The sequence below is a fragment of the Terrapene carolina genome, unplaced genomic scaffold (genome assembly GCF_002925995.2).
Source record: "Terrapene carolina triunguis isolate 2854851 unplaced genomic scaffold, T_m_triunguis-2.0 Scaffold641, whole genome shotgun sequence".
NCBI lineage: Eukaryota > Metazoa > Chordata > Testudines > Emydidae > Terrapene > Terrapene triunguis.
This window is the reverse complement of record NW_020664992.1, coordinates 1,992,014-2,050,062: the sequence shown is the minus strand read 5'-3', so window position 1 is coordinate 2,050,062 and position 58,049 is coordinate 1,992,014. Positions and strand designations below refer to the sequence as shown.

Genomic DNA, 58,049 nt, shown 5'->3' with positions numbered 1-58,049 from the left:
CTTCTGTTCCTCTAAGCTGCTGGAATAGTTTATCTTCATTTTTGAGAAGCATTCTTCCAGTTTCCTCTCCAAGGCCATGTAGAGCCTTTGGGCTTCTGGGTCCTTGGGCAGCATCCTCTCTGCTTGTCTCTGCCCAGGAGAGGGACATTTCCATAGCTTCTCCATCTTCTGCTCCAGATAAGCCAGGATAGCTGAATTAAACCCACACAGTGCAGTGGATGGGTCCAGCATGCTTCCGCTGACAGGGCTCTGAGATATTTGTGTATGTGTCTCCTCAGTGTACAGGCTTTCCTTCTTCCTCCTCTGCTTTCCTTTCCTAGAGACCCCTTGGCATGGGAGCTCTGTGGGGGATGGGAGCCTTTCAGTGTCTTCTTCACTGTCAGCCTTGAGCTCATGCCACTCACCAGTGACATCTTCAACAACTTCCTGGGTTCCACCCAGGAGGTTCACATCCCGTTTGTCAGCAGCCTCTGTTTGCTCACTGTCCAGAGGTTGTTCATGCCATCTTTCAGCCAGGGCTCCTGAAGTCCCTTCTTGTTTTTCCACTGGGATGACTGCATCCCATTTGACAACAGTGTCTTGAGTTCTCTCTACTGGGGCTTTCTGTGCCTTCTGTTTGTCACTGGTGTCTTCACCTCTCTCTGTCGAGACTTTCAGTGCTGGCTTTTTATCTAGAAGCTTTATATCCTGTTTGTCACTGATGCCTTCACCTCTCTCTGTCGAGGCTTTCAGTGCTGGCTTTTTATCTAGAAGCTTTGCATCCTGTTTGTCACTGGTGCCTTCACCTCTCTCTATTGAGGCTTTCAGTGCTGGCTTTTTATCTAGAAGCTTTGTATCCTGTTTATCACTGGTGTCTTCTGTTTTCTCTACCAATGGTCTCTGAAGCTGCTTTTTATCTGGTACCTTTGCCTCCCTTTTCCCACTGGGGGATTTAGCAAGGTCTGCCTGGGATTTTTCAGCTGACAGATTCGCATCCTTTTCCCTACTCAGATGTTTATCATCTTCCTGGGATTTCCTTTCATAAGAAGCCCTGACCCCAAATTTCATGTCTCTTAAAGACGGTTCTGTCTTTACTACTGCTTTTTCCTTCACCTTGTGCAGTTCTTTTTGCATTGCCTCATTTGCTAAGAAAAGCATCTTGTATTTGTGTTCAGTGCTTTGGACTCGAGCCTCCAAAGATGCCTTTTTCTCATTAAGCACCTGTACTTCCTTTTGAAGGTTCACATACTGAACTTCCTGCTTCTTGGACTCCTGGGATACTAAGGTATCATACTTTGCTTGCAGGCCATGGGACTGTTTGGTTAGCAAAGTGAAGGCTTTGGTGAGATTGGCCACCATTGTCACTATATATTTAACAACAACAACTTCTGCTTTGTTGAACAGTGTTGACCCTACAAATTCCTGTAACATGGTAAGGAGCTCAGAAGTCCTGGAGAAAGTTATAGATTCATCTTCTAGCATTTGTTCAGGGCTCAAGGGCTGGGCTTCCTGAGGTTTCTGTGCAACTTTTTCTCGCCATGCTCTCCACATGCCGGTTTTGGGAACAACTGGGAAAGTTAGACACACAAAGAGAAAGAATTAGGGTCTATAATGAAATGAAGGATGGTCCTATGGTTAAGGCTCTGGGACAAAACTCAGAAGATCTGGGTCCAATGTATGGCTCTGCCACAAACTCTCTGTGCGACATTAGGCTAGATTCTTCACTGCTCAGTCCCCCATATTTAAAATGGGGATAATAATCCTTTCTGTATCTAGCTTGTCTACTTAGTTTGCCTCTGACTGGGAAAACACTTCAGGGTGCTCTCAATAAAGCATATTGAAATGCCTCATGCTTGAAGGTCACTTTTGAAAATCTGGCTGCATATGCATCAGATCTTTGTTCCTCCAAATTAATCAGAAATATTATTTTCCCCCCTTTTCTTATTCCAAGATGTTTGAAACACATACTTGATTTCCCCCTCTTTTTCCGTCTGTGTTCCACAAGAGGTGTGCAGAGCTCGATTAGCTGCATTATACATCCTTCTGTATAATCAAGGGAAGTCAGCAGCTTGGTCTCCATATCACTGACCCACTGGACAGTGGGGGTGTCTCCTACTTGTTCTTTGCCTTCTGACAACATTTCACCTTGAAAAAAGCCAAAGCAAAAAGGGGAATGAAGCTCACGTTAATTACCTTCCAGCAGAAAATCAAACCCTTATTAAATGACACACAAGATCTGGGCCTGATGGTTAGCAATTTATATGTGACATGTCGACAGCCAGGGTGTTCAGTAAGGGCCTCTGAGAGGGCTAAGGAGGTGGGCAAGCGGGTGTCTCCCCTTGTTGGTGAGAAGGAGGTGGGGATCATGTTTGGGGACAGTGTGTGTGACAGGTATTAAAAACTAATATAACTCATCTTAGATCCTTCAGTGGAGACCATGAGGGCAAATCACCTGATTCCTGGTATTCTAAAGGTTAAATTCAAGATGGTCCTGTAAATCAGACTCCCCCACTATATAGCTGCAGGGTTTGAGCAGAGATGGGTGTGACAATTGGGGTCCAGACATCCCATGGGGAGAACAAGAAGTTTAAACCCCCAGTTAAAACAACTGATTGCATACTGTCATTGTGCTATAAAAATATACCAAGTAAGGTTTTGATAAAACTTGTAATGTTCTGAACTTGATGGTCATTATGAGATATGTATATAGACCATGATTATTAATATACGTATGTGTTTACACAGAAAATTGTAAATTGTAACTGTGGGGCAACTTTAGCATGGCCTCAAAACAGGGCGATGAAGCAATCAGGCAGGGATAGGCTACCTCCCAAGCCAGTTGCTTATATTATACCAGCTTCAAGTACCTATCCATTGTCCAGCCCAGGAAAGGATAATGGTAGACCATTAAAGTTAATGGAAAGACATTGAGACAACTGGGAATTTCCCTAGTCTGAATAACCAGGAATCACCATAGTCTGAGAGGGGGAAAAAAAGGATCAATATATATATATTTTTGAAAGGAGCCTTGAAGCTGAAGTTTTCATCCAGAAACTGAGGGACCGCCTCTAAGTGAGAAGTTGTCTGTGAAACACTGGATCCTCCAACAGTTAGGAGACATGCTGGAAAACTGTTTAAAGGCAATAGGTAACTTGTATTAGAAAAAAGAATGTAACTAATATAGAAGACATCTGAAGCTGTGTCTTTATGTTTATTTACTGTGTAACTTGTATATGTTTGCTCTCTCTTACTATTTCATCTTTGAATCTGTGGTTTTTCTATTAAATAAACAATTTGTTTGTTTTTACCCAAGCAGTTCTCGGGTGTGCAAACTGTGAGGAGTGTGTGTGGCAAAGTGAGATGATAATTGGGAGTCTAGTTTCATGCCTTTGGGGGTCATGAACTAGAGGGGAAAAATTAGACTGTCTGGGGAAAGGAGGGATTTGGGGAAACACAGGCCTATACGAACTGTTGGTGTTACCCTGGAAGGATGAGGCCAGTGAAAGCCAGGGTAAGACCTTGTGCTTGTGAGCAAGCTACTGGTGTCTGGGATCTGAGCCATAGCAGCACAGCATTAAAGCACCCCAAGGTTATAACGGAAGGTGGTGACCGAACCCCTTACCAGCCTGGGTGATCACGCAAACATCACAATGGGATCAAACTATGAAGTTGGAATCCAGCTCAAAACTTTCCCAAAGTTCAGAGGCTTTTGGATCCAGGTTTTTGACTGACCCCATGATAGAGATATAGGGGCCAGGTGGAGAGCATGGTTCCAGACATCCCTAAAGTTTAGGGCTATGGCTCTAGAGCTGCCTGTACCCTGGAGCATCCCAGAGGCCATCTGGCTCCATTAACTTACCCCATTCTTTTAACGATTCCAGAACGAACTTTAAATCTTTCCCTTGAGCTGTGCTGGCTTTGAGCAAGATGGCTACTTTGTCCAGTAGAAGTGCCCTCCGTTTCCTCTCAGCCCAAGTGCCGGAGAGGAAGAACTGTTCTTCTATCTCTGGGTCCATCCCTTCGTCCCCTTTGAAGCGGTCACATACCCGGTTCACATTGTCCAGAATTACAAACAGTTGCTTAAAAACCTCCTAAAGTGACAGGATGGGGCCTTAATAATACTGTTTCTAGAACACCCTGCATGCAAGGAGCTCAAGCCCAGGTAAGTAAATCCACTGGACTGGGACTCAGGAGAGCTAGGTTTCATTCTGCCACAGACTCCTTGTGTGACCTTGGGCAAGTCACTTAAATTTCTATGTGAGATAATACTTCCTTTCTCCCACCTTTTGTTTGACTTCTCTATTCAGACTGTAAACTCTTTGAGGCAGGAGCTGCCTCTCATTATGTGCTGCCTAGTACAATGAGGCTCTGATCTCAGTTAGGAGATCTGGGTGCTACAGTAACATATAACAGGGGATGAGCTAGGAATAGAACCTAGCTAGGGTGGGTCTCAGCACTGCAAATGGGAGTGCTTAACACTTCTCAGGATCATGTCCCTTTATTTCAAAATGACAAATATCAGGAAGCAAATATTCTGCTCCTCAAATTGCTGATAAAACCAACTGGCAGTGGACATGAGCTGTTCACTAAAAATGGAAAGCAACTCAAGACCCCTAATGGTAATGGGAATAAAATCTGAGACCTTCACCTATCTCTGATGCCTCTCCTACCAAGGGCTAGTCTCCCTTGCATCCTACTCACAGGAGGCATTCAGCAGCCCCAAAGATTAGGTGCTCGGTGTCAACGTGTACCTTCCTGGCTCTGTCGAGCTGGGCAGCATCAATTTTCTCCAGTATGTTCTTCACTGAGGGGGGGATTTCAGTGAGAGGACTGATAGTGAGTTCCAATTTAGAGGCTGCAGCTTCAGGCTCAGGTTCTGAGTTTGTTTCAGATTCATATGAGCTTCCTGATGATGATGATGAAGATGATGATTCCTGCACTACCATGTTTAGGACCTGGTAGTTTTCCTGCACTAAGAATAAACTTCTGACAATTCCAAACTGAATCACAGGGTAAACCTGTTTAGTTTCCTCGTTCTAGAGGTGTAGTTGGAGGTCCAGTTACTCTGGCTGTTAGCTCAAGAGCAGAGGGGCAAATGGACATGTCACCAAGAGATGAGAATATTCTATTTGTCTGGGTGATGTCATAATAACCTTTCCTCTGGTTCTATCCTGATATCATCAGGCACAGTGAATGGAATGTACATAGATAAGACACCTACCAAACAGGATTTACTAATGAAATAACCCCTAGGGAAATTTCAACAGGAGCACTTAACAAGAAGGTTCTAGAACAGTTATATCCTAGAACAGTTATATCCCAGTCAGTACAGCTTTCTGGTAGAAGGTGACATTGCTGGCTGTACTATAAAAGTTCAGAGCCGCAGTTGTCCAATAATCTTTCTATCATTTATGTACTGCAAGCACAAGTAGTCCTCAGCGGGACACATGTGAGTGTTTGCAGGGACAAGACTCTAGTGGTGCTGGACATTTTAAAAATAGAATTGCTTGTCAAGAGTAATTTCAAATGAAGCCATTCCTGGAGGGGAGCTGCAGGGATTCCCTAACATAACTGGTGCTCAAGCTTTTAATGCTTTGTAAGGCTATTTAAGAAAAAGCTTTTCATGGACTCACTTCCCCTCCAACCCCCAATTTCTTACCTTTTGGCTATAAAATATTTCAGTCTGCAGACCACCAGGAAAGGTGATCACAGGTGGCCCGTGGACCATACTTTGATTATCAGTGCAATATTGTGGCTGGAAATCATTGTTCTTGGATCCGTCTTGTACTCTTTGGAGATTTTTCTTTATTTAGCAGAACTCACTGCCCTGCCAAGCTGGCAAATTGAAATGTTGTATGCAGTGTTGTTGTAGCTATGATGGTCCCAGGATATTAGGGAGACATGATGGGTGATGTAATATCTTTTATTGGACCAACTTTTCTTGATGAGAGAGACACGCTTTTGTGCTTACACAGAGCTCTTCACACCTGAAGAAGAGCTCTGCGTAAGCTTGAAAGCTTGTATCTCTCACTGTTGGTCCAGTAAGATATTACCTCACTCACCTTGTCTCTCTAAATTGAAATGTTGGCATTTGTTCCTTCTGACCCCCTTTCAGGACTCCACACAGTGAATTATTCCATTTCCTACTCCAAAGTTTCAGCTGTTTCTGCTCTTGATCTTACCCTACAAGTACAAAGAATTAAAGCTCTTTGCCTCTTATGGTGTGTGAGTGGGGAAAACAGATAATCCTTGGAATTACAGGCCTCTGATGGCCTCCTATGAGTTATGGGAAAAGAGCATTAGGAACCTACGAATTGCCAGACAAGATCAGGAGTCCACCTACTGCAGTATCCTGTCTCCGATAGTGGCCAATACCAGATACTCAAAGATAGGTGCAAGAGTCCTAAAATGGAGAGCTGGACAAAAATGTACACAATTTTGTTGAATTTTTCATTATGCGATTTTCAAAAATCAACAATTTTTTGTATATTAAAAGTTTTTCACAAATGTTTGTTTTACATCTTGGGGTTTTGGGTTTGTTTTCAGTTTTTCTTCCCCCGACATTCTTTCCCCTTTTTCTTTTCTCTCCTCTTCCCCCTTTCACCCCCCCTCTTTTTTTTTTTTTTTTTTTTCACTTTAAAAGGGAGGAAAAAATGGAGATAAAGTTTTGTGAAAAAAATTTTTAACTAAAAAACAACTAAATTTCTTTTCTTTAAATTTTTTTTTTTTTTTTTTTTTTTTTAAAGGAAACAAAGAAAAAAATGTTAAAGAAAATGTCAGGTTTTGAAAAAAGGCCATTTTTTTGGAATTACAAAATTTCAACTAGCACTGCTTATGCTAATAGTCACCCTCTTCTACTCAAAACCCCCAACCAATACCCCTCCACATCACAAAAAGAAGGCAAATTAATCAAATTCAATTAATAAACACTACCCCGAGCTTTGGAATTTTTACCCCATAAAGGGTGAAATGCCAGAGTCTTCACAAAGTGCACTGGGGATTTCAGTTTAGTACTGCTTTTATGTGGAAGGCACTCAGATACTAAAGTGATGGGTGGCAGTATAGAACTGTCCCCAAATACACAGGAGAGATAACTAAGTGTCTGTGTATGTAAGCATGTGTGTATGAGTGAGTGTTTATTATTACAAATTATTTGTATTGATGGATCAGAGATCCACATGATGCTAGGTAATATACAAGCATATACACAGGCATAGTTTGACTTCTATATATGGCGGGGGGCAGCTCCAGTCAGGCCAATAAGGCTGCATGTGGCGATGTGTGTAAATTCTGTGCCTGCCAGAGGCTTGGAGTTGGGGGGGCAATGCCTGCTCCTCAATTATGCCCATGAACATATTAAAAAAAAAAAGTAGGTCCCTGCCCCAAAGAGCTTAGCCTGAGAGGGTCTATTTCTTTCAGAATTGGAGATTCATGTTGGTCTTTTTCACAGGTTACCTGTTATTCTGGGTAGATTAATTTTCTCCTCCTGAGGGTGGGGGACAGCTCCTCTGTCTCTGATAAAAAGGGTGACAAAACATCTGTTGGGGCCTCTGAAATAGAGCCACATTTCAGCATCTTGTGGGTCACAGTGATGTTTGAGTACAACATGACCCAGCTTTCTTGACATCTCATTGCTCTGGTTGAGGCTCATCAAGATCTTGATGTGATGCAGTGTTGTAACTCTTGTGACTTGTCACAGGTATCACAATATTTGGTATTCTTCTTGAAGCCTCAGATCCTGGAGTGCTGAGATTACTGTGAGACTCTCGGCCTTTATCTCATAGTTGTGGAGAAAAGAGGGCAAACATGAACCCGAAGAGCCCCAAGTGTATTGTTTTGAACTCAGTCTTATGGTTCTGAAGGCCTGACTCATGGTTTTGAAGGCGTGAGGTTGGTGATACTTGAAATCCACTTCCATGGCCCCAGGCTCAGCATGCTGTGGGGCCATGATGGCGTCTCAATGGGGCATGATCCCACCTTGGGGCCCTTTCATTGCTCTGTGCAGCCTTGACGTGAGGTCACCCTGCTTGGATGCTACATGATGGCTCTGTACTGGGCACGTCCTGAGGTGGCACAATGGCCCCTTCAGGGGCACACAGAATGGTACATTCCCCCGCGCACCCCCACTGCACCGAGAATGGCACGTCCCACCCAACAGACAAACAAGGAGAAGACCACTCCAACTGATTCCCCCCCAGAGATTGGTACATGCCCTTTGAACAATCCCAATAGCGTAGAGAATGGTACACCCCCTCTGACACCTCATCCCATACCACGCAGAATGGTTCATTCCCCTAGATTGATGTGTCCCCCTCTCCCCCCGGCAATAGTACGTTCCCAAGAGGACCCTGGCTAGTTTCTTCCAACGGCCTTCGATGACCCCGGAAGGACTTCTAGGTGGTGACCCGGCAGAGGCGGTGGCGGCCGGGGAGAGGCGGAGGATCTGGAAGGGGCGGGGGCCCGGGCCCTGGCTGGCGGCAGCAGCCGGAGGCGGAGCCCGAGTGTCCTTATCGCTGGCGCTGCCGGAGCCTGCCTGGGAGCGGGGAGCCGTCCGAGCCGGGATCCCAGGCCCGCTGGCCTCGGGGGCAGGCGGGAGAAGGAGGATGCTGCTGTTCGTGGAGGTGAGGCGGGGGCCAGGATTGGGGGAGGCGGCGAGGCCGGCCGGCCGCGTTGTGGGGCCATGTGACTTTCCAGGCCGCACACGCTGCTGCCGCGGCGGAGCCAGCCGGCCGGGCCCGGGGGGGAGGGGCCGGGCCTGACACAGCAAATCCGGCCCGGGGGAAGGGGCTGTGGAGTCCCCTCGAGGCGGGTGAGTGGCGAGAGCCGGGGGGCCCAGGAGTCCGCGTGAGGGGACTTTGGGGGGTGACAGGAGCGGGGGGCTGAGGTGAGAGGGGCGGTTTGAGAGCGAAGGTGAACGAGGGGGGGGGGCTGGGGGTTAAGGAAACCTCGCCCCATCTCTTCGCCCCCGGGAGGGTCTGTCAGTGGCCGGGCTCTCGGGGCCATGCTGGAGAGAGGGAAAGCGGGTGGGGGGAGGGGCAGTGTTGAAAGGCACCGCATTGACCTTTTGTAAAAGTTGCTCTGGTGGCTGCCTGGTGCATGGCGCGGCGCGTGTGAAGGTTACACGGTGGGGGGTGGGCGAGAGAAACCATGGGAAGTTTCTTTTTAATTTTAAAATCTCGTAGATTATTTTTCTCTTTCTGCTTTTTTAAAAGCAGAGGCTGCCTTGGCATGTGTGCAATATAATCAGCTGATCCCTTGCTTTCTCTGCCTGGCTAATGCTTTGAGTAAATTCCAGAGCATATTGTTCTTTGCATTGTATAAACGTCAAACTAGGAAAGCTGCAACTTAGCAACTTGGCACTGGCTAACTGTGCCCATAAATAGAGCCTGTGGAAGGATTGTATCCTACAGGTTGTAAGGCAACTGTGGTGAGAGAGAGAATCAAATCTAGCAGGATCTCTTAATTGTGTGTATATTTTGCTGTAATTAGTTCCTATCAAACCATATCAAGTTGAAACAATGTTTGTATTGAAATCTTTTTTTCCTCTGATATATTCAAAGCATGTTGAAGACCAGAGGAATTGTGGAAGTGTCTTTGTAAAGTAACATATGGGAAACTTTTAAGCCTAGAAAAAACAATATATAGAGAGTAGAAAAGGGATAAACTATTAATTCTCTTTTAAGATTAGAATTTGTACTCTTGGACTTGCACTCTTTCTAATTTTTCTGAAGATTACATAAACTCAACAATGTAGTTACTCGCAGCTAAGAAACTGGCTGCTTCCTTGTTTCAATGGACTTCCTGGTTTTCCTTAATTCAGCTGCTGTGGTTAGTCTTTCAGTTTAGTAAACTGAATTGGAAAAAAAATGGAAGCAATGCATTTTTTGGTAAACTTAAAGACTATATAATTTCATCAACTAAACCTAGTACATACAAGTGTATAGTGTTTCTGTACTTTGAACCTAAATACACATGGCACATTAAGGAACATTTCTTTTGAATCTGAAAACTTACAACTATGCTTTTATTGTTGTTTTTATTGTGGTTTGTAGCCTTGATGGACAAGGTAGACTGCTTCTTTATTGCACCAGCAAATAAATTAGACCCACACTTTTAGGTAAAGTGTTTCCTCAGCCTTGGCTGTGTATGAAGTCCTTTGATTGTGTATTTGGATGTGATATCTGTTAGAGCCAAATGATCTCTCATCTACTATCCTGTTTCCCTAAAAATAAGACCTCCTCGAAAATAAGACCTCCCCGATAATAAGGCCACCCCGGAATATAAGGCCCCCAAGCTCCAGGAAAAATAAGACCTCCCCTGAAAATAAGACCTAGCGCATCTTTGGGAGCAAAAATTAATATAAGGCACTGTCTTATTTTCGGGGAAACACGGTATTACTGAAAGATCAATGTGTTTAACAAACACTTTCTGCATCACTTTAGTGAAACTTAATTCCATTGTTTAGATTTCATAGTCTGTAGTGCACTTTTTGTTTAAATGTTCCAAATTGATTTGACTTAATTTACTGTAAGACAAATCAACATAATTGACAATCTGTAAGCACCTAGAAGATAATAAGGTGATAAGTAACAGTTAAGAACAAATCATGTCAAACCAACCTAATATCCTTATTTGTCAGGGTAACAAGCCTTGTGAATGGGGGGAACCAGTAGATGTGATATATCTTGACATCAGTAAGGCTTTTGATACTATCTCACATGACAGTCTCATAAACAAACTAGAGAAAGGTAGCCTAGATTAATCTATCTGTTGGGTGTGGAATTGGTTTGAAAACTGTACTCACTAGTTATCCGAGGTTCACAGCCAAGATGAAAGGGCATATGGAGTGGGGGTCCCACAGGGGTCTGTCATTAGTCTGGTTCTATTTGATATCTTCATAAATGATTTGGTAATGGAGAGAATACACTTCTAAAGTTTGCTGGCGATACTACACTGGTAGGGGTTGCAAGCGCTTTGGAGGACAAGATTAGAATTAAAAATTATCTTGACAAACTGGAGAAATGGTGTGACATAAATAGAATTAAATTAAAAGTACTGCACTTAGAAAGGAATAATCAATTGCACAAATACAAAATGGGGAAATGACTCTAGGAAGGAGTACTGCAAAAAAGGATCTGGAGGTTATAGTAGAGCAGACTGATTCATATTAAATGTAATACTGTTGGGGGAGGCAAATATTATTCTGGAATATATTAGCAAGAGTGACTTCTGGTGTCTTGCTTATAACATTCTTCCACTCTACTCAGCACTGATAAGGCTGATGAGTTCACTTCTGAGCACCACGTTTTAGGAAAGATGTGGACAAATTAGAGAAAGTCCAGAGGATAGCGACAAAAATGGTTAAAGGTCTTGAAAACATGACCTATGAGGAAAGTTTAGAAAAATTGGGTTTAAGTCTGGGGAAAAGAAGATTGAGGGGGGAGATAAGTCTTCAAGTACATAAAAGGTTGTTATAAAGAGGAGGGTGATAAACTGTTCTCCCTCCTTAACCACTGAAGACAGGACAAGAAGTAATGGGCTTAAATTGTGACAAGGGAGATTTATTTTAGATCTTAGGAAAAGCTTCCTAACTGTAAGGGTAGTTAAGCACTGGAACAAATTTGGAATCTCCATCACTGGAGGGTTTTGAGAGCAGATTAGACAAACACCTTTCAAGGATGGTCTGATAATAATTAGTCCTGTCTCAGTGCAGGGGACTGGACTAGATACTGATCTGTGATTTCTATGTTCATGTTAATTATAGAATTGAACATACTAGGGTTTGGACTAATTGACCTGAGGTTAATTAACAGGTCATGTACTATTAGTTTATAATATAGTAGTTTTGTTAATATTTCAGATGAGTAGTTAAATTTGTACTGTGGTTAAGAATGCTTAAAGAAAGGGACTGGGGAACCCCCTAACTTCCTTGAAGAAAGCCATTTAAGTTTTGGAATGAATATTGTTTGTGTCACTTTGGAAAAATGATCTTACCACAGAGCCATAGTGCTTTGATTTAGTTTTTTTCTTTTTTCTTTTTCCATTTTTGGTTAAATTGCAGAATTGCTCTTCAAATCCACAGGCTGATAACTAACACTATTTAAAGTTGTGAACAGCTGTCTACACCTGTAATTGACCACAGGGTAAAAAAGTTAAATTTATAGGTGAGGAGCTAGTTGTTTCTGAGCAGCAAATGCTTTGAGGCAGATCCTAGAATTAAAATAATTTGACAGAAATGAGGCACCATAATAGGAATAGAGCTTAGACTTTAAATTAGCTTGAGCAAGTAGGAATCTGTGTATCCAGGGAGTGACTGTTTGAAGATTCAGCAAGTCTTATGCTATAACTTGGTTAATATTAGTTGCTTTGTTTGATCTACTCCTTTCCCTTCTGCAGATAAGCTATATGTCATCCATGATTAACTTCTGTTATCTTCATATGACTGGTCAAATTCTACTGCTACACTGGAGTTCAAGGCAGTTAATCCAGTTTGGGACTGGTGTACCTCAGCAGTATTTGGCCCAGCAGCTTTATACCATATATACAAAACAAGGTTGTATTTGAGATCAAGATGCTCATGGGGAAGGTTAGCTGGTAACTGTAAACTGTTTTTGTTAAAACACAACTGAAATTCATCATTCATGCACACAGTGCTAATTAGGAATAGGAGTACTGATGCACTTGTAAAAAATGCTGCCTTGGTATGGTATAAAGTGACAAAGAGTCCTGTGGCACCTTATAGACTAACAGACGTATTGGAGCATAAGCTTTCCAATGCGTCTGTTAGTCTATAAGGTGCCACAGGACTCTTCGTCGCTTATTACAGATCCAGACTAACACGGCTACCCCTCTGATACTTGGTATGGTATGTAATTTGAAACATTATTGGTGCTAAATATATTACTTTTCCAACCTGGTGTAGGGTTAGAGATGTTGATAGAATGAACTGTGGGGATGTCATAGTATGACGTTTGTGCAGAAGTACATCCCATGTCTCTTCGTTACAGAGCCTGTATTTCTGTGGATCATGCAGGGCCAAGCATATTCACATTAAATAAACAATGTTAGTACATTGGAAAAAAGCTTTGAGTTTCTCACAGTACAATCACAACTGTGATTTGATATTTCTAATTTGAATTTCAACAGCTTTACTTCAGAATTATAGACTGTAATGAACATTGAGGTGGTTACCACATTACTCCCTTACTGGGAAATATTAGAATTGTGTATTTTTAGCTATTTAAACTGTTGGGGAAACTTAAGAAATGTAATAAGGCAATCTCTCCTAGTTGCTGCCTCAGTGATGTTTCATAGCTGTAGAGCCATGGCAGCATGAAGGGAATACGCCTGAGTAGCACCATTCAGTGTGTAAGGGCTTCCTCCTTCCCTTTTTGTGGCAATAAGACAAAACTCATGCAGGCTCATATGAGGGTTGTGACAAAAGCAGTTAAAAAATCTCATACTCCAAGCAGAGTATAATCAATCCGTAGCTCTGCTCATTGGCCTAAAAACTGCAGCATATATGGTGTGCATTATCCTGCATGTCCCTCTCCTGGAAAACGTTGTTGTCATAAAGATAAGTTAATAAAAACGGAATCTGGTTTTATCTAGCACCTCTTACGGCATCTCTTAAAAGTGCTTTACAAAGTAACACGAGCCAGATTTTGGCAGTAGGTAGCCATCTTAACTAATGGAGAAGCCATTGTGTTCAGTGAAATCCGCTTTCACACAACTGTTAATATTATAATTTATTTTCTGAGTTTCCTGGGATGTTCAGGGTACTTGCTTATTTCTAATTCCTCCTTAGTTGACAACAAGATGTCTGCTAACAATGAGCAGAAAGGAGCTCTGTTTGGGAATATCAGCCATGGTTTATCTGCTTCAATGCTGCCTTACTCTCTTTTATTTCCAAACCTTAAAGACGTGTGCGCTAGATACTTTCTGGAAGGCTGTTGCCTTTTTCTGAGTTTAACTTGATTTGCCAGCATCTTCTCTCTTCCCCACCCCCCGCAATAAATGTTTCACATTATTCTGCTGAGGATTCCCAGCTCTGCCATAGATTTATGATGTGACCTTTGTCAAGTCACTCTGTTTTTCTCTGCCTCAGTTTCCCCAGCTGTAAAATTATTTGACAGTCTCAGATGAAAAGGTCTGCTATATAAGTACAAAATATTTGTTCCTAAAGGGGAGCCCCAATCTTGTGCTCCCAGTCTGTTGCCAAGGAAATCACTGATGTCACAAATTCAGCATTATGACTTCACTGCAGGATAAAGTACGATGAGCAAGTATCTGTTAAACAAAATTCTTTTGAAGAGGATGCCTAGCAGGAGAAATTATTGAACACATAGGAAAATGACCAGCGGTTTAAGTAAAACTAGTTTGGCTTTCACAATTAAGTCTATCTTTAGAGAATTTATTGAAATCCAAAAGAAATACAGTGCTTACATTTCAGGATACCATAAGTGATGTCTGTCAATTATTCTAATCTCTCTTAAGGAGAGTTTATTAGTTTTGACTCTGAAAAGGACCACAGACTGAAATACAAAGCTTGAATGCTCATGTTTAGGTTTTGTGAGAACTAACTGCAAAACCATTCCATAAGATAAGTTTTTTATATCAAGCTGAAATGCTAATTGAATATGCTGGTATCTGATCCCCTCAGAATTTCTCACATCCAAAGCCGAACAAGCCTACTCCTTGGAGAGTTAGAGCAGACAAACGGTTAGTGCGCAGGCGAAACTGGATGCAAAGCTTCTTAGTGTTGTCAGAGGCGTCCCCTGTAACTGACCCTGGCCATGTGCAAGGAGTTCCAGTACTGATTTTTCTCTACATCAGTCTAAAGAAAAGACAGATGTCATACCAAACATTCAAAGTATCCCTAACTATCAACAATCTGTCTCCATATCAGAGGGAATTCCTGGAATGACACACTATTCCTGAAATGACATACTGGCTGCTATCCAGAGCATGTCTTCTGGGAATTCTCTGGTTCTGGATAGCTTCCTGGTAGACTCCATGTTCTGTTGAGCAGAGCTTTCAAGCAGGTCAGTTCTGTCATTTTGTAAATATTAGTTTTACTGATCGTCTCCCTGCAATGTTGTAACTGCTTTGTGAAAATACTTCAGTGGACTGAAACAAAAAGGCTTCATGTGGTAAATGAGGCCACTAGTATTTGAAAAACATTATTATTTGTCTATCAAGCTCAGTTGAATAAGCAAGAGTCCACACTGTAAACTCTGTGGTAAAAAGGCATTTGATGGGGTGGAATGAGCGTACTTACATTCCACACTCTGGCGTCAGAAAAACTGCATACACTTGGAGCTTGGTCGTGACCTTTCAAAGTCAACGGAAGTCTTGAGACTGAGTTCAGTGGACATAGGATTGGGTCATAGAGTACAAGATAGTACCACAATTAGTTGCCTTTTGGATGTCGATAGATCTGGTTGCAGACCTCGTTTATTATCACAGCCTCTCTCCTGGAAGTGAGACTTGAACAACAGAGGTAGGAAGCCCCATATAAAAGAAGGCAAGATCTGATTCCTTCATCATTTTACTACCTATCATTTGCTCTGAGTTCTTCTAATGCTTAGTTGGAAGTGGACATTCAGGTAGAGTCCCAGATTAAAAAGTAAACTTGTCTGTTGCTTTGTTCCTCCACAGCATTACCATCTGAAATCTTGCATCATGGCAGTGAGATGAATGAGGCCCTCTTTTAGCCCGCATCCTTGGAAATTAGGGAGATAGCTTCTTGAGTATAATATCTGATGATCCAATTCCCTGCCTAAAAAAAGTGTTCTCTAGATTAAATTTTGGCATATGTGTGGATTCTAGAATAATCCCAGACATGTTCACTATTCTGGCAAATAGTTTCTTTCCACTTCTGAAATGACCAAAGAGCATGTATTTGATAGCATGCATAACCAAAAATCACTGATCCAAATCAACATAGATGAGAGATTAGGCACTTGCAGTCCTGGCTCCATGGAAGTCGGAGTATCCATGTGTTCTGAGTAGAGTGGGTATATTTGAAACAAACCAGTTTCAAGGCTGGTGGTCTTCTGATATAAGTCCATCTAACTATATGGGGGAGAAATCATTCCCCATGCTGGCAGCTTGTTCAATTTTTGGTGCCTGGACTCTGGATGCTACAGTAAGCATATTAATAAAGTTGCAGAGCCTTTGTCTGACTTGGAAATGCTCCTTATAATTTGTAAGCTTCTAAAAACATTCCTTGCAAAGTGATCTATCTGTCTGACTTCAAGCACCACTGTTTGGCATGTTGACTGTAGAAGCTTCATCCTCTTTACAAACAGCAACATTCATGTGGCTGGTTATTGAAAGATGAGACACTTATGTATGTGTGAAAATGCTTGGATGTTAAGGTCACAACACACCTGTCAAGTAAGTAAACATTATGTCTGTCCTACCCGGGGATTCACTGAGATGTACATGATGATGAGCTAAACGTGGCCGTGTTGCTCAGTTTGAACTTGTAGTGTTCATAAATCCTGACTCTGTGCTCCTGCTGTAGACAGGAGCATACTGCTTTGACATTGACTTCTACATGTGTGAAATATTCTATTTGGCTCTTTCTGTGAGGTCCGCATGAGTCTTATTTCCTACTAGGGGAACAGTTAGAATCATAGAATATTACGGTTGGAAGAGACCTCAGGAGGTTATCTAGTCCAATCCCCTGCTCAAAGCAGGACCAACACCAACTAAATCATCCCAGCCAAGGCTTTGTCAAGCTGTGCCTTAAAAACCTCTAAGGATGGAGATTCCACCACCTCCCTAGGTAACCCATTCCAGTGCTTCACCACCCTCCTAGTGAAAAAGTGTTTCCTAATATCCAACCTAGACCTCCCCCACAGCAACTTGAGACTATTGCTTCTTGTTCTGTCATCTGCCACCACTGAGAACAGCTTAGTTCCATCCTCTTTGGAACCCTCCTTCAGGTAGTTGAAGGCTCCTATCAAATCCCCCCTCACTCTTCTCTTCTGCAGACTAAATAACCCCAGTTCCCTCAGCCTCTCCTCATAAATTCAGCCCAAAGGATTGAGTGAGGAGGAAAATCTCAATAATGCACTCATGTTAACTATGTCACTGCTGCCTGTTCTCACTTTCCTTCCCCCCACTCCTGTATTCTTCTGCTTATCGTTCATGAAAGAGGAAAACTTAGCTGTGACTAACCAAACTTGATACTTCTAGTTCTAAATTCTTCTTACCTTGAAGTGTGTCCTCTGTTTTCCAGAATCAGCTACGGCAATCACTGTCTCTCCCTTGACCATAAACCTATTGAAAACTTTATATTTCTAGGACATTGTTACATGTAGCTTAATGCCATAAACTTACTTATACATTAAAAATAAGATGCTTTGGAGCTTTGTATGAACCTTGGCAGAGATAAATAGAATTATTCCTATGGCTAACTAGACAGTTTCCTTATCCTTGTCCTATTTTCAAGGCACAGTACTAAGCTACTCCTTAATGCCAGAGACTCTAGAAGGCTAAACTCTGATACATCCAACTTCCTGATTTTTTTGGATTGTGGTTCTTTAGGGAAACTTTATGCCAAGACAAGCAGCTCTCTCTTCCACTATCATATTATTGGCATGAATTAAGATGGTCATCTTTAGTAAGTGTTTGGTAACAGTTCACTTGTGTTTTTTCAAGGAAACTTTTAATTAGGCATTTTGGGATCGAGGCTCTTCCATTTCTAACAGCTGGAGGAACACTTTCAAAACCATTCTGATTTTGTTGTCTTGGAGTTTTTTTGCGGGGTGGGGGGGAGTGTGGAAAGTGGTAGTAATGTGGCTGCGGGAATATCACTGAAACTCTTGGGAACCATTGCAGGGTTTTAGGCTATAGGCTTATTTGCAGTTAAACTCACTGACTTAGAGAAGATGCCTTAACAGAGAATTGTGAGGAAGTCATTTTGTTTTCCATATAACCTCTTTCAAGTACTCTGTATTGGCTTCCTTCACTCCTTCGGATATGGTATCTATGCACTAGTACTCAGTTTTGCTGCCTTCCTAATTTCCTATCTCTTGAAGTCATTGTGCATCCCATAACTCTGGACTGGGGGAATTGTTGCTGCAGGAAACTTTACCTGTAAATATTTGTTTTCTAGTCACTGAACTGGAATATCTCCTCGAGATGCTCAGCACTTTAAAAAAAAAAAAAATAGAATAGCTACTTGTCTCTCAGTATCACATCTGTTTATGGAATGGGAAACAAGATACTATAAACTGTCAAGGGACTTAATTTTTCCATTAGTCTGACTTTTGTCTAAGAATCTATTCTCTCTTGGAAGGGGAAAGTCTGTTTTCTGCCTCATTTGGTCATTTAGACGCTTCTAAACTGTGAAACTGTCTTAAAGAAAGCACTATACTAAGCTGTAATAACTGCCCTAATTACTTTCTAATCCTTCTTGGATTATTTTTGCAAATAATTTACTTTTGTCTCTTCAGCAGGTAACATCAAAAGGTACTGGCTTAAATCCAAATGCAAAAGTGTGGCAAGAAGATCCACAGGGAAGCACTGAAGCTGCACCAGTGACCAATGGCACTGAGCATTTGTGGCAAGAAACAGCTGCTGCACCAGGAACTCATAGTGAGGGTGAGATGTCTAAACGCAAATGATGGCTTAATCCCTTGCTTAGTTCCGATTGTGCGTATTCTGTATGAACCTAAATCCAGCAGTAAGACGCAACCAATGTTATTGTCCTTGAAAGAACAGCTCTGGAGGCTGAGGTAGGAGCCAATATGGGTTGAATATGACAAGTTTTCTGAAGCCGTTTACTGCCCGTTAACTGCATCAGTAAATAGTAGGGACTGCAGAAAGGTCTGATCTGAATGAACTTTAGTTTTAGACTCTGAGTTGGTACCTAAAGCTGTACTGAGGAAGAACAGGCAGGATATGAAAAGTAATCCAATAAGGGAACAGTGTGTTATGGCCCCCATAACACTTAAAAGGCCCGATGATGACCAAGTATCGCGCTACGAGGGAAACAAGCTGCTAAATGTGCAGAAATGGATTCTATACTCTGTCTCCACCTTTTTTTTCCCCCTTCTTGATTATTTCTTCCTTTCTCGCTTTGTCTCTGTTGCTTTCTCTCACCATTGCTGCACTTTAGTATATACTTGACCCTGTGAACAGAAAGATTATGAGATCTGAGGGCCACACACAATCCAGATAAATTATGGAGCTATTCCACAGTTACGCTTCTACTGGAATGTATGCTGCAGAACAATTAAAAGGCAATTGCTTGCTTAAAGCTTAGACTGTACTTGTGTAAATCTTTACGAACTTTGTTAAATCTACTTGTCCATAAGGGTGTTTTTAGTTTGTTTATTTATTTTTAAAGTTCAGGTGGTAAAACACTTCTGGGTGAATCTTTGTGTCCATATACAAACGAAGGGCTGGTCTACACTGGGAACTTATGATGGCATAGTTACATCTCTCAGGGGTGTGAAAAATCCACTGAGAGATGCAGATGTGCCGACTTAACCTCCTAAACAGTGCTAGATCGATGGAAGAATTCTTCTGTTGACCTAGCTACCACTTCTTGAGGAGGTGGATTACCTATGCCAACAGGAGAACCTCTCCCACTGGCGTAGGGAGTGTCTACAGTGAAGCACTACAGCAGCGCAGCTGCAGCGATGCAAGTGTAGACATACACTAGCAAAGGCCTTTAAAAACTTAGGGTAAGTGAAGAATCATCTGGTGACAGGAATCTTACTCTTCTACAAATCAGTAGCTCTTCCAGCACGGGTCCTTTACTGAGCAAAAAATTCCATTCATGGCAGCCAGCCATTTTGCCTGGATGAATTGCACTGTAGTCTTGAGTGCTGCTACTGCATGTAAATTGGCTGAGATTTAGTCCTATAAACTGAACACCAGCTCTTTGGTGCTGAGAAATGAATAACCATGATTTACTTCATGTTTTTTCTGTTCTGACACTACTTAATTAGCAGCTATATATGCCACCATTTTATCTTTAAACAGCTTTGAATATTGGCCTGTTCCTGTGATATAAATGTCTTGTGTAAACACACACAATCATCCTGCTTAAACTATACTGGCATAATTAAAGCTGTGTAACACCTATAGTGTGAAAGTGGTTATAATGATGAAAGCACATTTAAACTGGTGTAACTTCATAAAGATTAGAAGTTGTAATGGTATAATTCTTTAAAAAAAAAACCAAAAAAAAAACCCGCCCCCTCAAAAGAACTTGAACCAATGTAATTATGCTTATTTAACAATAAATAAATAAATAAAACCCCTGTAGATCAGGGATGTGATGGGGAGTCAGATGGAAAAGCTCTAAGGAAACAATGCTAATGTTCAGCTTTTCAGAAATTAAAATATATTCCTGTCAAATATCTGGCTAAAGGAGAATAGGAAGGTTATGAATCAGTCTCCATATCAGCTGCTGTGTATCTGTACCTTGTGGGAATGCCAAGCCTTAAAGACATCTGTTCACCTATGAGAGCAGGTGAGACTATCCCTGGGAAGGAATGGCTTTGCTGTCTGTGTATCAGCAAGGTCTAGCTTTGCTCTGGCATCATGGAGTCTCTAGAAAGCTGCTAGAGAAGAATAAACACCACATCTCCTTAGTCTAAAAATGTCCATTTGCTATCAGTTATTTGAAGTTCTCAGTCTGAGTGTAGCTAAGTACCAGGTGACTAAATCCTGCAGAGGAACTCTACCAACGCCTATGGATGGATGGATGGCCAAAGGTCTCAAGCCAAGACTTTCAGGTAAGTGGTAATAACTGGTGAGATCACTTCTCCTGCAGGAGGCTACACGTAGTAATGGAACATTAAGGTTTCCTTCACTGCATTTCCCCAACGTTGCTTTGACAGAGTCCTGGAGATCAGAATACACTTTGGGTATATGCTCCAGGCCCTGTGCTTCTGTTATTCTCTATCCTGACTCCCTGTGCTCCATTCTCTGCCATCATCTCTGGCAGAGCCATTCAGACAGATTCTCCAGCTGGTCACAGCACAGGAGTCTTTTTGGTGCAGAGGGATTCTGCAGGAGAAGGTAGTGTAGGGTGGATTAATGCTGCATTTGATTTAATGTGCTACTGTGAGTAGGGGAAGAATACGTGCAATTCTCTAGTCCTTCTAGCACGACCTGCTCCCTATCCCTGCTTTAGGTCTCTCTGCAAATGTGAGTGGCCCCATCCACTTCCCCAAATCCCAGGTCCAAAAAAGCTAAAATTCAGGTGAAAATTGGTAAAAACCCACATGCTTTTCCCACCCAAAAACTAGGAAATTAGGGGGGCAAATTGGTAAATACCAATAATAATAAAAGGCCTCAGAGGTTAATTGTGGCAACAGTTTTTAAAAACTCTTATCAGATTTTTTTTTTTTTTTTTTTTAAACTTTGCTCCCAGAACAGGTGCATTCATTCTTTAGCTCAGTGCAAGAACCATGTCTTTAATTTTGGTAAATGTATAGTGAAAAGGTTTATATATAAACATTCAATATCACAGGAAAACTAGTGTATTTTTATTTTGCAGTGGAAGCAATGTGTAGTTGGCTATATTAATTTACGCCAATCATAAGCAAATATTTGCTTGGCAATAATAATCCCAAGGTTAACTCAAATTTGCTGTTGTGTAGCATTGAAGAGTTCTAGGCAGTTGAAACAATGAGGCAGTAGAAGGTTGCTATCTTGCTACCTCAAGGAACTTAATCTAATGATCTCATCCTGTGAGATGCTCAGCACCTCCATCTCCCACATATGTCACTGAGAGTTGAATGAATTGGCCATTTAACTTGCAGTTAAAGTTGTAGGATCCAAAGCTCACAGAAGCCAATGGACTTTGGATCAGGTCACTGTTTCACATAGTTCAGGAGTATCTAACTTTAAATTCATTAGCTGGCATTCTGTGTGAATTTGTTTGAAGCCTATTTTGTCTTACCTTGGATAAGAGATCACTCCTTTGTTATATGGAATGTCAGACTTGCTTAACACTAGAATCCACCTCATGAGTCCAAATATAGACAGCATTAAGATTATCAAATTGATATTTAAATTATAGGTTGGTAAAGGATACAGACTGTGATCTTCAAATAATTATGAGACTGGATAAATTCCTGAAAAACGGTTTGTGTAAGCTCAAAAGCTTGTCTCTCTCACCAATAGAAGTTGGTCCAATAAAAGATATTACTACTTTAATAAATAATAAAAAAAAAATCTTGGTGTTTTCATGTTTATCTTTTGAATGGCTAAAAATATTTCATACTCCTGTATGCTGCTTAAAAAAGCTAAAGCATATGTCTCCAAATGTGCCCTTTACTTGTCTTTATGCTGTTTCTTCTGTACTTAAGTGCATTTCACCAATAATGTCCTTTACTGCTAACGTGACTTTGAATTAGTTAATGAAAGTTATGGTAGACCCGGAAAAGACCTATTTGATCAGAGTCAGTCCTTCTGCAAGTAAACTTTCCCCCGTTCCACCCCAACCACATCAGATACTAAACTGAAACTACACTCCATTCTATCCCAAATAGCTTGTGGAAAAGGCTAATACATTCTCTAATATCCACATCCTTCCAGTGTGTTTTATAATCAGTCCTGAGTATTTATTATATAAAAAGATCAGATAATACATGCAGCTCTCTCTGTGGCATAAGTGCTGCATGTTTAGGGACTCAGCTTGATGCTTATTTGAAGAAAAATATTTGTTTCAGATGCTATAGTACTGCTGGGCTCCCTGCCGTGGTTTAATTTTCCTATTTTCCTGTTTCCCAAAAACGTTGTGAGACCAGTATAAACAAGGGAAACAAAGAAAAACTGCCTATACACAGTGCTATCAAATACAAAGAAACAAACTAAAAAATGAGTCTTTCACTTACTGTATTCTTCGGTGTTCTTTGTAACAATGGCAGACAATACATTTTTCAGATGGAAAATATTCTTAAACTGATGTGTCCTTTCTATTTACTGGGCATGTTCTCTTGCCAGGTAATGTAGAGATTGTGGAGGATAGCTGTAAGCAGTATGAAGTGATGTATTCTCCATCTTGTGAAGCTACAAGAAATGGCACTGGTGTTGAGGAAGCAGCTGCTAATGGAATGGCCCTGGCATCTGAGGATCTTGGATACCAAATTTATGATATTTCTGGTGAGTGTTCAAGCTACAGTAGCATTTTATGTTCTATGTTGTCTTCAACTCCTGTAGTCTTAAGGGATTTCTCACTGTTAATATTCACACATCCAGAATGTTATCTGCCTTTCTTTTTCTAGACTTTTTAAAGTCCACAGCTTAATGCAATTGCTTATGCTGTAAATGCACAAATGCTTCTCTTCATCGGTTATCACTTATAGCATAAATAGCCGAGGCACTGAACAAAGCAGAAGATTGCTTCTCCCTAGAGCTTACAAGTGGAATAATTGTTATCGCAGGACTATTCATGTTAATCTAATACATAATATACAAGAGAAACAAAGTTATGTAAGCAAAGACTAATAGAGCCTTTTAAGCTCAAAATACAGGTCTTCTACTGCCTCTGCAGCCTTAGAAAATTACTTTAACTAATAGCATTGCCAAAGACATTGCTAGGAAGTACTATTGGAGGGCAGAAGAGAGTGAGGTATAGTTGGGACAGAGACTTGAAGAACCCTTCACAGTGGGACTTCAGGGTGGAGCTGCAGGGAGGGAAGAAGGGAAGCAACAGGTATCTGAGATCCAGAAGACAGTGTTCATTCACTCATCAAATAGCAGTGTTAAGGAACTTTTCTATGATATTATCCTGTGAGCAGTGTGTTGCTTTTAATAAACTTAGCCTTTGCAATAAATAGGACTTTATAAGATTTTTCTCAACCTTTATCCGCGTAGTTCTAAAAATGTGGTCCTTGTTTTTTAAAGTCCTCTTCTGAACACTATTGGGTCTTTAAGAGAGCATTTTAAAATTAAAAGTTTTCCTGTACTTTGAATTCTCTCTTGAAGGCTTCTGTTGTCAGGGGAAGGGATCCAAATGGGCAAAAATACATGGACAAATAGGTCTACTCAAAACTATAAAACAATTGGAGAGCCGTATATCTCAGACTTCTATTCCTCTCATGTTATACTGGAGGAAATTTATTTTTTTTCACTTTTTGCACAACTAAAATTCACTTTTGAATTATATTCTGGGTTACATGATTGGGATCCAGTGGGGGTATGCTAATGTAATGCCTCTTTCAGGTGAAGGCAGCTCTGCCGTGTCTACAGAAGACCTGAAAGAATGTTTGAAGAAACGACTCGAATTCTGCTTCTCACGGTATTGTGTGAAGAATTCATTCAGCATCTATTAAATGCTTTGTGAAAGTTGCAGCTAAATGACCCCATGTTTTGATTACATATGTCCTATGCTCTGGGTCTTAGTTTCTTTTTACCATGAAAAGGGGATTATAAACCAGGAGATCAGAGGTCAAATCCTGATCTCACTTGCTGCTGGGGTAGCAGGCAGTGTCTGAGTAATGTATTCAGCTCCAGGGAAGATGGCTGCCCTGACATCATGACAAAATGCCTCCTTGGGTCAACTTGTATATACATACCCCACATCCAGTACATCTGCAGGAGATCCTTTTAGCGTGAAAGATGCAGTTACTGTGTTTTGCCTTGAAGCCACAGGGTTAAAGTTTCAGGTCTTGATCTTGATTCTCTGCTGAACTAGGCCAGCTCAAAGACCTAGATGGATTAAAATGAAGTACTTCTGTGGAGTTGGAAGCTAGGGAAGAATGTTATTCTCCCTCTAAAGAGGGTTATGGAATTAACTGCTAGTTGTCAGGGGTGGTGTCATCCTCTGAAGGATGGGTGTATCCTTCCTCTAGGACTTAATCCTTTGAGTAACTGATGGTATAAGTGCAAGTGGGTGCAACTAATTTTGCAACTGTCAGGTCAGCTCCACTAGTAAATGTGGTTATGCCAGGTTTGATTCTGGCCCAGAGTCTGATGGAAAAGCAAACTTGGGAACAGGCTACACTCTGTGGAAAGCTGTTAACAGAGACCACTGACAGGTTACAGTGCATGTACAGCCTTCCATGTTCACACAATGGCTGCAAGCATTGGTTGCATTGGTCATTTGTAATGCCTAAGGTGAGATCCTCTAGTTCTGCTGCAGCTTGTCTTTTCTCCCTGATTTTGGACAAGAAGCTAGAAGTGTTGGAGCTGAACCAGTTCATCTGGCCCTGCCAACTCCATCTGACAACGCGCACCTGCAGCTCGTATCCGGAAACTACCCAACCACTACTTCTTCCAACAAAGTGCTGGGTGCTGTGGGAGGGGTTCCAGAATGCAGTGGTCCAAAAAGACCTGTAAGTGGTGCTGTGTGGATGTGCCACAATAATTCTGTTGGTGCTGATTGGGACCGCTGAATCATTGCAAGGGCAAAGCCAGCCAGCCATCTCCTACAGCGCCTGACCCTGCAATGTTGTCCTTGTTTAGTGAAGACTAATTTTCTGTATTTCACAAATCTAGGAGGTTGAGGCTACTTAGTTGCATACTGGTAAGTAGCTCCTTGGGATGGATGTTATACGGGCAGGGTAATATGCCAGCAACTTAGCCTTGGACACCTTTCAGCTGCCCTTTCACTTTATTTTCATTGCCTTGATTCTGCTTTGTTTGCATTTATTCCCAAGAGTGAAAACCTGTGGGAGCATGTGCAACTTGATTAGAATGGCAGTTATTTTGTTTTTTAAATCTTAAAACAGTAGTTGTCCTATCACTCCAAGCTTTTTTCCTAACGCCTAGAATTTGCCTAAAATGTATATTTTATTCTCTTCTAGTGAGAACCTTTCTAAGGATCTTTACTTGATGTCTCAAATGGACAGTGATCAGTTTGTTCCAATATGGACAATTGCCAACATGGAAGGAATTAAGAAGCTGACCACCAATATGGACCTTATTCTTGAAGTATTGAGATGTATGTGTCTTTTTTATATTAAAACCTTTTCTAGATCAGTAGAAAAAAATGTGCTGCTAAAAGCTCTAAATACAAGGAGCTCTCAGTTTTAAAGAAACCAGTTGTATTGTTCTTCTTTCTGTGGGACTTCTTTCAGGGACTTTCTCTGGCATATAGCTACCGATTTTGTTCATGGAAAAATCGGTTGTGATTAATTCTTCTTGGAGGAAACCAAGCTGTCCAAAGCAGATCCATATAAGAGTAGCTACCTCACTGTTTTGTATCTTGTATTTAATAAACTTCCTCAAATTTGTCTTGAAAGAAATAGCTTTCAGGAGGACTAAGTTTTGTTAACCAAAAGCAAAAATCTTACTCCCTGAATGTAAAGAACGACAAGTCTGCTCTTCTGACTTAATGTAGAAAGTTCACTAGAAAGGGTAGTTCTCCTGTGGTACTGACTCTGCACACCACCTCTTCTGTAAAACCGTTTGAATCAACTGCTTTGCAACAACAACAACAAGGAGTCTGGTGGCACCTTAAAGACTAACAGATTTATTTGGGCATAAACTTTCGTGGGTAAAAACCTCACTTCTTCAGATGCAGTATATAATGCCTGCATCTGTAACTTTCACTCTCTGCATCTGAAGAAGTGAGGTTTTTACCCATGAAAGCTTATGCCCAAATAAATCTGTTAGTCTTTAAAGTGCCACCAGACTCCTTGTTGTTTTTGTAGATACAAACTAACACAGCTACCCCCTGATACTTGATACCATGCTTTGCAACGTTTACTTTGAATCCATAAATGTTTTTCCCTGTTCCCATCTGAATTTCTCAGTAGGATTCTGCTTAAGAATTTCAAAAAATTAACTCCCTTCCCTGAGTTAAAACCAGCCCCTTAGTCTAAATTGTTGTTGTCTTTAGTTTAGTTTTGTAGGCAGAGAAACGCTGAATTGGGATGGGAGGCAGTATCCATTTCCCTTTGATGTATCCATGTAACATTGAGCTATGTTCACATTGATGGAATAATAGATCATTTAAGCTCTTGCACTCTATCACTTCCCCCTTCCCCACCCGCTCACAAGTGGAGAAATGCCTACACTTAAGCTTTCTCTCTTATTATTGACTGGTAATTCAAACATCTGTCTCTTGTTACCAGCCAAAGACACAGATTTTACAAGATTTGTTTATCACTCTCCTGGAACTCTCTCCCTTCACATGCAAATGTGAAATTCAAAAACGTCAACTCTTCCTGGTGCATGTCTGATGCCAAGAAAAAACCCTAAAATTGATTTCTGTTCAGTTGGGAGCATGGTGGTTTTTTTTTTTTATTCTTTCAAAGATACTGCGCATCCACAACTCACATTGATCTGGGGAGTTGCAAGTGCCTAGTGCCTTTGAATATTAGGAGAATGTGTATATTGCATTGTGTAGTGCATGTGTAAATGAATTCATGACTCAGAGTAACTGAATGATGAGTTCTTGAATTATCTGAACTATCCACCAATATCTGCCCAGGAGCAGGGTTGATATGTGATCGCTATTTAAAAGAAATAGCTGCAGAACATTTTTTTTAGCTACAGTTCATGGTCTTACGATACAAGATTAGATACATGATTTCCAGTTAGTATTGAGAATACACTCTGGTTGCCCATAGCTAGTCAATACAGACCTTGTGGTGCCAAAAGGCCTGCTAACTTCACTGTGCGAGAAGTGCAGATTTGTTCCCTTAGTGGTATTTGTTTCTGAACTGAACAATATGAATGGAGACAGGCACCTATTATAAAAATAAAAAGTGCAGTGCCAGTTGGGGAAAATGCTATTTTTGGTGAAAGCTTAAATGCCTAACTACCAAATATGATTTGAAAATTTTAGGTTTTACTTTGACTTTTCACACACCTCTGCCTCTCACCTATTAAGATTGAGATTCGTCACAGTTGGTTTTGTCTATAATCTCTACAGGTCACTAAAGAGATGTCAGGATCTCTAACAGTATATGTAGGCAATGAAACAGTTATGTTTCTTCCCAAATTCAAAGCACACTTTACTGTCAGTCTCATGCTCATTTGCCAGTGTTGTGTTTTCTGATATTTGAATTCTGATCAATTTCAGAATTTGAAACGTTCTTCCCTTTGTCTCTTACTTGGCTACTCTGAGGGATAGGCTTCTGAATTGTTGTTTTGATATGTATATGGGACCAAGTTGTGAAAAATTAGATACTAACCAAAGGAGATCCTTAATGCCTACAAATATGTCAAAATATTAATCAATTTGAATCTTGTTGCTGACTGTTCTGTGTGTATTGCAGAGAGTCTTACAGCTACTAATGTCCAATTGTATCTTAATTTTAGCTTCCCCTATGGTACAAGTAGATGAGAGAGGGGAGAAAGTAAGACCAAACCATAAGCGATGCATTATTATTCTTCGTGAGATCCCTGAAACAACACCTATAGAGGTAAAAAATAATCTCATGGTTTACAGTAAGTATGTTGGGACTTGAAAACATTGCTTCAAGCTGCAACAGAAAGAGCTATGTGCTTTTTAGAAAACTGATTGGCAATTTAAGTTATAGATAAAATTTAATTCAACTGAGTGATATTTCTTGTAAACAGCTTCTAGTTTTTTCTTTCTTGAAGCAATGTGAAATCCAAAGACTATATCTCATTCCACTGATATCCTTTTCCATTGTTATTAATACAGTAAAATGCTGTTCGTTACATGAAATCTATTCTGTTCCACTGAAGACTATGGAGCTGTCTGAGCTCTTCTGGAAGGCAGGTTGAATTGGTTTCCTTTCAGATCCAAAAGTGAGAAATCAGTCCAGAGAATAACTTGCATTTCAGGCAAAAATTTTCACAGCAGGCACTTTGCATTAAGTCAGAGGGTTGTTTTGGCAGATACAAACATTAATAAACATTTCTTATTCATTGTGATCCAGTTTGAGCCAAGCTCATTATGGTGATAGAAAGAGGATAATAAAATGCCTGCTGATATTTGGCTGACAGAGTTGTTAGTTAATGAATTTTTTTTAGAAGATTTTAGAGCTGTAATGCGAGGCATTTGTGTAGTGGCACTTTAAATTAGCAATACTAATGCAATTCTAGATGAACAGATTTGTGCTTGTAAACCTCTGAAGTCTGTTGCTCCTTTTAAAAGCTGTAACCCATTGTGACACCAGCAACTTCTTGCAAAACTATTACTTTTCTGGAAGTTAAGAATCTTGCTTCAGAAGGACCTCTGTCAAGGTAACTTGGCTAACTTGAAGCCACAGTGGATGAGGTAATATCTTTTATTGGATCAACTACTGTTGGTGAATTAGGCAAGCTTGTGAGCCACACAAAGCTCTTCTTCAGGTCAGGGAAAAGTACTCCAACTGAGCATCACAGCTAAATGCAAGGTGGAAAAGATTATTTAGCATAAGTAGTTAACGCATATTCTAAGGGACCATTCAAGGTAGAGTACATTGCATACAACTTGAAACCAGTTATTCATAATGCTTCCTTGCCAGCTTAATGCTGGGATATCTTCCTTTATCCCATGGTCCCCTCACCAAAAACGCCCACTATTTTTGGTTTTGTTTTTCGTTGTTTTTAATCTGGGTAGCTCATGAGTGCAAGACTGATGTTATTCTCTTAGAGTACCTACAGATGTACTTGTCCTGTAGGTAGAAATCTCAAAGAATTAAACTTTCTAAAGTCATTTTTGGGCATCTCCTCATTACAAATGTACCTATATGCATGTCTGATATTGAAGAAAACTCAATGTTGCATAACAAAACCTAAGATTGTGTTGTGCTCTGACATATAGGAGACCTGCCTGCTTCCAGTTCCCTTCCTACACAGGTTGGCAAGGCTTGAGTGCTGCTGCAGCAGTTGCATATTCAGCCCCTGGGGTGGGTGATAGGATCCTTGTAAGAGAGACTTTCTGCTGATTTAAGAGCAGTTCTGAAGGGCATTAGTGGGGATCTCAGTGTTTGGAAGTGGAAAATGTTGTCTGGGAGAATGTGTGAATCAACACATAAACCAACATATCCATATAGTATCTGGAGAAATATACCAACATTTTAATGTTTGTATCTTCAGCTAGACCAGTGCCAGTCTAGTAATGAGAACTATAACATGGCAGTTGTATGCTTCTACTGGGAGGTTGGACATATTTCTGGTTACAGGATGAGCCTTCAATAACTCAGGATGTAGAACAAAAACTTCCCCTGGTGGGGAGTGGGCGTTAAATCTCTCAGTTGGTTTGCAATGATAATTTTGGGGACCCAGTCCTAACAAGTTTCCTTTTCTTCAGGAGGTTAAGGCGCTGTTTAAAAACGAAAACTGTCCCAGAGTGATAAGCTGTGAGTTTGCTCACAATAACAACTGGTACGTTACATTCCAGTCAGATACTGATGCACAACAGGTAAGACTCCATTCGATTTGAAGACAATCTCTATCCTTTAATTGAACCTTCGCTGTTATTCTTGGGAACTGCACATCTGGTGCATGATAAAATATATGCCACAAGGGAGAGTTAATTTAATTGATTAATGTATGCAGCACCTATTGCCTGGGGAGCTAGGCGCTTATTTACAAAGTTGAATTCAGTTTAACTGATAGAGAAATTCAGGTGATTAGGGATGACTGCTGTTCTTGGACTACATTTCTACTGTCTGCCTCTCTTACCACATGTGCTGCTTCTATTTGGTCTCTTTTGCCACTCTTGACAATTAAATAATAGCATCTAGTTAATGGAAATGTTGTTGGATACGGGATCTAGTATCCTGTATCTGAAATGCTGGCTTTGTTTAAACTAGAGCTAGTTATAAGGGGGAACAATCTACATGGGCATCGCATTAATTTCTGTAGTTCTTACAGTTGCACTGTTGGGACAAATGGGTACAATTGGGCTTTTATAGAAAGCTTAAGAGTAATACACGAATTCTTTCTGTTGGAAACTCTTCTCAAATGCACATCCTGCTGCAGTCACAACAACTAAACCTTGCAGTTTTGTGCTACTGCATGAGAACCTGAAAGCAAAACTGTATAGAAATTGACTGGACAGGAAAATGAAACTGAAGCTTTTTTCATTGAAGAAGCACAGAAGTGGGTGGTTTTAAAAAAAGGCCAATTAAGTATCCCTGTAAATAACTTGATGGGCAATGATTTTTTTTTTTTGCCATAGGAAAAAAAGGTGTTTTGCAGTGAAGGCAACATAATATTACAAACCAGGGTTTGACTTAGTACAAATTCTCCCTTTGGTGTGGTTTCTCAATGTCTCTCTCAAATATTGAAATGCCATTGTAGTGGCACACTTAAGGCAAGCACTCTTCTGTTTAACCCTTGCAACAGAGATTAAATATTTGCTCTTTGATAGCAACATAATATGGTCATGTCTGTGTTAAGATTTAAGAAAGATGGATCAAGGCAGGAAGATGTGTGTGCTAACACATTGCAGCTTGGTCTGCATGAGGAACCACGAACTGTTGATGCTCTGAATAACACAATGGCTTTTCCTCTTGTAAAATTGTCATAAACTTATCAAAATATAATGCAACTTGAATTCAGGCCTAGCTATGTTTATATTAGTCAGTTTCTAAAGACTGTCTTTGAAGTGCAGTTTTACCAAAATGTTCTTTCAATAAATGTCTTTTTATGTTCACAGGCATTTAAATACTTAAGGGAAGAAGTGAAAACCTTTCAGGGCAAGCCAATAATGGTAAGACTCTTTTTATTTAATATGGGTATGGGGCGATTTCAGGGCAAAATCTTGGATCTTTTTCTTTGGCCAGCACTGTAAACTTACTAAAAATTAATTTTGGGATGCAGAGCCTTTCCTCTGTAGGACACTAGCTTGAACCCAATTTAAGAGTGTGTGTGGTGGGTGATCCCAGGTGCAGATACTACTGGAGATGTGGTTGGTGTGGGTGTGGATAGATAGATAGATAGATATATTTTAAGCTTCCAAACTGGCATCCTTGTTTGTAAGACTCAGCAGAGGGATTAAGGACTTCGATTCTCTTCATTTTGTAGAGCTCGCTCCTCTAGAATGACATTTACACAACCTGGCTGTGCAGTGTGGGGGGAAACTTGCCCTGCCTGCTGCTCCTGGTCCTGTACCTAATCTGCTGAGAAGTGAAGGCTTCAGTTCCTATAGTTGTCAATCTGGCATCTTTCACAGCAATGACTTTTGCTTAAATTCTGAGTTAGTCTCCGAATATAGAGCAGTTATTGCCACAGAAGGCAGCATAAAGTTTAAAGCTTTGAATGATCCATTGGTTTAAGATACCCACCCTTAATTTTAGCACTTTATTGTAAGAAGGGATAACCAACACTGCAACATAGTCTGCCACACAAGGTTTATGCTTGTAGTCAGCAGTTAACCTAGTTTTTCCTTACCTACATTATAATAAAAATAAGGGAAAGAAAAAACTCATGTCTTTCCTCTTGGGGTACGTCCAGACTACCTGCCATATCGGCGGGTAGCAATCAATTTATCGGGGATCGATATATCGCGTTTCGTTAAGACGCGATATATCGATCCCCGAACGCGCTCCCCGTCGACTCCGGAACTCTACCGGAGCGAGTGGCGGTAGTGGAGTCAACGGGGGAGCCACGTCCGTCGATCCCGTGCCGTGAGGACCCAAGGTAAATCGATCTAAGATACTTTGACTTCAGCTGCGCTATTCACGTAGCTGAAGTTACGTATCTTAGATCGATTCCCGCCCCTCCCCCCAGTGTAGACCAGCCCTTGCTCTCCCCTCCTCACGTATGGCACACGTAACTTGGTTTGATCTCTCTTACAGGCAAGGATAAAAGCCATCAACACATTTTTTGCTAAAAATGGCTACCGGGTAGTGGATTCCAGTGTGTATACTCAGCCAGTTCAAACACAAGCACAGTTTGCCTCACCACTGTTTATGCAGCCTGTATATAGTCCTCAGCAGTACTCTATTTACAGTATTGTGCCTCAGACTTGGTCTCCAAACCCTGCACCTTACTTTGAAACACCACTGGTAAGTAACTGCTGCCAATTTTCATACAATGGGAGGGGTTTTGTTATCAGCACTGATGGGCAATACATTTGGAGTATTGTCCCAAAAATCTACTCTGAGAGCTTGAGTAACAAATTGGCCTGTGTTGATTGGGTTGACCTCTCACTATCTTGCAAGAGACATGGGTCTGGTCACCACTTCCATGTGTTTGTGGATTACTGACCATTGGCTTCAGCTGGTGATGGTCCAGATCCAATAAGATAAGCCTCTAAAAAGCACCCTATCCTATCACCAGCATCAGTTAAATCTCAGGGGCCTCTGGTGTAAACTCAGTTTATCCCAAGCAAACCTGGGGAGGTGGGGAGGGATTTTCTTGGCTCTTCTTGGACAGAAATATCATGAGACTGTAGTGGCTTTACAAACTATAGACCTAGGGAGAATTAATTTTTTTTTTTTTTTTTTAATGAGGGATTGTAATAATGGAATGTGATGTCACAGGGTTGAGGTATAAAACATTCTGGATAAAGCAGCAAGTTAAGTTGATGTCAGCAGTGCAGGAAAGGGCCAAACAACCATGAGCATCTTTTCTTTTATCTTTAGACTTGGTTCAACTCTTGACAGCCTGATATTCTTGTCTCTGCATTGCAGGCCCCTTTTCCTAATGGTGGATTCGTGAATGGCTTTAATTCACCAGGATCATATAAGACGAATGCTGCTTCCTTGAGCATAGGTCGCCCATTCCATAGAAACCGGTAAGAGAAAATCAAGAAGCTGGCTGTGCTGTTAGAATTTGCAGTTTCCAGAACTTTAATGAGACGTCAAGGAACGCTTATTACCAAGGGCGTAATGCTTTGTAGTTGATCTAAATCACTTGTCTCCTTGTTTGCTAAATCTAGGTGGAATTTTTTTGGAAACTAAATTTAGCATAAAATCCAGGCCAATGTTCATGAGGCCATACAATAACAAATCTGTGTGTGCTAGAGAGAACAAAGGTAAGGACTCACTTGAAAGCTTCAAAGGGGCTACCATTAAGAGTCATGTGTTTTAAGTCTGAAACCAAGATAGCTTCCTCTTTAAAAACTGATGCTTCTAACTCACGGCTGCCTTATTTCCTAAACAGAAATTCCTACAAGACAAATTCAGCTTCTGTAGTGAGACTAACATTGTAGAGCCACTCACCTTATACAACTTCAGAGACGCAGGCTCTTACTATTAGATAAATTCAGCATTCAGCAATTTTATCACTGTAATTCATTTACCACATCAGTCTCTCTCCTGATATAATTTTAGAGTGAGCTCAAATACAGTCATTTGCAGAGGAGGAAAACAACCTTGTGTGTCATTGGAGCAATGCTCTATAATTACAAAAGACTATAGGGTGGAAACTTATTTGCAGGCTTTCCTACTGAATGCAGCAAGCAGGCTGATTAGCACAGTAATCGCTTTTATGTTTGAGACTTCACTTGACAACTGCCTGTGCTGTAAACATTTGGTAATGAAGTTAAAGTTCATGGCCATAAATTGACGTGATCAGTGGAGGATGGACTTTGAAATTGGGTCTTCAGGAGCAGAATGAAGTGTTTATTGCTTCATGTGGGACAAGCAAGGCAGCTGAATTTAGAGGATTGTTTCTAATGGGGGCAGATCCTGCACAACTGCCACTGAGCTGTGTTAGAGCTGTGCCTGTTTATCAGCGTCCCATTGATTATTAAAACATAAATGGAGCATTTTTATAGGATTTCTTGTTTGTAGACCTAGATTTTTGACACTCGTCCAGCCCAGCTGGTATGTACAGTAAGGGTAAATTTGCCTTCTAGATGGGCAAATATATCCACTTCCTAATTATCAGATGGAAGTAATCCACATAATTTTTGCCTTTTGAAACTGTGCTCTTTCTCTAGCAATCTTGACTCAGCCTCGATTCTAGGCTGGCAGCCAAAGCAACCCTACCAGATCCTCTTGGGGCAAGGCCCCCCGTGATTCCTTGCAGGAAAGATTTAAGTATACTTGGCATCAGCACTGTACAATCATAATCACATAGAATCATAGAAGTGTAGAATTGGATGGGACCTCAAGAGTCCATGTAGTCCAGTCCCCTGCACTCAGGCAGCACTGCATAATAACTAGACCACTCCTGACATATGTTTCTCTATCCTGTCCTTAAAAACCTCCAATGAGGGAGATTCCCCAACCTCCCTAGGCAGTTTGTTCCAGTGCTTAACTACCCTACCAGTTAAGAAGTTTTTCCTAATGTACAATCTAAATCTCCCTTCCTGCAATTTAAGCCCATTGCTTTTTGTCCTGTCCTCTGAAGTTAACAAGAACAATTTTTCACCCTCCTCCTTGTAACAATCTTTGATGTACGTGGAAACTTTTATGTCCTCCCCTTCTCTTCTCCAGGCTAAATAAACCCAATTTCAATCTTCCCTCAAAGGTAATGTTTTCTCTGACTTAACTAGCTTTTATAGGAGTTGTCTATCCAGCCCTCAAAGGAGGAGGGGGATATCTCAAGAGGGCAAGTGCTTCCTTCTCTCATTTTGGCTGTTGACCAAAGGGACTGGTCCATATAGTTGAAGGAGACACATCTCCTTATGTAGAACTTCACATTCTAATAATCAAAGGTTCCTTAAGTTCACCATTGACCCCTGTTCTTAAGGCTTTTGAGACAGAGATTCTGTCCTGAATCTTAGCAAAGCAAAGTGTAAACTTTTACTATTAGATAAGTCATCTAATTTCATACTGAGTCCAGGGTTGGTCAGAAACCATACCAAATAATGTAATAGCTCTAGATAAGAGCTCCATATCCACTGGTGACAAGAAGTTACAACATGTACTTACTCCTAGGTAGCTCCTGCTTTATTGTGGGAATTCTATTGCATGATGCAGTCTCTGGAAGAGAAACTCCCTTCAGAACAGTAGGAATTTTAAAGGGTTAAGACTCTTAAATGGGAGGCTCTACTGTAATAAGCCTTTTCTTTAGTAGAGAAACATAAAGTTGAGTTATTTGAGCTCCTTCCTTCTCCACAAATGAAGCTCTGATCTTTCTAGGTAGTAGAAAGATGGAGGTAGCTTTATTGCACACTACGGTGGAATCTGGTTCCAAACACGTTTCGTCTAGGATGTGCTCTAGCCTTCCCTACGTCCGTGTTAGCTTAGTGTGAAGCTTTCCTTATGCCATTGCAACTTTAAAGTCTGTTTCCAGGATTTCAAATGTTATATTTAAGGAGGATAGTGGAAGCCTCTGAGAAACATTCCCTCTCTGCTGGGATGCTAGCAAGATAAGTAAGATGTAGGCTCAGAGGGTTGGCCCAGTGATGATCAAATATCGCGCTCAGAGAGAATAGGTCTAACATTCAAAAGTCTGGGCATCTCTCATTTCATGCACACTCTCCTTGCTCAATTTCTTACTGCTTCCTTTCTTCTCTTTGCTTTCTCCTATCTTCTGCCCTTTTCTCCTGTACTTTTCGTTCTTCTGCCCAGACCAAGATTGTGTGGCCTTCTCAATGACAGGTGAGATTATGAGATCTGAGGGCTGAATCATACAGCTAGAAACTTTTCCTTCACTTTGAATGAATGGATTCAAAAATGGCAAACTTAAGTGACTTAACTAAGATCTGCTTTCCATGCCTATTGTAGATGCTAAAGCCTATTCAGTGCTCTAGCAACCTCCCTGCCAATGAACATTTATTTCATGTTGTCCATGTACCAGTCTAATTTTATATGTCCCAAGCAGCAGGGATTCCTCTCTTTCCCTGGACTGTCCCTATCTGGTATGTAAAGGATGCTCTGCATGTTCAAGGAGTTCCTTAAAGTCCCAGCCCTCCTTGGTAATTGGTATGCTTGTTAAAGTTCACGTTCCTTTTTATGCCTCTTCAGCATGGGCCTGTGAAATCTGTTGGAATAGACCAGATGGATTGGCAAATTTATGGGAGACTTTTTTTTTTTTTTTTTTTTTCCTGTTGTAATATGGGGTTCCAGTCTGGAAAGGACTGAGCTCCACTGATGCATTAGATTTAAATTTTTCGATCTTCTATATTTAATACTGTTTATGCACGGTGGGTTCCCTCTCTCCCCCCCCCCCGTTCAGTTTGGGCAATAAACAACTTTCACTCTTTCTAGGCTGCTTCATGAATTCTTGTGATAGCACAATGTAGTAGTGTTTGGTTTGCAGGAGAATCTTTAGAATTGAAGGCAATAGAATTTAATATTTGCACAGGAGTCCACATTAGATTGTCACAGTGGTTCCTTCTGGGCTTAAATTTTATGAATCTGACCAGCCAATGTTTAATCATTGAATCAAAAAATGATAAACTCTTCTGTTTTTAAAAATATAAATAAATAAAATCATTGAGCCTAAACTGATTGTCACTTTAAGTCTCTTTGCCTTTGCCTCATTTTGTTGATGGAGAAAAGCTACTTATTGGGTGGCTGAGAATTGTTTCATAAAGTTTGTTGGAGATAAGAAGTACTAGGCGATCTCTGTTCAACATGACTACTCTTCTCCTTCAATCCCAGAAAACCTCCTCCAGGGAGAAGGTTATATGCTGCTTCCCCTGTATAGCTTTTTGTCCTGTGGGCTAAGCTTAATTTATCTCATCATGTGGGTAGTCACTAGTCTAATATTAAATATTGGCTGTTTTGTCTTTAAAGTAAACCAACATTTGTTTAAACCAGTCACATTTATTTGGGCCTGAAATGTTGCAACATGTGTGCAGGAGTGAAAGGTTCACACCCTGTGACAAACTCCCAAATTGTTGTGTCAGACTTAATCAGCTTCCTTGTCTTGTGGATATGAGGACAGTAGCGTGAGAATGACATTGGCAAGATAGGCTGGGCTTCAGAACAATCAGAAAATGGTTCTTCAGCACATGGGTTGCTGAGATTTAAAATGAAGGGTGGATGACTTTCCTGATATACTTCCTGCATTTGAGAGCCAAAGAGGCACCTTCCTACCCATTAGATCAACCAAGCTGTGCAGGAGCCACCCAAAGGAAGTAGTGGCAAAATTGTGTCATTTGTCACTTAAAATGGCATTGGAAGATATAGTATAGAGCACAGGGAAGAATCTTGCACCGTCAAGATTAGATTACTAATTGGAGAAATTGGAAAGGGTCCAGAGAAGAGCAACAAGAATGATTAAAGGTCTTGAGAACATGACCTATGAAGGAAGGCTGAAAGAATTGGGTTTGTTTAGTTTGGAAAAGAGAAGACTGAGAGGGGACATGATAGCAGTTTTTAGGTATTTAAAAGGGTGTCATAAGGAGGAGGGAGAAAACTTGTTCACCTTAGCCTCTAAGGATAGAACAAGAAGCAATGGGTTTAAACTGCAGCAAGGGAGGTCTAGGTTGGACATTAGGAAAAAGTTCCTAACTGTCAGGGTGGTTAAACACTGGAATAAATTGCCTAGGGAGGTTGTGGAATCTCCATCTCTGGAGATATTTAAGAGTAGGTTAGATAAATGTCTATCAGGGATGGTCTAGACAGTATTTGGTCCTGCCATGCGGGCAGGGGACTGGACTCGATGACCTCTCGAGGTCCCTTCCAGTCCTAGAATCTATGAATCTCTCTCTTATTTCTGGTTCCATGGTTTGCTATTAGCAGATGGTAACTTGCTGAAAATATTCAGTTCCCCTCTGCTGAAGAGAAAGGAAGACAGATCCTTGAAAGAACTTGATAGTAGAAGGAATCTGCCTCTTTACTAGCCAGTCTAGAATTCCTTGCATTTGGGGACTGCCCTTGGACATTCTCTGTGTCACAGGAATGTATAGATTTTTTTTTTTTTTTTTTGTTGAAAATACACCTCTACCCCGATATAACGCGGCCCGATATAACATGAATTCGGATATAACGCGGTAAAGCAGTGCTCCGGGGGGTGTGTGTGTGTGTGTGCACTCCGGCGGATCAAAGCAAGTTCAATATAACACAGTTTCACCTATAAGGCGGTAAGATTTTTTTGGCTTTCGAAGACAGCGTTATATCTGGGTAGAGGTGTACATAAAATCCTGTGCTCCAAACTGGTGGTGGTTCTTGAGATTTGCTGTGGGGCGGGGGACACTGGAGGAAGCCAAAGTGTGTGGGAGAGTTAGAGGGGGATTGCAAGGAGGGAATCCAGTCTGTTTAGATAGTGTGAGATAGGTAAATATTTAGACTTGAACATTTAGTATATATTAAAGTTATATTTTTTGTCACTCAGGCTGCTTTCCAAGGGGAAACTTTCTCTTAGCTGTGAATTGGATGCTCCTGTGTTGTTTGAAATACTTTGTTTGTTTGGAATCATCTGCTTGTATTTTGCAGAGGATATGTGCAACTGTCATTAGGTAGACACTGAAGTAACAAATTGGTTACACTGAGTGTGGTGGAATTAAGTGTCTGTATTTGTTCTTGCTCTCACATAGGCAAATACCACCTTTTTTAATACTCCTTTGTTGCTATAGACTAATCACGGCCCATCTCCCTCTGTTTCACTTGTATGTTAGTGATAGCGTGTTAGCTGCCTAACTCTCTTGAGCTTTTGCAGGATTTTCTGTTGTCTTTATAGTCACAATTTTTTAGAGTCAGTTGGGACTTCTGGAAGACTACTCAGGATTACTAAGAAAAGATGGGTTGAGGGTGCCTAATTACATGGTTTGGGAGCTGCACAATGGAGCATTTTGTCCTTGGACCATGAAGTCATGGCAAGGGTGCATGGTACCACGTGGGATATTGTTTTAACAATGGAGGAGTAACATTTATTTATTGTCTCTTTTTAATTACTTCAGATCATATTATCGAAAGTGCTCTAGTTTGTTTGGGAGAGAACTCTGCTTATTGGTCCTTATGTTGTGGTGATGACAACCTCTTGTATCTCATACAGCGTGAAGCCTCATTTCCGATCATCAAGCAGCTCGGAACACTGTGCAGAGGGTACAGCTGTGGTTGGTACAGTGTCGATGGGGGATGGACCACTGAACAGAACCAACGTGAGGAATTTTGGTATGGAACGACATACCAATACATTAACAGGACACCAGGAACAAGGCTGTTCTCAGAAGGACTATCCCACCTCGCAGATGGAGCAGAATGGAGACTACAGTCTTGGCAGGGGCAGGTAAAAAATTGCAGCAATGCGAGCCATACGTTACAGTGAAAGCAGTGTGTGGTTGGAGAAACGCTGAGCCATAGTGTTGGGAAAAGATTGCCGAACTAGCTTTAGATTAATTTTCATAAACCAAAATAACTTCAGGTGCTGAACACAACTATTCAGTTATTGGTGGAGTGGTCTAGGGAGGGAATTGCTATTCAATTAAACAAGCAAATTGAGCATAATACATTTTGAACTTTTCTAAGTGAGATTGAAAACTTTTTGACTCGCCATTCATTTTTACAGGCTGTAATGGTAGGAAATCCATACAGCTGGTAGTAAATAGGGATGTCCTTGTAGAAGTTAAAAATGGTTTATTAAAGAAAAACATGTTTCTGTACAAACTCTGTTCTACATAACACTTGTAATCTGAGTGTAGTGTTAAGACTTTAAGGCTTATGTTTGTTTCATTATTGTAAAACATGCCACAAGTCTCTCCTGGCTCATAGTATGAACGTGGGGGGAGCTCATGCATGTTAGCAATTACCTTCAGTTAGTAGTTAAAGCAAAACGTTAGAAACAACTTCTCATGTAAAGCAAAGGGAGAGTATTTTCCCCCCTTCCCATACCACTCACTTGGCACATCTTTGTTTCTCTCTCCTCTCTCTTTTAAGGCAGCTGTGCTAACTCTGGGCTTTTCTTTGTTCTAAGATTCAAATAGCTTGTAGGTAGTTCAAAGACAGGTTTCGCTATGTTGTAAGGACTAGATTGTTACCACAACTCTATTTATGACTGGCCTGCAGAATACAAACAATCCATTAAGTAAAACTGTGGCCTTTGGGGTTACATTAAATTTTAAACAAGTACCAAAGTCCTCTGGGCTCAGTGGCTGGGAGCTTCAAACATTTATCTTCTGAGATAAAGCCAGTTGATTTTTGGTGTCTGTTAGTACTGGGGTTCTGACCCTCTCTAAACAACTTGCTGACCAAAAATTCCCATGCACGACTGTTGCTACAGTATAGGTTTTTAAAGAGAACCAAAGTAACAGTTGTTCACTGTAGTAAAGTCTAATCTCCAGCAGGCACATTGTGTCCTAAAAAAGTAGGTCTAAAGACCTTTCTTTGTAACAGAAAAGACACCTGTTCAGTCTGCAAAATAAGTTAATGCACTGAGAAACAAAGTTAGACCCCTAAGAATGGAGAAGAGGTGTGTCTTGGGTCTGATCAGTAGGCACTATTATAGTTTGACTTTTACATCAGCCGTAGGAAGAAGAATGGGCACTTAGGTGCATGCTCCCCCTTATGGGGGATATAATTAGGAGCTAGACTAATATGCTTGCTGAAGTTTGTCTTCAATTCCCTCCTTTTTCCCTTAAAGGAGGAACTTTTTCAGAGGTCGGAGAAGACGAGAAGATGACCGTCTTTCAGTAAGTTCCATTTTCATTATTTCATGGGGGGTGGGGGGGACGGGTAGAGGGGAGGGACCTAGGCAGTGAAATGGGCTCTGCCTTACCACTTCATGTACCTCCCCCTCCCTCTAGTGTTGACCTGAATTTGATGGGTTAGTTGTTATGGCTTGCCACTGATCACATCCGACCAGAAGATTGATAGGTTCTTGTCCTATTCAGACTACGGGGCTCAAGAACTCAGTGAGTTCTATATCAAGAGAGGACTCTCGGCGTGCTTGGCAAAAACACTCACACTGAGAACAATACCAAATTGATAAAACTTGATTGAGATTAACAGAAGAATAATAAATGCTATGAAACTTACGACTGCAAAACAGTAAAAGAATTCCAAAACTCCTGGTGGTAACATTTATGTTATAAGTACCTTAACATAACATACTCTCACCCTTCCTTGAGGACCCGGTAATAGGAGGTGAAGGACCAGCCTTACTCCTGGTATGCCCGATAATACGATGGTGCTGGCTTCCCCAATAGTTAGGAATGTTGAGTGATACTATACTGCACAAGCTGAGCTGATAGAATATAAAAGAACAAAGAAAAGAAAGAGCTAAAGACTAAAAGAGCTGAAAGAGCTTTAAAAAAAAAAAAAAAAACCCAAAAGAGCTAAAAGAAGCGCTCCCTATGATATCTTTACAAGGTATTTTATAGGATCCTGACACTATGTACTTCAGGCCCAACCTACTATACCCAACCCTTATTTCCGTACTCTTATCCTATAGGTTAGTGGATTATGACACTTAATCTCTATATATTAATAAGGATTATCTCACTCCAAAAACTGCCAATCTAGGCTCTCTTGGCGACTACCCTGCGGTTACCAACCGGTTGTAGATGCCGGATAAGCCTGCTCAGTGTTGTGTATAGTTCCTCCCTTTGGTTCCCCAAAGTTCAGGGACCATTCCCATCTATGCCAAAGGTTACCAGCTTTTATGCTGACTTACTCTTAACTGATGATGCTTTTAGCTATTAAGCAGATCTTACTGGATACAGGCTGGTAGGCTTCTTGCATTTCAGCAAAACTTATTTTATGTATATTAGGAAACACACATCATATGCCTCAACACATCCTAAATTCATAGGCATTAATACTGATAAAATATAAGAATAAAATGGATTAATTCGGAAAATAGCTAGCAAAGTAATCCTATGGGCTGCACTAGCTCCTGTCTGAGGCTGTGAAGATAGAATGTGTATGTTTGCCTGACAAGTGAAAATAAATCAGTCTCTTGGTTCCAGCCATTACTTCCTGTTTCTTTTTTTAGAGCCTGTCTTCTCTTTAATAACAGGTGTATCCTACAGGAAACCTTGTTGCTGAGTGCTCTTCCAAAAGTGTGCTGCTCCACATTGACCACTAGGTGGAACTCGTGGCAGCTTGCTCCTATTATCTCTCCCTTATAATAGAATGCTAAAGACCTGATCCTCTTCCCATAGAAGTAATTGTCAGAAGTCCCGTTGGCTTCAATGGAAGCCTGACTGGGACCTGAGATGACCTGTTCAAAGGGAGTGCAAGAAGTTAGGCTTATGGGCAGTTAGTTATTTAGCATTTATGGTCAGATCCTGCTTTGTGGCTTGTTTCTTTTATGGGGACAGAAAATGTTGAATAGTCTGATCAGCACCTGCCTTAGCAATGCCTTATTCAGGCCAATGCTGTTTCAGGACTGCTAAAATAAAGCATGTAAAAGAAATGCATAATTAACCTGCGGGAGGCCCAGCCACAAGATATCACCGAGGCAAAGAGTTTGGTAGGATTCATACAGATGCTGTGTGGCAGTTCATTTGTTTGTAACATTTTTACTAAGAAAAGAGATGCATCTTGTTCCTCTTCCAAAAAGATGTTTTCTTGGGCTGAGACCGGAGCAGTATAGCACACTGATCTGCAGAGCTCGCCAACAGGCAGCCGTTGCTGATTAGAATTTTAATGTTGCTGTTCTTGTACTATTCTGTATAGCTATCCAGGGCTTACCTTGCCTGCTATGAAGACGCTACCGCTTCTCATGTTATAACTTGGCAACCCTTTTGTTTATCTCTGCAGGTTGCATTAGATGGTGGACTCATTGGCTTGTGTGATAGCAACTGGTATCACTATGTGCTGTGCTTCATGACTGCAGGTATCTTGCATACCTGTCAAAGTGCAGCACACAATAGAGGGACTGAGTTACACCTTGCAGTTCAATTCTGTCCCCTTTTCTGATGCCCCATCCCTTTTCAGGGATCATTCTCACAAGGCTGTATTAATTCAAGAAGTTCAGTCTGTTATCGCTAGAGGCTGTAGAAGATATACTGTCTCAATCTTGGGGGAAGGTATTTTATTCCTGATACTTTCTCAAATCAGTCTTCAGACTTATTCTAGAACTGTGAAATCAATACATTAAGAAAATCAAGTTTTGTATGGTTACCTGTCTTCTGTTATCCTCTTCCTTTCTCTGACTTTCTTGCTAATGTCCACTTAAAGGATGCGTACTTCTATGTAGCTGTATGCCAGAGCCACACAAAATTCTTAAGGTTTGTCATAGCAGTTGTTCGTTATCAGTTCATGGTCCCTTGATTTAGTTGGCTGTGGGCCCCCTAAAATTTCTATGAAGTGCATGGCGGTGGTAGCAGCTTTCTGAAAGGTGGGAGTCCAGGTGTATTCATACCTGGACAATTGATTGATCCATGGTCAGTCAGGCTTCTACCAGGTTCACTTTCCTTACGAAGTAGAGGAGGTTCTCTATTTGGTCCTGACATAAATAGAAACCCATGAAGGAAGTGTAGTCTTTTATTCTGTATTTTCTGCTTGGCTTAAGAGAGAAGTCTCTCAAGTAGTTCACTGAGGGTCCACCTGGCTGCAATCCCAGCATTTCACACACCTGTAGATGGCAGGTCTGTGTCTTCCAACTCTGTCAAATTCTTAAATGGTTTGGACGGACTTTCTCCCCACCTATTAAAGATCTTACTCTGTCCTAGGATTTAAACTTAATTCTCACAGGATTGAAGAGACCTCCTTTTGAATCCATGGCCACATGCTCGTTGTCTCCTCGCTCGATTAAATGTGGCATTTCTAATAGCCATTACTTAAGCTAGGAAGTTTTTGGAGCTTTGATGGCTCACCCTCCTTGTAGGATTTTTTACAAAGACAATGTTGCCCTGCATCAGTACCCCAAATTTCTCACTAAAGTTTCAGATTTTCATTTGAATCAAACTGTTTGTTTGCCAGTTTTTCCCAAGCCTCACTCTCACACAGATAGATGCTACATATCTTAGAAGTTCATGACAGATTCTTTTTACTTGGACGGGTCTAAGGAGTTTAGTTTTATCTCCTCCGTTATACATTTCCTTTGCTGAGCGAATGAAAGGGAAACCTGTTTGCTCTGAGAACATCTCATCCTGGATTTCCTTCTGCATTTGTGTCTACTACAACTTTGCAAACGTTCTCTATGTCAAAGAATTTTAGCATATTCTATATGGACTCTATGCATTTGCAGAGCTGTTACCTGGTCTTCAGTTTGATTCAGTTGCTTACCACTCATTGTTTCTCTCCCAGGCCTCCAGTAACAATGCTAAATTTGGGAGAGAAGTACTGGGATCCTTGTTCGGGTAGACTCAATACCCTTGACAACTGAGAACTGCTTGTGAGTCACCTGAAGTGACCTCAAGCATTTGAAGATGGGGAAAAAATGGTTACATACCTGTTCTTTGAGATGTTACTCATCCACAACCTACCCTCCTTCCCCTCTCCATCAGAATCACTTCAGATGCAGGCTTTAGGTGTGAAAGAACTGAGGTGGGGGGAGGGTCAGGTGCTCCATGCCTTATCTTTGCTTAGCAGAAGGAGTGTGTTGAGGCAGCACGTGCTGCCCTTGCAGGTACAGTTATGGGAAAAGTTCTCCGGCTTTGATGCACTGGCACACAGACACCTGAAGTGGAATGGATGTGTGCACCGTGTCTTGAGGAACAAGAGTTACAGAGCAGGTCTGTAGTCACTTTATGCTCTAGATGAGCAGTAACATAGACTTCACTGAACTGAAACTGCAAAACAAGTATAGGGAGGCAAAATGAAACCATTGCAGTTGGCATTTGACCAGGAAACATCCCAGTTCTTATTAAAGCCATATGGAGTTTCTCTTCTGAAAGATGTCACTGCATTGACACCCACCATCAGGGATGGGCTGCAGACTGACTCTGAGGGAAGAATACAATCCCTGAATCTTCAAGATTTCATCATGCAGGATGTGGTGTTTGATAGACTTCCATTCAGGAACTGTTTTGACATTACTTAACTTGAGACCTTTATAGGCTCACAACACAAGGCGCTATGGTTACATGTTAACAGACCTTCTTTTTTCTTCTAGCGACCTCAGCCTTCAGCAGAAACAAAGACTCAGACACCAAAGTTTGACTTACTAGCATCAAATTTCCCTCCTCTGCCTGGCAGTACAGCAAAAATACAAGGAGAACCTGTGTTGGAAAGCAGAATGTCTGACATTGTTAAAGGAACTGGCAAAGAGAAGGTACTTGTTTCTACTTCTGGAGTGCACATCAAGATGGTTAACTTCCCTCCTCCACATGTCCTTAAAATTATTCAGGCTTATTCTGGTAGAGCTGTAAACTGCACTGTCCCCAAGCAGGTCTAAACATACAATATTCTAGCTTTTTCTGTTTCTGTTCTTGGGCTCACGGGCTTCCAGGTGGTGTCTAATGGAACCTGTGCAATTACCACTCCTCTTTCCAGACTTAGTGTTGGCACTCTGTATTTCAAAATAAAGCAGCCAGATCAGCAGTGGTGGCTTCTGAAGTACAGATCAGATAAAGGGAGTTTGGGGTAGGGGTGGGTTTTGGAAGAATCTGTTTACCTGCAGTGGTGCTGCTGCTGGTCTCTGCAGTTGTACAGAAGGCAATAGCCTTGTTTGTTCTCTGTCCCATGTTTTTTCACCTGATGTAAAGCTGGCAGTTCTGTATAGAAGACTTGCACCGAAATAAGTGCCATGTGCATATTCTATATAACAAAATAAATCTTAACTCTTCCTGTACATATATATTTAACTTTAAATTCTTGATGTCTGGTGACTAAAACACAAGTACTGGCATAATGACTGTCGTCCTTCTGCAGTTTTAAAATTCCTGTTGTCTCTTCAGGAGAGCAAAGACTTGGCGGTCAGTTGTCCTGCATCTGCTCAAGAAGAGCAGGCACACAGTCCAGTCCAGCAACCTGTCACAAGTGTGAGTTCACCAAGCAGGGCTGAGGTTCCTGCCCCAAGGTATATAATTCGCTTGGCTAATTTGAGAAATGTTTTTAAAAATAAGCTGCTGTGTAGTGTGAAGGATAGTCTTGGTTACTTCTACTCTAAGGAAGCATTAGCTCCAGTCCCCCTCTATACTATACTAGTAACTAGGCCTCTGTTACTCTGAAAAGCTGATTGCTGTTCAGAACCTGGTGGTAATGACCTTGGGCATCCTACTTGGTTAAAACTGCTGCAGTGACTTGAAAGAAGGGAAAAAGGCATTCTTGAAACTGAACTAACTCTTAAACAGATTCTAACGTTGCACTATCTTGTCTAATCTGTCAGCACAACTCAGCCAGACAAGAAGCCAGAGGAGGTCTCTGCTCAGAAAGATGTTAATAGCCACACTTCCCCACCTGTCTCTGTACGTCCCCTCAGTGCTGCAAAGCCATCAAGGACAAATACCACTTCATCCTCTACCAATGGAAATGCAGCGCTTACTGTGACAATACAGGTAAGATCAGCTGCCTTGGGTGAGATCTCAGTACTTTCTAGTAAACTGACTTCCACACGTTGGAGGCTGTTGGCTAGGGAAACTGGCTACTTTCCTCTCTGCTCTACCCCCAGGGCAGATCATGGTACAGTCCCAAGGGGGCTGTTTTCCTCTCTTCTCTACTCTCTTTCTTTCCCCCCCCCCCCCAGCAGATCATGGTACAGTACCTTCATATAGATTTTGGCTTTTGAGCTGCCACTGGATATTAAACCAGCCTGGCTCACTATACAGAGCATGTTCTGGCATTGTGTTCTTTAACAGTGTGCCTGGGGTATTCTTGAGGAGCCTTTTCCAGGTATAGGTTGTTCTTAGCAGAATGCATAAACTTTACTCTTTCTCTACCCTTGGCACCAAAGGAGCCACGCAAGCTAAGTTACGCTGAAGTCTGCCAGAAACCCCCAAAGGAGCCAACTCCAGTTCCTGTTCAGCCACTTAGGGAGCTTCGTACCAATGTAGCTCCCCCTGCCAAAAATGAAGAAAACAATACTTCTGAGAAGGCTTCAGAGAGGGCCCATGAGAAGCTTGAAGGCCGGGCAAAGGATCTTTCTGGGTTCAGAGGCAACGGGCCTCCCAAGGGAGCTGCTGGAAAAATCAGGGAACAGAGACGCCAGTTTGGACGCAGATCTTCACCTCAGGGAGCACCTCGGCGTATCGGCAAGGAGCAGTATGTGCCACCCCGATCACCAAAGTAAAACTCATCCAACTCTTCTCTATTTAATTTGAGCTGTGGACTAAAGAGCAGCAAAGGAGACGGACTATAAGGAGGAGGTATTCGGGGAACACGAATACTGAATCGGAGTATATGGTTTGAGTGGGAGAAGGTGGGGAGGGTCCCAAAATTCATCTCTAAAAGTGATTTCACAAATGCTGGAGGATTCCAATCAATATAAATATATAGAGATTATAATTTTTGTATCTTTTTGTTTTTTAATTTGCAGAGTGTTTCCTGCCTGAAATCAACTTTGAGATTGTGAATTAGTGCTTTGACCAGATGAAAAAATGAAACGACATAATATGTCCCTCAGTGTAGAAGGAAGAGGGCAAGAGAATATTATTTTTGGAAGAAAAAAAAAAAAGCATTTCTGTAAAATTAGAACTTACTTTTTTAAACCTATTTAACGTTTGGCTTGTAGGATGATATGTATGCCATTAATGGCCTTGCATTGCAAAGCAGATCCACAACTGAGATTCTTGGTCGGAGTGCTTGAGTTGCATGCGTGCAGCCAGATACTGTTTTGTCATGACTTAGTCACTGATGGTAAAAACTGAATGCACTACTGTAGTAGAACTTGGTGTTTCCAGCTTGAAATTTAGTCTTTTGACCTTACTAATATTTCATAGAGCAAACGTTTTTTAAACTCTGATTTTACTGGAGATCTGATTGTAGATCAGACCATAAGGACAGTAAGAATAGTCAGTATCCTAGACACAAGAAGGGGGGGTGGGGGCATGTTTGGGATTTTTAATTTTCCCCTTTTTTTCTACCAATTGAGGGCAGCATTTTAATTTTTTTTATTGCTTAAATGCTACTTTCTCTAACCCCTTTATTACAGACTTGTGTGCATTTATCTGGTATGTTTTCCTGAGTTAGGCCCAGTTAATGGAAGACTGCACAGCAGGAGGTGGTAGTTTCACATGTGAAGAGCCTGAGCTTTCAGTCCCACTCATGGAATTCTGCTTTGCAGGTGGGAGTCTTGAGGGCAGGTTCAAAGCCCTAAATGGGTCTAAAATTGAGGCTTTTTATTTCCTTTGAGACATTGGGGGCACGGCCAGGTTTCCATATAGTGACTCAAGTACTAGGGGAAACTCTACAGCAGATAGTAGCTCCTGACTCTTTTCAGTTGCTTGGAACTAACAGTTTAAAGTGGAACAAAGGCCATGAGGTTTTAACTTTGTTTCAGAGAGGTTACTTCGACTAAATCCACAACACTATTGTGTAGTAGGCCGTTAAGTTTACAACCTAGTAATTACCGTAAAGGACTGAAGGAAACAGGAAAAATACAATGCGTGAATCTGCCAAAATAAACATGCCCACATTGTAAGTTCTGTATAAAGTGTTAAGAAAAGTAGCTCACAGCAGTAAGAATTGTACCTGTTTGTTTTTTTTGTTTTTTTTAAGTGAATAGGACGTATACAAATTTAAAGCTGTAAGTTGTGAACACTGGAATAATCAGTTGTGATACATTCATTCTAATGGCATCACTAGCATATATTACTAAGATGTTTACGGTATGTAAGTGGCAGTTAAAATGACATTAACTGTGAAATTTTCATCTTTTGATTTCTTAGCCAGGTTAATCCTTGGTGATTTCTTACTCGATAGGCATTCTCCATCAACTGCTTTGAGAACTCTTGTATCTATTTTTATAAATATATATATATAAAGCCAGAGTTGTCATTTCTCTAACTTATTATTCAGTTTGGCAGTTGCTTTTGATTTGATTCATGAGTCATATATTTATGCAGTTAACTGTTCATTTTGTGCATGTTACATATACAAAAACAATCATTACTCACTTTTAAACTGCCTGTAATGGGTTTGGGAGTTTAATTTACCAAAATCATGGATCAAATCTATAGTTTAAAAATGCTTACAAACCTGTTTCAGTTTACTTGGATAATGCTACATTTGATGGAAATGATACAAAGAAGTTTAAATATTTAAACTGTCAAGAGCTCTGTGAAATGCATCAAATTTCAAAGAAGCTGCTTTTTATAAATAATTTTATAAACTTAATTACTGCACTCAGACTGGAAAATAACATGTATTCTGTATAATAGTCACCAGTATTGGGGTAATGTGCACTCTCATCGCAGAGTGAACATGTATTGGAATTGGAATAGCAGCCATAAACTGGTTGCAGTTAAGAGGAAAAGCTCTTTGGGAAGAGGCTTTTGCAAATGTACAGTCTCTGGCCTAGCTTGGCTGTACTGGCATGTTAATTTTTACCTATGTGGGCATCTGCTTTTAAATCAGTGCATAGAGCTTGTTGAGCTGAAAGATAGAACTTGAGTATTTCTGACAGTTGTAAAGTGTAGCTTTTTCCTTGATTAGATGTACAAAAAAATCCTTACAGCTCAATCTTTTTTTCTTGTAAGGTGATTGGAAAACTTGACGTGTGGAAGGAATGTTTTATGTCTTAAATGTGCATTTTCCAGCAACAGGTTATGGTCTTGTATAGTGTATGCAAATAAATCTGTAAACTTGTTGGCTTTATCCAGCATATTCTAACTCTATCAGATTAGGGAGCTCACCATAACTAAACTAATTGATACTGGTGTGCAAAGATTTAACATTAGGATTCCCCTCCTTCCCCCACCGCCATGGACACTTTTTGTCTTTTTGGGGGGCTTGGGGTGGGAATAATAAAGTAAATATAAAGGCTGTGAAAACAATAGTTTTGTGTGCAAGTTCTCCTGCAGTACTTGTATTGCATGGCAAATACATAACATAGATGGGCTAGCTGCTACTTCTCATTCTCCAGATATAGTCTCAGGCAAATTCTTGTTTCTACCCACCAAGTTTTCCTGTTTGACAGACAATTGGAAACAAGGACAGAATGACCATTTGGGAGCCAGATTCACTGCTGGTGCAACTCCATTGACCTCAGTTGAGGTGCATCAACTTATTACCAGAGGTAAAACTGGCTCTTGTTCCACAAAAGTTCATTGAGCTATTGAAGATAATGGATTCTCAGTGGCTCTCTCCTTGATAGCTCACTACATCGGGCAAACATGTATTCTTCTACCCTGCTGACTGTATTTAAAAACAACAACAATGAAACACGAACACACAAAGTGCAGATCTCAAATAACTTTTAGTTTCACAAACGGTCACTTGTTTCCAAAATTAGTCTGTTTTATTTTGTTAGCTACAAAGGTGTATTCCCCTAGTTAAACTTCTTCTACTTTATTTGTGGAAAAGATTGGGCCATTTTTTTGTTTCTGGGGAGGGGAAGGAGGGACTATTTGCATGTGATTGTAAAATTAAAAAGTGCAAAAGTTTGTTTAATTTCTAAAATTAAGTTAGTTTTTTATAGCATCTTACATTCCTGCTATCTTTGTTTAAAAAAAAAAAATAACCAAGTTAGCTTGGCACAGTATGATGGTGCAGTTTTAGCCGTAGGTAAAATAAAGTAATCCATCCTATTAACCAGAAGAGAACAAGGATGATATTGTGGCAGATCAGTAGCAATTAAGTGACTTAATCAATGCTTTACTGTAGTTAAATAGCTATGGCCTTACTACTTTGTCAATATCCACTTAAATATCTTGAAAGTGTCCACTGTTTTTACTGTTACCCAAGTGAACGTTCACTGGGGAGAACATCTGTGTACAGGCAATATTTTAAACTTGTAAAATGAACCATTGTATTACAGACAAGATGCAACAGAAATGCACTTAGGAGGAAAACTTGCTTCTGATGAGTTTATTTTGTAAATCCTTGATTGCAACAGATATGCAAATAGACTTTTGGTTTCTAATTTTTGATATTTCCTTCTGAAATAAGATTGCCATTAATCTGAATGATTTATCATGCTCTTCTTGTTTGTATATATATTACATCTAGTCTGAGCTTCCTTTAGGATGGTACATGATTTTGTTTTAGTTTTTTTTAGTTGGCTCTTCTCTTAAGTGTCCCCAGCATAGACACTTCAAGAGGTCAAATGAGTCTGGTTTTAATATACTGTTGGGAGGACTTGAAAGGAGTTAAAGATTATTTCTGAAAAATCCATCTGCAAACTAACCTGTAACAACTTTCAATTTTATATTTAAGAACCAGAGGTTTATTTTTATGGAGCTTCAGTTATGGATACAATATCAAAAAAAAAAATACAATTTCACATGTAAACAGATTGTGCACAAATGGCTTTTGTTCTAATTTTTATAAAATACAAAATATGCAGATAATATATTGAGTTTGTGACTATTGACATCTCGCTCCTCCCAGACAATTCTGACATTCCCTTGGCATGTATGATCTCTCTCCAAAGTGGTAGGGCTTCAGTGAAAGAAGAAAAAAAGCAACTTATCTGGCTTCTATACTCTGTCCATTGTCAAAACTGTCCAAAACAATTTCTGTAAAGTAGGTTCATGCTTTAAATGTTAAAATGATAATACATGTATTTGTATTTCTGTTTTTGACATTGCCAAGGTGCTATGGGAAATTGAAATAAAAGTTAGAAAAATAAAGCTGATTTAAAGAAGCAATCCTTCTGTCTTTGATTTCACAATGAGATGCTGTTCTGATGTTAAATGGCTTCTAATACTACTTTCCATACATGACTTTAAACATTGCATAATATCTCCTATCCTTGCCGTCTTGAGATAGTATTGTTTCATGTTACAGGAAAGAAGATGGATTTCTTTAAGATGGAAAGGTTGAAGGAAAATAGTAAAGGCCACAGTAGTTCAGATTTATTCTGGAAAGGAAAGTTAGTGAGCACCTGACTCCAGAATGATGTGTCGATTGCAGATGGACCATTTCTTCCTTTCCTATATTTGAGAGCAAGAGGTCATTAATGGCAGGTAAAACAAAAGTGCAAGTAATCTCCTATCTCTGTATTTCTAGCATACTGATCAATGTAGTAGCTCTTGCTAGTCCCTTCTTCAGTCTTCATGAGCCTCCCTCAGAGAGAGGAACCCAAGGAAGAAAATCTGTTTCACCTGTTTTGGGAAGGCCTCTCAAATGTGGCATGAGTTGTGTTGTGCTCTAGAACAAGACATGAGTGCAGTAAGGGATTCCACAGCTGGTGTGCCCTTCAGTGGAAGCATGTCTTGTTCCAAAGAGCCTCAAGATGGGTTCTGTCAGCTTCATGTGCTCTGAAGCCCCATTTCACCATGTGTACAGGCAGGTTACATGCCACATCTGTGTGACAAGGTAACCAATGTGTCAGCCGTAGCTCAGTTCAGCCATCTTAATGGCCTGACTTTCAATAGAACTCAGAACCTGTAGCTTCATTGGCCTGTTTACATTGCATGCAGGGTCCTGGATGGAGTGGTAATTGACCTAAGACCCTACAGAATGGGAATTTTAAGTAGAGTGAACTCGAAGAAAGCTGCCTATGACTAAAGCAGGGGTTTCCATGTTGTAATACATGAGCTTGATGTTCCATCAGTTAATTTCACAACCACTTTTTAAGGTGGTATGTGAACCAGTACAGTTTGGGAGCTGCTGAACTAATCTTACTGTCCATCAGTGCTAGATGTGGAGGACAGTGTCGGCATGCTGCTGCCACAAACCGTAATCTCCTCTTTGAATACATTCTCTGTTGGCTGGCCTGTGCAGGAATAGACGACTATCTATTTCCTATCAATCACAAGAGCCCTAAGCAGCACTATTCTACAGAGGCCCCCTGAGGTTCTATTACTGATGCCACAGAAGGTAGTTGCAGATCAATGTCTAGTGAATGGATGCTTCACTGTAACTAGCACCAGTGGCCCCTGCTTTTAGTACTATCAGCTGCATTGCCAAAGTCTGAATGGGCTGTGGGAACATCAGAACGGCCATAGTGGGTCAGACCAATGATCCATCTAGCCCAGTATTCCGACTTCTGACGGTGGCCCAGTGCCATATGGTTCAGGGATAGTGAACAGAACAGCAATTCTGAGTGATCCATCCCCTGTTGTTCAGTCCCAGCTTCTGGCAGTTGAGGGCTTATGGACACCTGGAGCATGGGCTTGTGTCCCTGACCGTGTTGGCTAATAAACATTGGTGGATCTATCCTCTCTGAATTTACAGGATTAAAAGAAAATTAGGTTATTCTTTTGGCCTTTACAACATTCCGCGGCAATGAATTTGACAGGTTGACTGCATTGTGTGAAGAAGTATTTCCCTTTTTTTAAAACCTGCCTACTGATTTCATCAGGTCCTCTCTAATTCTTGTGTTCTTTCTCCACACCATTATTTTATAGACTGCTATCATATCCTCCCTTAGTCCTCTCTTTTCCAATCTGAACAGGCCCAGTCTTATCTGTTTATATGGCAGCTGTTCTGTACCCCTTAATTGTTTTTTGTTGCCCTTCCTTATGCCTTTTCCAATTCTAATGTGTCTTTTGAGACAGGGCAATGAAATTGCATTCAATATTCAAGGTGTGGACATACCATGGTTTATAGCGTTATGATGTTTTGTCTTATTTATCCCTTTCCTAATGAGGCCTAACATTTTTAGCTTTTTTTGACTGCTGTGGGCTATTGAGCAGATGTTTTCAGAGAACTAACTACGATGACTACACGATCTTCCTTGAGTGGTAACAGCTCGATGATTCTCTGTTGCCTGTCCAAGGGGGTAGGGGGCAGTCAAGTCAGCATCCCTCCCCAGGCACACCTCTTCAAAATGTAACAAATGGTGGAAGCTGCTTCACTTGATTGCCTTAAAGTAGCTTGCCCCCTGCTGTGTTGCTCCTCATTGTGGTGGGGAGGGGCCAATACCGAGCAGGAAAGGGAGGAAATAGGTAGGATGACCAGATGTCCCGATTTTATAGGGACAGTCCCGATTTTTGGGTCTTTTTCTTATATAGGCTCCTATTACCCCCGTCCCCATTTTTTTACACTTGCTGTCTGGTCACCCTAGGAACTAGGAAGCTGCTAGGAGCAATTGTTGGACACTCAGCATTGGTAACAGCCATAGTGCAATAATGTCACAGGCCTGTTCCCTGCCATGGCTGCCATGTTCACAGTCTTGGCCCTGCCCTGGCCCCTATTGTTTATTCTGTAAAGGACCAGGTCCAGAGTTGCCAACAGGACAGAGGCTGCTACTACTGCAACTGATGTGGAGGGGTGTGTAGGACTCAGTAGGGGCAAGGGGTGTCAAACCTGTTTGTTGCAGTTGCAGGGTAGCCATGTTGGTCCCAGGTATTAGAAAGATGGAGTGTGAGAATCTTTTATTGGACCAACATTAATGGGTGAAAGAGACCAGCTTTTGCACTACAGTGAGCTCTGCTTCAGGTCTGGGAAAGGTACTCCGTGTATCACAACTACATACAGGGTCGAACAGTTAGTATACATTAACATAAGAATGGCCATCCTGGCCCAGACCAATGATCCATCTAGCCCAGTATGCTGTCTTCTGACATGGCCAATGCCAGGTGCTTCAGAGGGAATTAACAGAACAGGGAATCATCAAGTGATCTATCCCCTCGCCCATTCCCAGCTTCTGGCAAACAGAGGTTAGGGACATTGCATCCCTGCCCATCCTGACTAATAGCCATTGATGGACCTATCCTCCATTAACTTATCTAGTTCTTTTTTTGAACCCTGTTAGTCTTGTCCTTCACAACATCCACTGGCACAGAGTTTCATGGGTTGACTGTAGATTGTGTGAAGAAATACTTCCTTTTGTTTGTTTTTAAACCTGCTGCCTATTAATTTCATTTTATGACCCCTAGTTCTTTGTGTTATGAGGAGTAAATAACACTTCCTTATTTACTTTCTCCACACCCGTCATGATTTTATAGACCTCTATCATATCCCCCTTTAGTTGTCTCTTCCAATCTGTAAAGTCCCAGTCTTATTAATCTCGCCTCATATGGAAGTTGTTCCATCCCCCTCATCATTTTTTGTTGCCCTTTTCTGTACCTTTTCCAATATATATTTTTTTGAGATGGGACGATCAGATCTGCACACAGTATTTATATAGAGGCAATATGGTATTTCTGTGTCATCTATCCCTTAATCCCAACATTAGCGTTTTTTTTTTTTTTTTTTTTTTAATTGCTGCTGCATATTGAGTGGATGTTTTCAGAGAACTATTCATAATGATTCCAAGCTCTCTTTCTTGAGTGGTAACAGCTAATTTAGAACCCATCATTTTATTTTTTTATATGTGGGTTTGTTTTCCAATGTGCATTATTTTGCATTTATCAACACTGGATATTAAACTATTTTGTTGCCCAGTCACCCAGTTTTGTGAGATCCTTTGTAATTCTTCACAGTCTGCTTTGGATGCAACTTTGAGTAGTTTTGTATCATATTCAAAATTTGCAACTTCACTATTTTCCAGATCATTTATGAATATGTTGAGCAGTACTGGTCCTAGGTGTCACGCAGGTGTCTATACACTTATTGCTGTTTAATTTATCAATTTGTTCCAAAACCTCCTATAATGACACTTCAAGCTGGGAGAGTTTCTTAGGCTAGGTCTACACTACCCGCCTGAATCGGCGGGTAGAAATCGATCTCTCGGGGATCGAATTATCGTGTCTCGTTGGGACGCGACAGTCGATCCCCGAATCGACGCTCTTACTCCACCAGCGGAGGTGGGAGTAAGCGCCGTCGACGGGGAGCCGCGGAGGTCGATTTTTGCCGCCGTCCTCACAGCGGGGTAAGTCGGCTCTGATACATCGAATTCAGCTACGCTATTAGTGTAGCTGAATTTGCGTATCTTAAATCGACCCCCCCCGTAGTGAAGACCTGCCCTCAGATTTGTCACCTGAAAAGAATGCCTGCAGTTTGGGAATCTCCCTCACATTCTCAGCTAAACTAAATTATGCTAAATAACTTCACCTTGAATGGTCCCTTTATCAGACAAAAAAAGGGGGAGGGGGTACAGAGTGTTGTAGTAAATAAGGATATAGAGATTGTGTAACTAACAAACCTTCATTACGTCTTTGGCTTCAGCCCCTGCCGAAGAAGTGGAGGCTGGTTCTGTCAACCCCCTCTTTGTCAGTCCTCCCCCTTATTTTTAGTAAAAGTCAGGGATAGGTCCTAGGTTTCTGTGAATTTTTGTTTATTGCTAACGACCTGCCTATGTCTTTTACTGAAAATAACCATGACAAAATCTTAACCTTCGTAATAAGCCATAAACCTAGCGGCTTTGGTAAGCCCATGGTTCCCTCTACCCCACCCTCTGCACCACGGAGAGGTGGCAGAAGCAGGGCCGGTGTAACCACTAGGTGAACTAGGCAGCTGCCTAGGGCACCAAGATTTGGGGGTGCCAAAAAGCAGGGAGTGAGGCCTCCATAACAAACCTGTCCCCACAGTGAGGGGCGCTGCGCAGGACGGTCAGTGGGAGCCTGCGGTCGAGCAAGGAGGAGACAGCCAGCCGGGCATGGTGACCGGCGCGGCCGAGGGACGGAGCCATTGGGGGAGGCAGGACGCGGTCCTGAGCTCAGGTGAGCTTCGCCCTCCAATGCGCCACGCCTGGGGCCAGGCGCAGCTGCCTCCTGGGGCGAGGGAAAGTGAAACTAAACCCCGCAGCGCGACGGAGGGGAAAGGGCTGGCGCAGGTGCCGCTTCCAAACATCAACCCCCCCCCATGGCACTGTGCCAATGTGGGGAGCTGGCCCTGACCCTGAGGGAGATCCTCACCTGCTCCCTGGGAGAGCCCGGCTCTGCCCTCCTTGCCCCTGGGTCCCCGCCCCGGAGGCCAAAGTACTTAGAGCCTGGGAACATTGAACGACCCTGTGAGCTGGGGGCATTCTCAGCCGCCTCCTTGCTCATAGGTTCCCCTGGGCCAGAAGGGACCATTGTGCTCATCTCCTCTGACCCTCTTGTATTAATTCTAAGGAGCAAGGCCACATTATGCAGTATTCATTTTTTTAAATTTATAATAAGCGATGCTCCGAGGGGTGGGGGTGGGGGGCAAGGTGGAAGTTTTGCCTAGGGCACAAAATATCCTTGCACGGGGAGAAGTGAGGTGTTTTTTACCCGCGATAGCTTATGCCCAAATAAATCTATTCGCCTTTAAGGTGCCCACGGACTCCTTGTTTCTGAAGAGCTCTGTGATGCTCCACAACGTCTCCCTTGCCCCCAGAAGTGGGTGCAATGAACCCAATCCTGCAGCCCGGGGGCGGCAGGCCCGGGTGCCTGGGAGATGGTGGCTTGAGGGGGCAGGGCCCCCTGGGGTGCAAGGCAGGTTCAGCGCTTTCAAAGAAAAAAAGGACGCCGAGGGCGGGGCGCCGGGGTGGCG

The 58,049-nt window shown here is 41.4% G+C and overlaps 2 protein-coding genes across 3 annotated transcripts in view; one reads left to right on the top strand and one right to left on the bottom strand.

Moving 5' to 3' along the window:
• Positions 1-4,925, bottom strand: part of LOC112116963 (protein FAM186B) — an 8,833-nt gene extending 3,908 nt beyond the window's left edge. The window contains exons 1-4 of the mRNA XM_026659606.1: positions 4,731-4,925; positions 3,839-4,070; positions 1,948-2,124; positions 86-1,547 (exon numbers count right to left, since the gene is read on the bottom strand). Of these exons, the coding sequence (XP_026515391.1) occupies positions 86-1,547; positions 1,948-2,124; positions 3,839-4,070; positions 4,731-4,925 (2,066 nt within the window). The remainder of the gene's footprint in view (positions 1-85; positions 1,548-1,947; positions 2,125-3,838; positions 4,071-4,730) is intronic.
• A 3,527-nt stretch (positions 4,926-8,452) lies between these two features.
• On the top strand, positions 8,453-52,347 carry LARP4 (La ribonucleoprotein domain family member 4). 2 transcript variants are annotated; one of them, XM_024214756.3, is made up of 16 exons: positions 8,453-8,600; positions 18,453-18,597; positions 22,963-23,121; positions 24,184-24,259; positions 25,767-25,903; positions 28,231-28,334; positions 30,176-30,286; positions 31,529-31,582; positions 32,670-32,879; positions 33,507-33,610; positions 39,712-39,945; positions 41,296-41,344; positions 45,718-45,876; positions 46,502-46,623; positions 46,933-47,101; positions 47,497-52,347. In XM_024214756.3, exons 1-16 carry the CDS (start codon positions 8,583-8,585, stop codon positions 47,830-47,832), a joined length of 2,187 nt encoding a protein of 728 aa, XP_024070524.2. In that variant the 5' UTR covers positions 8,453-8,582; the 3' UTR covers positions 47,833-52,347. The 2 variants fall into 2 exon arrangements, with proteins under 2 accessions (XP_024070524.2, XP_024070523.2); XM_024214755.3 differs by having other exon boundaries at positions 18,450-18,597.
• The last annotated feature ends 5,702 nt before the right edge of the window (positions 52,348-58,049 follow it).

What these genes read in the sequence shown, in the direction of transcription:
- LARP4 (XM_024214755.3), top strand. An exon ending in TTCAGGGCAAGCCAATAATG is followed by an intron (nt 31,583 to 32,669) that starts GTAAGACTCTTT and finishes TCTCTCTTACAG; the next exon opens with GCAAGGATAAAAGCCATCAA. An exon ending in GCTGAGGTTCCTGCCCCAAG is followed by an intron (nt 46,624 to 46,932) that starts GTATATAATTCG and finishes CTAATCTGTCAG; the next exon opens with CACAACTCAGCCAGACAAGA.